At 37.6% G+C, this 72,089-nt stretch overlaps 4 protein-coding genes, 1 non-coding gene and 2 pseudogenes across 5 annotated transcripts; 1 reads left to right on the top strand and 6 right to left on the bottom strand.

Moving 5' to 3' along the window:
- Positions 1–823: 823 nt before the first annotated feature.
- On the bottom strand, positions 824–18,089 carry LOC132181645 (putative terpene synthase 9; annotated as a pseudogene).
- A 12,432-nt stretch (positions 18,090–30,521) lies between these two features.
- LOC132182836 (putative terpene synthase 9) lies at positions 30,522–33,403 on the bottom strand. The gene is made up of 6 exons (XM_088516425.1): positions 33,250–33,403; positions 32,793–33,165; positions 31,728–31,949; positions 31,482–31,620; positions 31,138–31,386; positions 30,522–30,961 (listed from the first exon to the last, which is right to left on the bottom strand). The coding sequence occupies exons 1-6, from the start codon at positions 33,395–33,397 to the stop codon at positions 30,668–30,670; spliced, it is 1,425 nt and encodes a 474-aa protein (XP_088372551.1). The 5' UTR covers positions 33,398–33,403; the 3' UTR covers positions 30,522–30,667.
- An 8,635-nt stretch (positions 33,404–42,038) lies between these two features.
- Positions 42,039–44,388, bottom strand: LOC132181644 (putative terpene synthase 9; annotated as a pseudogene).
- A 9,394-nt stretch (positions 44,389–53,782) lies between these two features.
- LOC132182304 (putative terpene synthase 9) lies at positions 53,783–56,766 on the bottom strand. The gene is made up of 7 exons (XM_059595508.2): positions 56,322–56,766; positions 55,986–56,232; positions 55,530–55,902; positions 55,225–55,443; positions 54,980–55,118; positions 54,655–54,903; positions 53,783–54,558 (listed from the first exon to the last, which is right to left on the bottom strand). The coding sequence occupies exons 1-7, from the start codon at positions 56,649–56,651 to the stop codon at positions 54,268–54,270; spliced, it is 1,848 nt and encodes a 615-aa protein (XP_059451491.2). The 5' UTR covers positions 56,652–56,766; the 3' UTR covers positions 53,783–54,267.
- A 1,641-nt stretch (positions 56,767–58,407) lies between these two features.
- LOC148585237 (small nucleolar RNA SNORD90) lies at positions 58,408–58,517 on the top strand. The gene has a single exon (XR_015912593.1). It is a non-coding gene; the product is annotated as a small nucleolar RNA SNORD90 (small nucleolar RNA).
- Positions 58,518–58,952: 435 nt separating this feature from the next.
- Positions 58,953–66,028, bottom strand: LOC132162602 (uncharacterized). Its single transcript, XM_088516672.1, has 5 exons — positions 65,663–66,028; positions 60,808–60,837; positions 60,627–60,728; positions 60,092–60,530; positions 58,953–58,993 (listed from the first exon to the last, which is right to left on the bottom strand). The coding sequence occupies exons 1-5, from the start codon at positions 66,026–66,028 to the stop codon at positions 58,953–58,955; spliced, it is 978 nt and encodes a 325-aa protein (XP_088372798.1).
- Positions 62,593–63,186, bottom strand: LOC148585236 (uncharacterized). Its single transcript, XM_088516281.1, has one exon. The coding sequence runs from the start codon at positions 63,172–63,174 to the stop codon at positions 62,593–62,595; it is 582 nt and encodes a 193-aa protein (XP_088372407.1). The 5' UTR covers positions 63,175–63,186.
- Positions 66,029–72,089: the final 6,061 nt, after the last annotated feature.

Genomic DNA, 72,089 nt, shown 5'->3' with positions numbered 1-72,089 from the left:
ATCACACATGCATGATGCATTAGTCGTGATATTCTCAAATGATCGAACTTTCTAGATTGAAAAATCATCATGGTGCACAAATTCAATTGATTATAGTACGATTGAAGAATCGATCGAACTGACCTGTAGACTAAAGAATCATCCTCATGCGCTAGTTGGATTCATTGTGGCCGTATGATCGAACTCAACACAATTGAAGAATCGATCTTACTCTTTGGGTTTTGAATCATTCTAATTTGCTAGTTCAATTGATCGGGATATAATTAAATGATTGATTGAACTCTATAGATTTTATATCATCCTTATGCACTGGTCCGATCGATCATAAAATGATCGAACTCTATGTATTTTGTATCATCCTTGTGTATGAATTCAATCGATCGCCATACTTATGGGTGCTTAACTAAGTGAACTACACTTAATTAAACGTCCATAATTAAGTGACGGTAAATACCGGCACTTAAAACACTTATTTTTGTATTTTAAATTTATATACTGTAACGGATAATTACAAATTTAAGCTTAGATAAACTTGTTATCTTAGATAAGTCTCATTATCATAGATAAAGTTGTTACAGTAGATTAGGTCTTTCATCTCTTCAATTGTAGACTCTTATCTTCTTAGATAAATTGTATATTTCAAATGTAGTTCTCAACTGTACAACAGAATATATTTTATAAATACAAATTTCCAATGCTTAATTGAGTAAGGTAGGATATTCAAATTATTCACTTCGCGAACCAAAATAATTAACTACTTCGCTTAGACAGGCATGGTGGATCTGGATCTGGCTTATCACATGGCCCGTCACAATATATTTGTTCAATAGGGGATAGGTTTGACAATTAACGAGGTCAAATGATCTTTAACCACCCCAGTTGATGTCCCAATACCATCTCCATTTTGGAAGAGAAACTGAGCAGTACGCGCCATGCATGTTTATTGACTTAATGGACTTTGGCATGGAGTTTTTGGCACTCTCCTCATTCAGCTTTTTCCATGAATAGTTGATTAATCTCTTTATGTGATCTTGAGCTTCTTCTTTGTTGGAGTTTTGTGACTTTCACCATAAAGTTGGTGGGACCCAGCATCATTAAAAGAGGATCCTTTTGGCTCAAGTTTTGTATTCCTAGTTGCTCTTGGAATTGGTTTTCCTTTTAGAGCATGACTTGGACTTGAAGTCCTTCTACAATTTGGAATTGGAGGAGCCTTGCTTAGCCAACTTTTATGTCCTATATAAAGGGGTGTCCACAGCACATAAACATATAGAGAAAAACAAAGTAATATTTGCTTTGTGTTTTGGTAAGCCAATAATAGAGAGAAAAGTGAGAGCAAGAAAGAGAGTGTTTTCTTTTCCCCTTTTGTTATTATTCTCCTTTGGGCAAAGTGAGAATTGGGTGGATTTGGGGCTTTGGGTTTGAGTGGTTTTCTCACCCTGTTACTCTCTTGTACTCATCTTTTGATAGTGAATTTTCTCTGGGTCGTCTCCGCCAGTGGATGTAGGCTTGTTAAGCCGAACCACTTAAATCTTTGTGTCGTGTGTGATTGCTTATCTTTATTATTCCGCATTTTTTTTATTTTTCGCATCTCACGGGTCTTGGGAAATAGGATTAATTTCCTAACAACTGGTATCAGAGCTGTTGGTTCGAGTGGGAGCGATGGCAGGTGAAGAAGGAAAGATGGGAATCGAGAAATTCGACGGCAAAGATTTTGGGTATTGGAAGGTATAGATTGAAGATATTCTTTATGGGAAGGATCTTCTCTTCTGGAAGAACAACCCGACGACATGTATGATAGCGAGTGGGCTCTGCTTGATCGTAAAGCCCTAGCAGTTATCAGGTTATCTCTGTCAAAATCAATTGCACACAACTTTGTAAAAGAAAAGACCACAGCAGGTCTAATGAAGGCTTTGTCAAGCATGTACGAGAAGCCGTCGGCTAACAACAAGGTGCATCTGATGAAGAAATTGTTCAACCTAAAGATGGCGGAAGGAGCTTCGGTGGCACATCATCTCAATGAGTTCAACACCATCACAAATCAATTGTCCTCAGTGGAAATTAATTTTGATGATGAAGTTCGTGCGTTGATCGTCTTGGCATCTTTGCCAAATAGCTGGGAAGCAGTGAGGATGGCTGTGAGTAACTCTGTAGGAAAGAGTAAACTGAGCTATGAAGACGTCAGGGATTTGATTCTCAGTGAAGAGGTTCGCAGAAGAGATGCGGGTGAAGCCTCTTGTTCTGGTACTGCTTTAAACCTCGAGACTCGGGGCAGAAGACAAGACAGAAACTCTGTGAGGGGCAGATCTAAGTCTAGGAAGGGTAGGAGCAAATCCAGGTTTGGACGACAACCTGAGTGTTGGAACTGTGGCAAGACAGGCCACTTCAAGAAGAACTGCAGAGAATTGAAGAAGAAAACCGAAAATGACGCCGCAAATGCCGTGGTAACAGAAGAAGTGCACGATGCCCTACTTCTATCTGTTGACAGTCCTCTTGATTCTTGGGTCTTGGACTCAGGAGCTTCTTTTCACACTACACCGATCCGTGAAGTTCTTGAAAATTATGTGGCTGGAGATTTTGGAAGGGTATACTTGGCTGACGGAACGGCGCTGGATGTTGTGGGTCTAGGCGATGTTCACATTAGAGTTCACAGTGACTCGGTATGGAAGCTACAAAGTGTCAGGCATATCCCAGAACTGAAAAAGAACCTGATTTCAGTAGGACAGCTTGATGACGAAGGGCATTCAATTCATTTCCACGGTGGAAAGTGGAAGGTCAGCAAGGGAGTCAGGATTTTGGCTCATGGTCATAAGACGGGTACTCTCTATATGACGACGAAGAGCAGAGATACAATCGCTGTTGCAGATATGGGTGCTAACTCAAAATTATGGCACCTAAGGCTTGGGCACATGAGCGAGAAAGGGATGAAGGTACTTCTGTCAAAGGGGAAACTACCGGAGCTGAAGTCAATTAAGTCTGATCTGTGTGAAGGCTGCATCCTAGGAAAGCAGAAGAAGGTGAGTTTCGCGAAAGTTGGCAGAACTCCGAAGCCGGGAAAACTGGAGTTGGTACACACGGATTTGTGGGGTCCCGCACCAGTGGCATCTCTTGGAGGCTCGCGGTATTATATCACATTTATTGATGACTCAAGCAGGAAGGTATGGGTTTACTTCTTAAAGCTTAAATCTGATGTATTTGAAGTTTTTAAGAAGTGGAAGGTCATGGTAGAAACAGAAACTGGTATGAAATTGAAATGTCTAAGATCAGACAATGGGGGAGAATACGAAGACGGGGGTTTCAAACAGTTTTGTGCAGTGAATGGGATTAGAATGGAAAAGACTATCCCAGGGACACCACAACAGAATGGCGTGGCTGAGCGCATGAACAGGACCCTCAATGAGCGTGCAAGAAGTATGAGGTTGCATGCTGGACTACCGAAAACTTTCTGGACGGATGCAGTAAGCACTGCTGCTTACTTGATAAACAGAGGACCATCAGTTCCTTTGGGCCACAGACTACCTGAAGAAGTTTGGAGTGGAAAGGAGATAAATCTTTCTCACTTGAAAGTTTTTGGTTGTGTTTCGTATGTCTATATTGAATCTGATGCTCGTAGCAAGCTAGATGCTAAGTCTAGAAAATGTTATTTCATTGGCTATGGGGATGAGGCATTCGGGTATAGGTTTTGGGATGATCAAAATCGGAAGATCATTAGAAGTAGAAATGTTACTTTTAATGAAATGGCTGTGTATAAGAATAATTTAAGTGCAGAACCAGTAAGTACAGAGTCAGAGGCTGAGAAGCCTGAATTTATCAACCTAGATGGAATTTCTAAAGGTGCAGCTCAGAGAAGGAATTCAGAAGTTGATAAGGATTTAGAAACTGAAGATGGTCTAGAAGTTGAAGAAACAGTAGATCAAGAGACTGAACAGGGTACACCAACAGTGGCTGTCCGTAGATCTACTAGAACCATTAGATCTCCACAGCGTTTTTCACCCTCCCTATTTCATATTTTGTTGACGGATGGTGGTGAGCCAGAGACGTTTGTTGAAGCCTTGGAAGTTGAAGATTCAATCAAGTGGGAGTTAGCCATGAAGGATGAGATGGACTCATTATTGACTAACCAGACCTGGGAGCTGACTGAGTTGCCAGCAGGTAAAAAGGCTTTGCACAACAAATGGGTGTTCAGAATAAAGGGTGAACATGATGGTAGCAAACGCTACAAGGCAAGATTGGTAGTCAAGGGATTCCAGCAGAAAGAAGGAATTGACTACACAGACATATTCTCTCCGGTAGTGAAGATGACAACCATCAGAATTGTGCTGAGCATTGTGGCGGCGGAGAACTTACATCTAGAGCAGCTAGATGTGAAGACAACATTCCTTCTTGGTGAGTTAGAGGAAGAAATTTATATGCAGCAGCCACAGGGATTTGCAATGCAGGGGAATGAGAGTTTAGTGTGTAAACTAAGAAAAAGCTTGTATGGTCTGAAACAAGCTCCAAGACAATGGTACAAGAAGTTTGACAGTTTCATGTGCAGTACTGGGTTCACAAGATCCAATGCAGATCATTGCTGCTATGTCAAGAGTCTTAAGAACTCTTACATTATTCTACTTTTGTACGTAGATGATATGCTCATTGCAGGGGCCAGTATGGTAGACATCAACAAGTTGAAGAACCAGCTGTCAAAGCAGTTTGCAATGAAGGATTTGGGTGCTGCTAAACAAATCCTTGGGATGAGAATCATCAGGGACAGGGCCAATAGTACACTAAAGATTTCACAGACAGAATATGTGAAGAATATTCTCAGCATATTTAGCATGAATGAAGCTAAGTCAGTGAGCACACCCTTGGGGAGTCACTTTAGACTAACCAAGGATAAGTCACCGAAGACGGATCAAGAGAAAGCATACATGAGCAAAGTACCTTATGCCTCAGCTATTGGAAGTCTGATGTATGCAATGGTCTGTACTAGACCGTATATTGCACATGCAATGGGAGTTGTGAGCAGGTACATGAGTAATCCAGGGAAGCAGCATTGGGAGGCAGTCAAGTGGATTCTGCGATATCTGAGAGGAACTTCAGATATGTCCCTTTGTTTCACAGGTGCAGAATTGAAGCTGCAGGGCTACGTGGATGCTGATCTAGCGGGTGATGTTGATAGCAGGAAAAGTACTACAGGGTTTGTATATACTCTAGGAGATACTGCTGTGTGTTGGACCTCAAGGTTACAAAAAATTGTAGCCCTTTCCACTACCGAGGCGGAGTATGTGGCCGTGACAGAAGCTGGAAAGGAGATGGTTTGGCTACAAGGTTTTTTGGATGAGTTGGGAAAGAAGAATGAGAAGGGCGTTCTACACAGTGATAGTCAGAGTGCCATTTTTCTTGCGAAGAACCCAGCGTATCATTCAAGAACAAAGCATATACAGTTGAGGTATCACTTCATTCGATCTCTTCTTGAAAGTGGACAATTGTTACTTGAGAAGATTCGTGGAACTGAGAATCCAGCAGACATGTTGACAAAAGGTGTGACTATTGAGAAACTGAAGCTGTGCGCAGCTTCAGTTGGTCTTCGAGCTTGAAGATAGGCGGAGGAGACATCCGGAGGAGATTCACTTTGGTGCAACTTGATGGGATTCAAGTCAAGTGGGAGATTGTTGGAGTTTTGTGACTTTCACCATAAAGTTGGTGGGACCCAGCATCATTAAAAGAGGATCCTTTTGGCTCAAGTTTTGTATTCCTAGTTGCTCTTGGAATTGGTTTTCCTTTTAGAGCATGACTTGGACTTGAAGTCCTTCTACAATTTGGAATTGGAGGAGCCTTGCTTAGCCAACTTTTATGTCCTATATAAAGGGGTGTCCACAGCACATAAACATATAGAGAAAAACAAAGTAATATTTGCTTTGTGTTTTGGTGAGCCAATAATAGAGAGAAAAGTGAGAGCAAGAAAGAGAGTGTTTTCTTTTCCCCTTTTGTTGTTATTCTCCTTTGGGCAAAGTGAGAATTGGGTGTATTTGGGGCTTTGGGTTTGAGTGGTTTTCTCACCCTGTTACTCTCTTGTACTCATCTTTTGATAGTGAATTTTCTCTGGGTCGTCTCCGCCAGTGGATGTAGGCTTGTTAAGCCGAACCACTTAAATCTTTGTGTCGTGTGTGATTGCTTATCTTTATTATTCCGCATTTTTTTTATTTTTCGCATCTCACGGGTCTTGGGAAATAGGATTAATTTCCTAACATTCTTTAGATATACTCTCTTGTACCATGTAGCACTCTATGGATTTCGCAACATCACCCCTCTTGCTTTCAGACTATGATCACAGAAGAAATAGAAATTCACCAATCAAACTAACTTCTCATGCAAGAAATAGCTTTAATCAATTGCAACAATTTGTAGCAAACGTACCTCTGAAGTCCCCAAATCATCACTTAGTCGAGTTATGAGGGATGCCCAATATGCTTGAAGCAATCAAGTGCTTCTTTTGATATGGTGCACCCAAGCAGAACATAAACATGGACTATGGCTGAAGGACCACCCACAGAAATCCATGCATTTTCTAAGTACTCGTTCAGCGTTGGAGTGTATCCACTGGAAAACCATCGTCTTTCTACCAAATATGATCGCCAAAGATTTGCCCACTGCCATGAAAACAACGGCATGCATGTATAACTCTGCATTTTTAATATGGACAGGATTACCATCTTTTTATTTATTTCTTTATTAGTTTTCCCTAATCTCTGTCTTTATGTGAATATGTGGTTCTTTATATATCTCTTTCCTTTTCCTTTTTTTTTTCTCAAAAAAAAAAAAAAAAAAAATCTTTGTGTATATAATTGCAGATAGCATCTTTGAATCTCGTGCATCTTCTGGCAGGAACCTTCTTCAAGCTAGAAAAGTTGTTAATCTTCACCGCTGATTTCTTTCTTTTGGATCAGAAATTTTTTTGGGTTTGATTTACTATGCATTGCTGTGAGTGTGAGATCTGATAGCTCAAAGTTTCAAACTTTGGTTTTATGCCCATTCTTTCAAGTTTTCAATTAGGTCTAGTTGGATGATAAAGATGCATCAAATCTGTTATATTGTGTGGTGTGCTAGCTGATTTATTTCTAGAGGCTTATGGATTTGCATTTTCAGGCATTGCCCTTTGTAACCATTACTACTAATTTTTGCCTTTCAGATTCCCTTCCTATTATTATTACCCTTTTAATTTTTTTTTTTTTTTGGTTTTGAGGATTTTCTTTTCTGTTATTAGTTAAAAGCATTACGGAAATGGTATTGAGAAATTAATTGAATTAAAGCCTAGCGACTAAGGTTTTGACTTTGTGCATGATTATACTGAGTTTAATTAGTCATATCTCTGATCCATTCAAGCCATATGGCCATGGGTTGTCTATGTACCCATGTGATGATAGAATAGCCAACTAGTTTTTGATGTGCATATATCTAATTCCTCTTTAGCCTGTTTCAATTCTGCAAAGAGCCCTTGCTTTGTTACTTGATGAGAGGTGCCAGATTTGATGGAGAACATTGCTAAGGAAGTTCATTTGTTTGCAATCTTTTGAATGTTTTTGTTTTCTCTTCTCAAACCGGAAACATTTATGAATAACTCAAGTACAAAACACTTTTTCAAACCAAAAATTAAAAAAAAAATACCTCCATAACACATTAACAGGCAATGCTCTTTTAAAGCATTATTACAACATCGCTCTACCCAATATATATCCAAAAGGTTTCTAATGATATTTAGATGATTAACAAGATATTTTATCATTTAATATTTTAATACTCCAATATGATGGTATAACCTATATCCCAAAAGCGTGTTCAATAACAGCATTCTAATAAATATCTTAAATATTCCACTAAGCATTATTTTAATCAATCAACCAAAAAATAAAATAGAAGTAAACAGAATTTTATTCTACATATAAAGAATTCTTTTGTTCTACTTTGGATGGGACCTGATTTTATGATGTTTTCTGAGTTTTTAGTGATTAACTGGGACATGGGGTCAAAGGTATGTCATTTGCTTGCCTTAAAGAGTTGGTGATGTACATTTGGTGACGTACATCAGCAACCTTGTAATTGCCACTCCTAGGATTAAAGTCCAATGTCCATAGTCCACTAAGGCCCTTCATTGCCATGTGTAAGGGGCAGCTTCACATTAATCAATTATTGACTCTAATCCCAAAAGAACAAAGACATGACTTCGAAAAAGACATCTTTAGCACGCCTCTTTAATGTCATAACCCTTATGTATCTTAGATGTTGGTAAATAGTTCCAAGTTGAATAGTTCCATATTATAGAGGTAACGTTTATCTTTTCTAAACACGCTTGTGATTAAACGTAGGGAAGGAGTAACTTGTGATAGTGACATCGAGATGGATAAGAATTGGATGCAAGAACCTATTCAATGTTTAGATCGATATCTAAAAGGACTTAAAGAATTCCTTACAATGGCGCGTCCATGTGTGGATGTAAATGGTATTATGAGATATCCATATCGTGATTGTGCAAATCAATATTTTCGTCATATTGAATTGGTGGAGAGTCACTTGTATCTACATGGAATTGATCACACATACACTCGATGGATATTTTATGGGAAGAAAATCCGTGTAGTATAAACGTGATTGTCAACTTACACACTGATACAAATGCGAGGATAGAGGAAGTTGATGAGATCGAAGAATTGTTAGGCAATGTTCAAATGGGGACATTTTTGGAAGCCAACATAGGTGAATCCTCTACTAGTCGGGGTCCGACAACTGACAATCACGAACTATGGGAAGATGGCATGGGTGAACTTTATCCAGGCTATGATAAATTTACAAAAGTAGCTTTTATTTTGAAGATGCTTAATATAAAGACGATTTGCAATATAAGTAACAAGGCATTCGATATGATTATTAAGTTGATAAAGGAGGCCCTTCCTGATTGAGAGACATTGCCATGCTCGTACCGAGCAGCAAAACGATATTGCCAGGACTTGAGTTTTGGTTATGAGTCTATACATGCATGCCAGAATGATTGTGTGCTTTTTTGGAAGGAACATGTTGATAAAGTACAATGCCCAACATGCAACACTTCAAGATGGAGTTGTGTTAAGTGTAGCGGCAAGAAAATTCCTCAAAAGGTCTTGTGGTATTTCCCAATAAAATCGAGGTTGCAACGATTGTTCATGTCGAAAGATATGGCCAAAACTATGAGGTGGCACAAAGATAAACGAAAAGATGACAGCAACACTCTAGGTCACCCAGCCGATGGTCTTGCATGGAAAGAGTTTGATAAAGAACATGAATGGTTTGCTCGTGATTCTCGCAACGTGTGACTTGGTTTGGCAAGTGATGATTTCAACCCATTTGGTAATATGACTACCACATATAGCATATGGCCATATGCTATATGTGGTACATCAATATAGATAATGTTGTCATTATTGACCATTAATAGCGGCGACATCTTGGTCGCCGCTATTGACCACAAATAGTAGCGACCAAGATGTTGCCGCTACTGATGGTCAATAGCGGTACAGGTGGGCAGATTGACCGTTACCGTTTAACCAGCTGTTTACCAGCTTCGACCGAACTGATATTAACCGTAACCGTTTAACCGATATTCTTATTGGTTAAAAATTTTGTACCGAAATTCTTATCAGTTCGGTTAATCATTTGTTATCGGTTAACCATTTTAACTGATAAGAACTGATATGGGAGAAGGCTAGTAACAAAACTAGTCTAGTTCAGTTGGTAGGAAACTAGAGCAACAAGGCTCAAATCCTCGTCGTCGTGGGTTCAAGCCCCTATAGACTATTTCTTCCTCTATTATTCTTTCTTTTCCTTCTCACCATTTCTTTTCCCAATTCCCACGCCACATATTTCTTTTCTTTTCTTTTTTTTTTTTTTTTCTCATCCTCCCACACAGCTGACTCTTTCTTCCTTATTGTTTTTCTTTATTTTCCTTCTCTTCCCAATTCCCATGCCACATATTTCTTTTCTTTTCTTTCTTTTTTTTAATTTTCCTCCTCCTTCTCCCATGCAACAGACTCTTTCTTCCTCATTGTTTTTCTTTCTTTTCCTTCTTACCATTGCAAGAGAATGGGTTTCTTCCCTATTTTTTTTTTCTCTTTCTAGTTCTCGCAACATCCGCCCCCATCTGCTCTCACATACATCTCTTTTAGCATCAAAGATTCAATTCAAGTAAGAGTTTTTACCTTTTGGTGCTTGGGGGTTAGAGAAGTAGAGAACACTAAAGAAGGTGAGATTTATAATCGGTTAACCGGTTTAACTGAACCATTTAACCGTGTACCGTTATAACCCATAATTTCGGTTAAAATTCTTATCGGTTCGGTATCGGTTTAGAAACCGTTTAACCGAAAATTATCGATTAATAATCGATAAGAGCAAAACCGGACCGTTTTGACCAATACCCACCCCTAAATAGCGGCGACTTTATGGTTGCCACTACTGTCCATCAATAGCGGCAACCAAGAAAGTCGCCACTATTGATGGTCAATAGCGGCGACTTTTTTGTCGCCGCTATTTAGAAACATCAGTAGCGGGGACAAAAATGTTGCTGCTATTGACCATCATCAGCGGTGACATACGGCCCATTTCAACCTTTTTTGCGGCAACAAAAAAAATGTAATTAGCGGCGACTTTTAGTTGCCGCTATTGAGCATCAGTGTCGGATTAATACCGGCAACTGAATAGCGGCCAAGGGTCGCCGCTATTTATCAATAGCAGCGACATTTTGCTCATTAGCGGTGACCCAAAGTCGCCGCTAATGAGCAAATTTCTTGTAATGAGTGTATCCACTGGAAAACCACCGTGCTTCTATTAAATGTGCTCTACAAATATTTGACCACTGCAATGAAAAACTAATGTATGCCAATCAGACACATTTAATGCCCATCATAAATGTGTTTCTGTTAATTATTGTAGTTTTCTTACTCCTTCCTTAATCTAGGAGAAAGTGTCCAAGTCCTGATCTTTTAGGACTTCAAAGACCACTTCATTAAAATAGTTAAGCATGGCAACATAGCAGATCTTCAGATATTGGGAAAGGTCCTCCATTGCCTTTATCTCTATCTACACAAAATATTAGAAGAGGATTGACAAGAAAAAAAGTTACATTAAATGTGATCGAAGTGATGATGGTTTGGACAAAATAAAATAAATTGTGGTAGAGTTGATAATGATGTTTGTTTGTTCTTATACCGATCAACAAAATTAGTGAAGGATTCAAGCTCATCAAGCGATCCATATATATCATACATGTCATCAATAGCTAATGTTGGATCGAGACTTTGACCATGTCATCTAAAAACTAATTGGTGTCCAATAAGGGAAGCCAAATCCTTTTATAGCGTTCGAAATCGCACCCTTCAAGACATGTTGTAAGACCTGTCCAAGTGAACCGAGTGGCATTGTTGAACCTCGACATGAAACTCTTGCGACTCGAAACCATGACCCTGGCTCTAATACTATTTGTTGGATCGGGCATTTGATCATCTCATCTAAAAACTAATTAGTGTCCAGTGAGGGAAGCCAAATCCTTTTATAGCATTCAAAATTGCACCCCGCAAGACATGTTTTAAGAGACATCCAAGTGAGCAGAGTGGCATTGTTGAACCTTAATAGCTAATAATATGCATACAAATTTGGTGATGCCGATTCTGCACTTGGAAAATTGGTGCTCACAAAATGATCCCCATTGCCCACAAATAATTCTCCATCAACCTGTCGCTTGAGAAGGGTAGCTTATCTTTAAAACCTAAGTCTCTCCACCGCCTATATATATATATGAGTCAAACTCAAACATGTTAATTATATTATGGGAAGTCTTCCTTTGAAGCATATGGATCAAAGTAAGAGGTTTACCTTGCTAACTCCTCAAGCTCTCGCTGATATATGGATTGCACTAGATTGTAATCTAACTAAGCCAACTCAAGCAAAGTCAAGTTCTTTGCAGTATCCTTTTGCTAGAAACCAATAAAGTTCCGTGATTCAACTCTTTGTAACCTCCAATATAGGGGGATTTCCAGTGATTGTCTCACTTGCTCAGCTGAATCACTGTCCAATTTTCCCATTAATGATTTCAATTTTTGGACGGCTTCTTCCAATTTATTTTCTCCATGCATTCTAAGATGAGAGGCTTCATATAAACTCAAAAGTCCCTCCATGTCACTACTTAAGTTGTTCATGAATCTCCCATCTTTGCTTCTGAATTTGTCAAACACATCTGCATGTATTGCCTAAAATCACCGAGAAATGAGTTGTCTTAAAACTCAAAACTGCAAAGCAGTGGTGTAAAGATTGGTAGTGAGGTGTGGATACAAAAGAGCAAGAGCCTCTTCAATCTCCTTTTCAAAGTGGTAAGCAACTCCCAACAGCTGCATCGTGGAATTCAAAGCAAGCTTCAATAAGACACCACTATCTTTATTATTTGACGCTAGCAAGCGTTTAGCATTTCCTTTCAACTCCTCCAATCGGGGGGCCAAACAACTCATACTACAACATAAAGAAATTTTCTTAATAAATAGATTTTGGAAGAATACTTTCTACTACATTCTCATGGAGTATAAGTAGGTAAGGAGTTACAAGTATAATCAAACTTCAAGTTAACAAGATAAACTTGAAGTGATGTGATAAAAATCTAAGAGAAGAGATACAATAGAGGACTTAATACAGAAGAGAGAGAGAAAACTAATCAAATATAACCACAAGAGTTGTGGTTGAATGCAACCAATTGCTGGTTGCAGTCAATGATAGAAAACACGGCTAAGAGTTACAGTAGAAGTAAACAACTCATAGCCGTATGTGACAATGCTTAAGCGCTATAGTGAATGCGCTCGAGCCCACTAGTGATGCAAAGTAGCCGTTGCTTATTAAGCTCGAGCGCTATAGTGACTGCATTGAGCCCACTTGTGATGCCATGCTTGTTGTGTAGATCATCAGGTTCTTCTGTTGCATTAGCAGTTGCTGGAACATTTGCTGCATGAGCAGGAAGATCATCAGGAGGTTCTACAATGTGCTTAACATGCCCCCTCAAGCTGAAAGGGGATGAAATCATTTTGAGCTTGGACTTGAGAAAAAGAAATTGTGCTGAAGATAATCCTTTGGTGAACACATCTGCAATTTGGTCTTCTATAGAGAAAATGTCTCTACTAAGCATTTTTGCCGTGACATAGTGATAATCAACTTTTATGTGCTTTGTTCTAGTATGGTAAACTGTATTGGTAGCCAAGGATAAGGCACTCACATTGTCACACCACACAACTGAAGCAGCTGAGAAAGGGATTTGAATTTCATGAAACAACATTCTTAACCAAAACAGTTAAGTGGTAACAATAGCCAAGGATTGAGACGCAACCTCATTCGTTGATCTGGAGACAACAGGTTGTTTCTTGGCACTCCAAGATACCAAACAATCACCGAGGAACACAGCAAAGCAAGATGTAGATCTTTTGTCATCAGGGCAACCTGCCCAATCTGAGTCACAAAAGGCATTTAGTTGTAGAGTAGTCTTAGAGTAAAACAGGCCATGATCCAATAAGTTTTTGAGGAATCTCAAGACTTTGTTGACTGCAAGCCAATGGCTTGCAGTAGGATGGTGCATGTGCTAGCAAAGTTGGTTCACAGAAAATGCTATATTAGGTCTTATCAATGCACAATATTGTAAGGGTCCCACTACACTTCTATATTCAGAGGGATCAAGTAACGCTTCTCCATCTAGTTTGGAAAGTTGGGAATCAGAGGGACAAGGGGACTTTGCAGGCTTTGCTTTAGTCATCTGAGTTTTGCTGAGTAGCTTAGTGACATATTTGGATTGGCAGAGATGAAGACCTCCAATGCTATGAGTGAGTTGTATGCCAAGGAAGAAGCTTAGTGATCCTAAGTCCTTTATAGGAAATTCCTGTTGCATGAGTTGGACCAAAGTGTTAATCATAGCAGGGTGTGTCCCTATAATGATTATGTCATCTACATAGATTAGTATAAATATTTGAATATTGCTAGAGATAAAAATGAAGAGAGAGTTATCAACTAGTGAAGCAGTAAAACCAATATCTAATAAATAGCTAGAAAGCCTATTAAAGCTCTTGGGGCTTGTTTAAGACCATAGATGACCTTCTACAATTTGCACACCAAGCTCTTGGGGCTTGTTTAAGACCATAGATGACCTTTGGTTGTTCTATGTAGACTTCCTCAAATAAAGAACCATGAAGAAAGGCATTAGAGATGTCCAACTATTTAATCATCCAATTGAAGTAGACTGCCAGTGCTAGAATGACTCGAATGGTAGATGGCTTAATAATTGGGCTGAATGTGTCAGTATAATCAACTTCAATTGTTTGCTCAAACCCCTTAGCAACTAGCCTAGCCTTAAACCTTTCCACAGCACCATCTGACTTTCTCTTAATCTTTTACACCCACTTGTTGGTGTTGAGGCCTAATACACAGAGTCCATGTTTTGTTGGAGAGAAGGGCCTCAAATTCATGACACATTGCTGCCTACCACTATGGGTTAGAAGCAGCTCTACTATAACATGAGGGTTCTAATTCAAGTAGAACAGTATGGTAGCCTAGAAGAGGATACGTAGAGTGGAACATTTTGAAGTCAGAGAAGTGTTTTGGTTTCTGGTTTCCTACTCTAGACCTTGATCATGGTGTGGGATGGGAGAGGGATAGGAGGTTAAGGTAAAGCAACAGCAAGAGGTTGAGCAATAGGGTCATCCATATGTTGAGCAGATTGATCTGTAGAGGAAGAAGATGAGGGTGCTGAAGGAACTGAGGGTTCTGCAGTAGGTTTTGTGCTTAAAATGTGAGTCCTAGATCTTGTAATCATAGGGTGGGATGGCATAGTTGCATAGGTCAGAGTATGGTTTAGGTCAACATGAGGTAAGGTTGGTGGATGTCTCCCTTGAAAGGAATAGTCCATCCTAGGGTTACAGTTCAAGGCTTGGTTGTTTATCTTCCTACATATTTGGCATGGTACTCAAGAACCAAAGTGGAAGGGAGATGCTTGACTTGGGCTTGGTTATGATTGTGAAGTAGCAGAAGTGTTGTACCTTAGAGCAGGAGAGCTATACCTTCTAGCATGAGTAGTATTGTACCTTGGTGTTGTACTAGAAGCATCAATAGAGAATCTAGCAGCATGTGTATGTTGTATAGGGCTGAAGTTTCTGGATGGAAACTTGGTAAGGTATGGACCACAGCCTTTGAAGGACTTCTGGCCTTGCTTCTGTGCAAACAGGGCAAAGGTTAAGGTATCTGTAGATGAAACTTGCTGCTAAATGAGCAGTGTTTCATGGTTGATAAGCTCCTCTTGAAAATCATCAAATTTGAGTTGTCTTTCTCGGGTTAGAAGGGAGATACTAGTAATAAAACTATTAAAGGAAGGGTTGAGAACATTGAAGAGGAATGAAATCAAATCCTCATCAGGAATAGGTTTCCCTACAGCTGCTAGTTGATCAGACCATACCTTGGCTGATTGAATATAATCTAAACAGATCAAGGAGCCTTGGTGGAGACTCAGTAATTGTCTTTTGAGGTTGGCAATTTGAGACCTAGAATACTAGTGCCCGGGATATTGTACGCTACCGTCCATAACACTAGTAGCCCGATTGAGTCTGACTTCGGGTGGCCACGCCACTAGTGATGTACGTCCTGTAGTGACCAACCATTAAGCATGGCTGCGTCAATCACAAATAACCATTAGATGCAAGGCCCATATAACACACACATTTTACCATAAAATTAACATGTATAGTAAGTCCATGGCCGTTATCCTGCACGTATCGGTGTACCATGTTATACGATGTAATTAGTTTTATCCGTATTTTACATACATGCTCTTACAAGCCTCATTATCATTACCTTGTTAAGTAGTACATTTTCATAAATGATAGAGTTCATAATGTAGCAAAATGTATTTCATGAGAGTTGTAAATATGCATGTTTGGTACACAAAATAATCGTGCAATGCGAGAAAAGAAATGGCGAGCATTATGTGAGTTAGTACTAACCCGGGTCGTACAAATCCTCCGAAAAGTCCTCCAAGGGGTCCGAGTTCTCCAAATCTATGAAAAACCTAACATTAGTCCTACGTACAAACTAGAACGAACCTAAGACATAAAAACAGGGGCTATTGAATGATTAGCCAAAGTGGCATTCCCCTAGAGTTCTTTTGGGCGAGTGTTCGGGCTCCTGGCTAAACATTCGACCAGAAGGTTTAGGTCGAACCTCATTTGGTCCAAACATCTTCCTAAACCTCTCAAACTAGTCTGATGGCTATCAAAAGGATTTCTAGCACCTCCTATCCTAAAACAACGTCTCCATGCATAGGAAAATACGTTCAACAAGAATGGAATGCTAAACAAAGCTTAGGTCAAGATTAAAGACACAACCTAGCTAGAAGTTCAAACCAACAACTAAGCTAACTAGAAAAGAATTATAACTACTATGCAAAGAGAAAGCTTAAGCGTAGAAGGTTACGTTCTTGAAGCAAGGCCTCCAAGACATCACCTCTCCTTCTCCAAGAACTCTAACAACTCACAAACACACTCACACAGAGGTTCCAGAGGGCACAAGGGCGAAAACGGGTCTTATTGGTGGACAGGGGGGGGTATTTATAGGTGGGAAAAGCTGTAAGCTCTGTAAGGGTAGTTCTAAAAAGCAGCGAACGTTCGCGTCCTATTTACCCAACGGTTTTAAGGTTGCATTGTACATTTGGGCATTATCCACTAGTCAACCAAAAGCCAACAAACGTTCGGCCGGTCCCCACACGAATGTTTGTGTATTATTTGCAGGTGAACTTTTGCGTGCTCCCCCATGCGAACATTTGGCCAAAAAGTCTGAAGTTTTCAAAATGCCCTTTCAGCTATCCCTAGTGACCCAAAGTCCAAATTAACGCTCTAACTAAGCTATCTAAGCCTAGTTAATTATTTGGGTCACTATAGTATCAAGTCCATAAATTGTGGATAGTACCTTCTCAGAGAGTGTTACATTGATCCAGCTGACTATACATTGATCCTTTCTATTCTAGATGGTGAATTATGGATTGAGTGTTTCCTTCCTACTGTCATGGTTCAGATCCATCAACAATGCCTACTAGCTCATAAGTGCACAGGATTGGAAGAAATTGTGTTGTCCAACCAAGGTAGTTTGGACCTTCAAGCTTTCCATGGAATTGGGAAAGTGTAGAAGGAGAAAAAGTTGGTGCCCAAAAGGATGTGGGATTTTCCATTGCGAAAAGATTGATAATGATGAAGAAGAAAGAAATTTGGGGCGTGTGCCTATAAGGGCTCTGATACCATAAAGAAATTCTTAACAGATAGATTTTGGCGGAATACTTTCTACTGCATTCTCATTGAGTATAAATAGGTAAGGAGTTGCAAGTATAATCAAACTTCAAGTTAACAAGATAAACTTGAAGTACAATCTAAAAGAAGAGATACAATAAAGGACTTGATACAAAAGAAAGAGAGAACTAATCAAATATAACCACAAGAGTTGTGGTTGAATGCAACCAATTGCTGGTTCCATTCAGTGACAGAAAACACGGTTAAGAGTTGCAGTAGAAGGAAACAACTCATAGCCGTAGGTTACTACGCTCAAGCTCTATAGTGAATGCACTCGAGCCTACTCATATGCAAAGTAGCCGTTGTTTATTATGCTCGAGTGCTATAGTGAATGCGCTTGAGCCCACTTGTGATGCCATGCTTGTTGTGTAGGTCATCAGGTTCTCCTGCTGCACTAGCAGCTGCATGAACAGCAGGATCTTCAGGAGGTCCTGTAGTGTGCTTAACACAACACAAGATTACATTACATGCATGCCATGATCACTAGAAAATGAAAATGAAGAAGTACATGAGAGCAAGTGGATTTACAGTGTAGGGGGTGCCTAAGGTCTCAATGACATCTAGTTCCCAAATGCTACGATGGTAATGCACCAATCGCTGGGTATTCCCTTGTGAATACTCGTTAAACTTTGAGACAATCTTGCCTCTTCTGCTATGAGTTTGGGAAATTGAATTTCTTTGGCAATTAAAAGTAACGCCACATGAGCTTGGGAGGGAGAGACACATTATTTCCATTAGGTAGATGTTATTGTCATGAACAACTTGACAAATTTATTGCACAATCCATTTGAAGCCTTCTTAAATATAACAAACATTAGCAGTGCTAAATCACCGCACATGGATGCCAACATATAGAATATTTAATTGAAATAGAAAGTTAATGATTGAGTCAAAGTGGTTCTCATATTATATTAAATTACCACTTATTCTAAAAGCTTAAACTTATAAAAATTGATAAACATAATCACAAAATACAACCGTCAAATTCTAGCAAAATCCTCCCAAATCGTGGCGAGGAAGATGAAAAGGAGGGAGGATTATGCATGAAGTAAAATTTGAGGGATAGAAAAGATTATGTTAATTTACTATAATAGTATGACGTGACAAAGTAGCAGATTCTACAAAATTACTTAACGAAAATTGATTGTATAGAGTAAACTGTTATTTTAGCTTACCTTAAAGATCTATAAATTATTTTGGGATAATTACTTTTCCCCCCATCAATTACAATGCATTGTCAATTTGACCCCATGAATTGGCAACCTTACTACCCGACCCTATCAAACTACCATTTTTTTCCCAAAACGCCCATTCCGTCAATCAAAGGCATTGACTCAGACAGTTAACCCATAACATACGTGCGCCCCACATCTCATCTTGAAAATTTTTATCCCACTTTTGCCCTCACGTGCGCCCCGCTTGTAATCATGCACCAAGTCCAAAATTCACAGTAATATATGGAAATGGAATGGCGGTGCCATTGCTGCTTCTCATGGCCTAGCAAAGTAAAAACGAGCAGCTGTTCTTTTGCTTCCATTTCCTCATAGCCGATATTCTAATTGTATGATGCACACTGTACAACCTCGTTATTTATAGCACAACCCAAAAAAAGGGGGGAAAACCGAGAGAGAGAGAGAGAGAGAGAGAAAATAAGTTAAAGGAATATTTTTGGTTAATTTGTGAGTTTGTAGCAGTTTGATCTCTAGCTCTCTCGCTCAGAATGCTAAGGCTCGCTAGGGTTTACCAACTCTTCTCCACCGCGCTTCTCATTGCTTCTGTCCTCCTCTCCTTCTTCACAGGTACACATCGTTTTTGCTTTCATTTTCCATGGATTAGTTTAGGATTTTCATGGTTTTGGTGCCTACAATCTACTTCTTGATGCCTCTACTATCACTACTGAGATCTAAGAGAATTTAGCGTAGCTTTGAAAGAAAAAGAATTTTCGTTCAATGTTTTGCCGATTGTGCTCTAACTTTTGTAGTACTGTGTTGATTATTAAATCCATAGTGAGGGCAAAAGTAGGATAGAAAATTTTAAGATAGCATGTGAGGTGTACGTAATGGGTTGACCGTATGAGTTAACGACATTGACTGACAGAATGAGGGTTTTGGGAATAAAATGGTAGTTTGATAGGGTGGGGGAGTAAGGTTGTCAATTCATGGGGGCAAATTGACAATACGTTGACCGTCTGAGTTAACACTATTGACTGACAGAATGGAGGTTTTTAGAACAAAATGGTAGTTTGATAGGGTTGGGGAGTAAGGTTATCAGTTCATGGGGGCAAATTGACGATGCGTTGTAGTTGATGGGAGGAAAAAGGTAATTACCCCAATTATTTTTTATACCACATTGAATGATTTGTAATTTAGGACAAATACATGGACCTATAATTTATTTGTTATAACACAGAGAGTAATTTGTAATTTAAGTCAACTATGTGGACCAATTTTACATTTATCGTTATAAAATATAGAAATGTTGAAATGCTAAAAAAGTTGAGAAATAGTATCATGCCATTTTTGGACATTGTCAAAGAGAGCCCTTTGATTTAACAAGGTCTTGACTCTTTTCTTGTACGGATTTTTTTTTCCCAAGCAAAATGGGAAAGGGGTTTAAGTGATCAAAAGACAGAAAAGGTGTGGGCTCCCCTATAACAGACCCAAACTTGAGAAATAATAGTGCTAGTAAACATAACAAAGTAGGAAAATGGGCCAAATAAATGGCCCCGTCCTCTCAAAGGGGTCGCATAAAGTGGTTTGAAAGGCAAAAAGTGCACAGGAAGGATGACAAACCTCAAGAGGTTCATAAACCCTAATAACAGGTGTAAGAACCTCTACAGGTCCAAACCCAATTGTACCCCCAGCAAGGAACAATATCAACCTCGCAAAGGAAGTCGATACAGGAGCGGCATTGGTAAGATCTGGATCTGGAGCCAAAGAAAAGGGAGTACTGACTCCAGTAGCACTAGTCTCCATAGCAGAAATCAGCCTTAAGTACAAAGGGAGACTAAACCCCACAAAACCTAATCAAAACATTAGAAAATACAAGGAAACAAATGGAACAACAGAAAATACAAGGAAATAGATGGAACAACAGAAAAATAAACACAAGTTGAAAAATAGCAAAAAACCCAATAAACAGAAGAGATGGCGGTGATGAAGGCAGAGGAGTGGCCAGGAGGAACCATTGACCAGGGCATGGGGATCACGCGCCAGCGCGTGAGATTCATGCTTAGGCGTGTGAAGCTCACGCTTCGACACGTGCTGGGCCGATGACTGATCCGGAAGTGGCGGTGGAGAGTTGGAAGGTTGCTGATGATGGTGAACTGGCACGTGTAGACTGGGGTTAGCCTGAGAAAAGCAGATCGGGTTTTAAAGAAAACCCATCTAAGAACCAAACTCGATCCGACCTGTATGGTGGAAAACGGCAAGCAGCAGTACATGAGAGTGGCGGGGATGCGAATGACCATGGAAGATGGCACCCCAGGGTAGCGGAGCAGTGGTCATGAGGTGGAGCAAAAAATTTGTGCTGAAGGGTGGCAAAAAGTCCAGAGAAACATGCAGAAAAAAACTTGCCGGAGAAGAAGAGGAAAAAGAAAAGGAAAAGGAAAAGAGGAAGAGGAAAGGCTTCCCCCTCCCCTGACAACCACATTAATGGTGGTAGAAGTCTTCACAAGGCATGGAGGTGGATTTTCTCTACTTAGAGAGAAGGAAGAGTAAGAGAAGCCTAATAACTCATCACCCATCCTTTTGATTCCTGCGGTATGGATTATTGGTTTGCAATGTTTAAGCCAATCACACAATCACTGATGCATCTTTTAATCACATAGCAAATGCATTCAAAAGACATAACAGCCTTTTGGCTGGGAGGGACACAAATTTGGGCGAAGATATATATGGCATCATTTGGCAAACTCCATTTACACAAAATAAAATCCTTAAAAAGCTAAAATAAAAAGAAAAAGAAATGGTACATGTTGGGTCCAACTCCAACTTGCTTTATACCAAGGTTTGGAACCAAAGTCTTTCCTAATGCAGTAAGACTTGTCACCAATTATGAATGCACATGACCCACCAGTTTCTTTTATTGGGCAAGCACTGACTTCTACAATTATTCAAATCGGAAAGGTGCAGATCGAGGACTATAAATCACTAATAAAATGTCAGCCTATCTGTGCCAAGGATCGTGGTGGTATAGGATTGATGCAGTGTAGGATTGTGGTGAACAAGAAAAACAGCAAGTAGAAGGGATAAATATTCTTAAGATTATGAGACAATCACAAGAATCTAAGAAATGTTCTTAGAAACTAGAGCTCATCTAGGGTTTAAGAAAAAAACACAAAGAAACTCAACTTTGAGTAATTTTATTTAACAAAACTCAATAATCAATAAGAACTAAATTACTAACGGCTATATGCATATATTTATAGCCCAAGACTACTAATCCTAAAATAACAATGAAATAAAGTTGGTTTAGAAGTCTATGAAAGAAGACTAAACCAAATAGAAGACTAATAAAGAACCTAATATGAACTGAAAAATTGAAAGATAAGATAAAATAACAACTTAACAAAGAAACCTAATTTAAAACAAAAGATTAAAACTAAGATAAGTATCTCTGATGTCCATCTGCGGAACAGATATACCCAAGTGCACTCGATCGCAACTACAGGTGCGATCGATCGCACTACTAGAGAAGGATGTGCTCGATCTCACTCACAGGGGGTGATCGGTTGCAATTTCGGGGACTATCATTTCGACATCAGGACTAGGGCGCTCGATCGCAGCCAATGTGCGATCGATTGCAATTCCAGAGAACCCTGCTACTGCGCGAGTCTGGGACCTTGTCACCATCTTTCGGGGTGCCTTCACACCATCATTTGTTCGGGTCTTTCTTAAATCTTCCCAAGCCATCTGGTTTACATCATCCTCCCCAGGTTGGACAGAATTTGATTTCGAATTCAGATCTTCATCTGGCGAATCACTTGTGAATGGAACAAGGTGTTTGACATTAAAAACATAAGACGTCTTGATATGGCTAGGTAGCGTTAACCGGTAGGCATTTGAATTGATCTTCTCTATAATCTCTACCAATCCAATCATGCGGGCAGCCAACTTGTTATATTCACCAACTAAAAACCTATCTTTAGTTAACACAGCCTACACAAAATCCCCCTCCTCAAACTCGATGGCACGACGCTTTTTATCCGCATCATCCTTATATTTTGTAGTAGATTGCTATAAATTCTGGATGGTGAACTTGTGACCGGCTTGTATCTGAGCTATTAAGTCTTCCGTTGTAGCATGTGTTCGCTTCAAATCTAGAAGAGGTACCAAATCCAATGGGGCACGAGGATTACTCCCATAAATGATGGTAAATGGGCTAAGGCCGGTGCTTCGGTTAGTGGAACGGTTGTAGGAGAATTCGGCTTGGAACAATTTCTGGTCCCATGACTTGACATTCTCCCCCACTAAACTTCGAAGTAAGGCTCCCAACGATCGGTAAACAACCTCTATTTGTCCGTTTGTCTGTGGATGATATGCACTGCTGAAATCGAGCTTTGTATGTGATAACCTCCACAAACATCGCCAGAAGTGGCTAAGAAACTTGTGTCGCGGTCGGATACGATAGACAATGGCAAGCCATGGAGGCGGTAGACCTTTCTCAAATATAATTGTGTGATATTTACTGCATCGGCGGTCTTTTGCATGCAATGACACGCTCCACTTTTGAGAATCTATCAACAAGTACAAAGATGGAATCTTTACCTTTTTGGGTTTTGGGTAAGCCTAGCACGAAGTCCATGCTCACGTTGGTCCATGGCCCATCCAGAATAGGAAGAGGCATATATAACCCGGCATTAGTAGCCGACCCCTTGGACACTTGACATATTCTACAGCTCTTCACAAGTTTGTCGACCTCTTTCCTCATACTCAGCCAATAAAATTGGTCTGCCACCAATTGTAATGTTTTATCCCTTCCCATCCTCTTTCCTCATACTCAGCCAATAGAACTGGTCTGCCACTAGTTGTAATGTTTTATCCCTTCCCATGTGACCTTTATTATGGTGCTCATGGATGATTTTCAACCTTAGACTACCTTCGGGAATGCATAATTGAGTACCTTTGAATAGGAACCCATTATACAAATTGAAGTCTCTTCGCTCGCCCGATGACACCTCCTCAATAATAGGACCAAAAAATGGGTCACTAGACAAAGAATCTTTTAATAATTCAAAACCTAGTACCTCTGATTTCATGATGACTAATAGTGATGATTTCGGCTGAGGGCATCTACCACTTTGTTCAATGCTCCGGACTTGTGCTTGATTGTGAAGTTGAATTGTTGGACAAAAGTAGCCCGTTTAGCATGCCGAGATGACAGTTTATCTTGACTGCTAAGGTGTTTTAGTGCTTCATGGTCTAAGTACAAAATAAAGTCGTTGTAGGCGAGGTATGAGCTCCAATGTTTCAGTGCTTATACTAATGCATAGAACTCAATATCATAAGTGCTATAATTGAGTTGTGCGCTCTTCAATTTCTCACTGAAATAGGCCACCGGTTTGCCTTTTTGGCTGAGTACCGCTCCAATGCCTAGTTTTGATGCATCACAATGCAACTCAAAAGGTAAGTCGAAATCTGGAAGGACTAGTAATGGAGCGGAGGTCAATTTGACCTTGATCAACTCGAAGGCGGTAGTGGCTACTTCACTCCATGAGAATTTACCCACCTTCGTACACTTCGTAATCAGTGCTAATATAGTGCTAATATGGTGCTAAAGTTGTAAATAAAGCGCCGATAAAAAGATACTAACCCTTAGAAACTGCGTACCTCATATAGTGTAGTGGGGAAAGGCCCATCTCGAACTACTGCTATTTTAGACTCATCCACTTCTAACCCATCTTTGGACACCACATATCTAAGAAAAAGAACGGATTCCATCATGAAATTGCATTTTGTCAGGGCTGCGTAAAATTTCTCCTTGGGCAAGACACTTAGTACCTCCCGTACATGTTGAATGTGCTCCTCAATGGTAGAGCTATATATAAGGATATCATCGAAGTAGACGACTACAAACTTTCCAATGAATGGGCGGAACACCTGATTCATAACCCTCATGAAGGTACTAGGAGCATTAGATAAGCCAAACGGCATCATTAACCATTCGTAGAGTCCTCGCGTGTTTTGAATGCGGTCTTCCATTCATCACCAACTCGTACCAACATTTGATGGTATCCACTCTTCAAGTTTAACTTTGTAAATATTGTTGCCCCACTCAATTGATCTAATAAGTCATCCAATCGAGGAATAAGAAATATGTACCTTACTATAATCTTATTGATGGTGCGGCTATCAACACACATTCTCCATGATCCATCTTTCTTAGGTGTAAGTAAAGCTGGAACTGCACATGGGCTCAAGCTCTCCCGAATATGACCTTTGAATGGTAACCCCTCTACTTGTCAGCGCATCTCTTCATGCTCCTCGGGACTCATGCGGTAGTGTGGTTGGTTGGGGGGATTAGAACCGGGTACCAAGTCTATTTGGTGTTGAATGTCGCGAAGAGGTGGTAGCTCTTTGGGTAATTCTTTCAGGAACTCATCGGAAAATTCCTCCACCAATCCCTTGATTTCTTCCTAGATCGCCTCCTCCGTGGGAGTGCACTCCTTCCCAACTAGGACATATACTTGATTGGAATCACGCATCTCCTTAATGAATTCCCTCTTAGCCAAGAGATTTTGGCCCCCTCCTTTAGAAGGTTTAGGTTTGTCTCCCAGATTAGGCAAAAGAGTGAGTTTCACATTATCAACCAAAAAACTATAGGTGTTCTTCCTTCCATTATGATGAGCATTCCTATCATATTGCCATGGCCTTCCCAGCAATAAGTGGCATGCATCAATGGCCACCACGTCACACCAAGTTTTGTCTTTATATCTTAATCCAATTGCAAAAGTCACAAGGCAACGTTTGGATACTATTACCTCGTTTCCCTTCTTGAGCAACTCCAAGCGGTATGGTGTAGGATGTTTTTCTGTTTCAAGGGCTAATTTTCAGACCGCTTCTTCCATCACCACGTTTTCACAATTGCCTCTGTCAATGATAGGTTTGCATACTTTTCCCCCTATAATGCATGTGGAGTAAAAAGGATTGTGGCGCTGCCCATCGTCACCTTTGTTGTGCCAAATACTACCTAAATTAATAGATAATATTTAGTGCGTTTTAACTCGCAAGTGCACAAGATCAAAACAATAGCATAGTGCAGCAAGTACGGGGTCGCTCCCATTAGGATTATGATTTTGTTTCGAATTAATTAAAATATCAAATTGTAACAGATTTGATATTAAGAATAATAAAAAGATATAAAGATAAAGTAAAGGTAAAGGCAGGGTTTTCATATCCACCACTAATTATATTTAGCTAATATATCAATATGCCAATGTTTTGATCATGTTATGCATACCTAATGTTTGTCAACCTAAGGGCATGGCATATACTCCTTAAGCTATATATTTCCCTAAACAACGAGTTAGGCATGGCGTATATTCTAACTCTTTTTTCTTTTCTAAGGGATTTAGCATGGTGTATACTAAGTTGTTCCTTAGGAAATCATATATTCTATGAAAATCGACAAACACATGAGGCCTAGGACATGGGCGTATACTCCCAATTCCCCATGTTGATTAACCCAAGAACCGCGGTATGGATTCTTTTGTTACTTTTATTAAACCCAGGATTCAGCTATCCAAATTGATTTAACTAACTAGTCCATACCACATGCATATGTTGATCAGGCACACACATATGAGGAATTCATGCAAGCAGGTATTAATTAAGTTAAATAGCACAACAAGATCATTACAAAGGTGCCAATATTGAAATATTAAATAAGCATAATTAGGGCTTCAATCTAGCTCTCCTTAAGAGTTAGTTACACATAATTAAAATAAAAAGAGAACGAAAAGAAAGAACCGAAAACCGCTCCTAGAAGTAGCCTCCAAATTCCTCTCCCCAAGTTGTGCCTCTTCTAAGGATGTGTTGAATTGTGAGGCTTAGGGGTCTATTTATAGAGCTTAAGAGAGTCCTAGAAGACCTAGTAATCCTAGGAATTTTGGAGATTTAAGTCCAAGTCCAATTAAGATAAAGAAAACCTAAGTCCAAATCGGAGTAGGATTGGCCCAAAATTGCGGTCTTAACTTGCGGTGTGATTTTGGCCTTGCGACGCTCTGAATTGGGAAAATATTATTTCACAATGATTTGTAACATCTTGAGTTAGATTTCCAATACCGCTTGAATCACCTCAATCGGATATCTGACTTGAAAGTTATGGTCAAAATACCGAGAGGTATGCAGAATCCAATTTTGCCTCCAATCCGATGTTGACTATTATTTGAGAAATTCCGATTTACTCTTTTCCTTTATTGGATTAAACTTAACCATGATTGGCTAAGCTTAACCATATCTTCTAGGTCTTCCCAATTTGCCCTTTAAACTTGGAATTTTTTCAGAAACGCTTTCTTTTCTTCCAAAAACCTATAAAACAAAGAAAATACAAAAAGGAAGTAAAATTGCATGAATTAACTAAAACTAAGGGATTAAAACATGTAAGTTAAGGGCTAAAAATATGAATATTTTGGCACTAAACAACCTTCCACCTTACGGGGTGTCAAGCATATTCGTCGTATCATCAAAAGAGGGCCGTCATCTCCGGGTACAAATTCTCCGTCATCGTTCGCATGGTAGTCAACGGTGGTGTCGTACTCCTCTTCCTCACCTTGTTCATCGAAGGTGTCTCCCAACTCAATAAGTAAACCCTTACCGTATTTATCCCCTTTTCGGCAATCCGCCATTCGGTGGCCCGATTCTTCACATCAAAAGCATTTAGGGCCACTCGTAGTTGCCCCTTGGTTGGATGGACCCGTTGTGGTTGGGGTCCGGTTTTGAGTTGGGGTTTGCGTGGGGTTTCGAGTCGTGAATGGCCCGCTTGATCAGTTTCTGCCTCTCTTGATTCCGCGGCCAAAAACTCTATAGGACCTTCGTGAGGCCGTCTTCTCTAGCAAGAGTGCTCTTTGATGGGCCTCTGACACATTCTTGGGGTCAAGGAGGTTTAATGAATCCTGAATTTGGTGACGTAAACTCCCAATGTATCGTGACACTAGTTGATCGTCGGTTTCAGCTAGATCAACACGTGTGAGATACTTGTAAAATTCTTCCGTGTATTCGTCCACGGACTTCAACCCTTGGCTCAAATTTTGCAACTTTTGATACATGGTTCGAGTATAATTTTAAAGTAAAAAGGCCGGCCTCATATGCTTCAACAGTTTCTTCCACTTGTTGATCTTCGTCTTGCCTTGCTGCCCCCAAGATTGCTTTAATTGCTGCCAACATGTCGTTGCTCTTCCTTGGAATTTGGTTGCGACAAAAAAAACTCGTTGATCGTCGAGCACCCCTTTGAAATCAAGAAATTTCTTCAACTGCCGTTACCCAATCCAAGAATTCTTTGGGTTGGAGACCCCCTTGAAATTTTGGAATATCGAGTTTGAAACCGCTCTCCCATCGATTGGCTTGGGCTTGGATGTGGGGTTGATGCCCTTGTACTCCGCGCCTTGCAAAAGGGTTCCTGGCTTCATTCTCCGTACGTTGTTCATCTTCCTCCTCCGAGCTAGGTGGTGAGGGTTGTCGACGGCGCTCCTGGCGCCCCGCCGGATTGGCCGCTCGAGCATTGGAGGCCGCAAGTTGAGCCCTCAAATCATCGACCGTTTCCTCCATGAGTTGCCACTACTCCTCTGTGCGTGTTTCACTGACTACTTCCTCACGTTCATATACGTCTTCTAGATTTGCAAAGCGATTGCCCCTTCTTCTTGTGTTTGGCGGTGCCATGGAAAGAAAACCTGGCTCTAATACCAAGAAAAACGGCAAGTAGAAGGGATAAATATTCCTAAGATTGTAAGACTATCACAAGAATCTAAGAAATGTTCTTAAAAACTAGAGCCTATATAGGGTTTACGGAAAAAACACAAAGAAACTCAACTCTGAGTATTTTTATTTAACAAAACTCAATAATCAATGAGAAGTAAATTGCTAAAGGCTATAAGCATATATTTATAGCCCAAGACTACTAATTCTAAAATAATAATGAAATAAAGTTGGTTTAGATGAAAGAAGACTAAACCAAATAGAAAACTAATAAAGAACCTAATCTGAACTAAAAAACTGAAAGATAGGATAAAATAACAACTTAACAAAGAAACCTAGTTTAAAACAAAAGATTAAAACTAAGATAAGTATCTCTGATGTCCATCTGCAGAACAGATATGCCTGAGTGCACTCGATCGCAACTACAGGTGCGAGCGATCGCACTACTAGAGAAGGATGCGCTCGATCGCAACTACAGGGGGAGATCGGTCGCAGTTCCAGGGACTATCATTTCGATATTAAAACTTGGGCGCTCGATCACAGCCAATGTGCGATCAATCGCAATTCCAGAGAACCCTGCTACTGCGCGAGTCTGGGACCTTGTCACCATCTTTTGGGGTGTCTTCGTGCAATCATCTATTCGGGTCTTCCTTAAATCTTCCCAAGCCATCTAGTCTACATCAGGGATCCTATCCAAGTCACTGATTGGAGCAATTTGATGGTTATTATTCATTATTGTTGATTTTAACTCTAAAGATAATGTCACAATATAAATATATTAGCATATTAGCATATGATTCAAAAAAATTAAGTAATATAATATTATTTATATAATTAAATATAATAATATTAAATCTTAACTATAAAATGATTCATTTTCATTTCAAATAAAATTGATCAGATTAATTCATTAGTCTCATATGACCATTTATTAATGAGAAATATTATATACCACACTAATTTTCATTTCACAGGCATGGTATTCGGCCTTGTCATATATATGCGCGGTTTGTCACAATATGTTTGACAAATATTAACAAGGTCAAATTACCTTTTTTCTCTTTTTTTGTAATAAACTGATAACCATTGAAGCAAAAGAAAGTTACAGGACAAACAAAGACAGGACAACCCAATCCAAACAGACTACAATCTCCTCGAAGCAGGTGAAGATGGAAATCATCTGTGAATGCAGCCTGAGAAAACCATTGCCACGGCGCAATCTGATGGACATAACCATCGGGAGTATGAAAACTCCAATGAAGCATCTAAACAGACTTTCAAAAAAGCCATGGAGAAATAGATGCACAGTAACAGTGGAAAAAAGGTTTCCAAAAAGAAACCAAAAAGAAAATAAAAAAAGATCTTCACTCACAAAGAGTCTAAAATCTAACCAGATCGGGTTTAACAAACAGCAACACAAACAAGTTACAGAAAAACAACACAACAACGATATAGAATAAAAAAGCAAGCTAAAAAGCTGAGTAAAATGTCCAAAAAACAGCAACGATGGAGTAGTCGGAGTGGTCGCACAGGGCCACGAGCCAGTGAGGGAACCAGAAGACCAGCGTAGGAGGTAGATGGAGGTGGAGCTCTGAGAAAAGGGCCTCACGTGTCAGCGCTTGGAGGACACGCGCCCACGAGTAAGATCTACTCGTAGGTGCTTGTTGAACACGCATCAGCGAGTGGTGGATGGATGGGTGAGTTGCTGGTGGCAGAGGCTGGTGGAGACGGCCTAGAACCCAAAGGAGTAGCTTGTGAGCATCTGAGACTTCCTGAAAACAAGAGAGCAGATTTTGAAAAAAATTACCCCAAAGATTTCAAGAAGAGAGCGATACCCAGACTTTGAGCGGCTAACGATGGCGGTGGTCGGAGGTCTTGCAGTGGAGGATGGGATGTTGCAATTTTTGGACAGAGATAAAGCCTCCAAGGAGGCAGATAGGGTCTCTAAAGAGACAGTTTTGGCCTCTGATGAGACAAGAAAGGGAGGGGGAGTAAGGAAGATGGAAAAAGAGAGAAAAAGGGGGAGGAGGAAGCCAGCGTCTTCTTCCTCCATGGCTGCCGAAGGTGAGTTTGGGAGATTCTAGAGGAGAGAGAAGACAGCGTTTAGCTCTCTGATAAAATGATGTTATACAATAGGTCAAATGATCTTTAATTACTCCAGTTGATGTCTCAAAAACCATCTGCATTTTGGAAGAGGAACTGAGCAGTGCGAGCCATGTTTAATGATATCTATATATCTTTTACAAACACTGGATTTGAGATTAGTTTCTGCCTAGTATTTATTAATTACTCGCAACTATAAATAAGATAAATACAAAAGACATAGACTTGGAGATGAACTCCTACCCGTACTAGAAGATAAACTTTTACCATGACTAGTCATATCCCCCTACACTAAGTTTATTCAATAGGGATAGGTTTGACAATTAGCGAGGTCAAATGATCTTTAATCACGCCAGTCGATATCCCAATTCCATCTCCATGTTGGTAGATGCATTGAGCAGTGCGTGCCATGTTTAATGACATCTTCACAACAGATTTTGGGAGGGAACTTTTGGCACTCTCTTCATTCAGCTTTTTCCATGAAGAGCTGATTAATCTCTTTATGTGATCTTGAGCTTCTTCTTTGGATACACCTTCTTGTACCATGTAGCACTCTATGGATTTCACTACATCACCTCTTTTGCTTTCAGCCTGCCAATACAAGAAACAGAAAGTAAAATCAATCTAATCAATATGGATTTCATCCATTATCATATAAAATAAGACTAATATGTCAATTTATAAAATTAATATGTACTTCTTCCATTGTCAAATAAATTAACAGCTTCTGGCTAGCTTAATTGCAAATATTTGTACCAAACGTATACCTCCCAAGTCCCCAAATCATCACTTAGTCGAGTTATGATGGATGCCCAATAAATAAGCTCAGAGCCACGCTTTAAGCAATCAAGCGCATCTTTAGATATGGTGCACCCAAGCAGAACATAAGCATGGACTATGGCTGAAGGACCACCCACAGAAATCCATGCATTTTCTAAGTACTCGTCCAAAGTTGGAGTGTATCCACTGGAAAACCATCGTCTTTCTACCAAATATGATCTACAAAGATTTGCCCACTGCCATGATAGCAACATTGGTTACACCCGGCCCCACGACATGCATTGAAGAATTGACTTCATTTTTTTTTTTCGATTTTTTTTTTTTAGCTTACCGCTTCCTTAATGTATGGGAAAGTATTGAAGCCATGATCTTTGAGAACATCAAAGACCACTTCATTAGCAAAGTTAAGCATGGCAAGATAGCAAATCCGCATGTACTCTGGAAGGTCCTCCATTGCCTTCATTTCCCATCTGCTCAAAAATATTACAAAAAAGAAAGGAAAAATATATTATGATCCAAGTGATGGTTTGGACAAATTAAAAATAAATTAACTTGTATAATCATGCGTCTGTTATACCGATCCACAGCATCAGTGAAGCATTCAAGCTCATCCAGCGATCCATACATATCATACATGTCATCAATGGCTGATAATATGCATACAAATTTGGTGACGCCTATCCTGCACTTGGAAAACTGGGGCTCAAATATACTCCCTATTGCCCACAAATAATTGATCTCTATCTGCCTGTCCCTTGAAAAAGCTAGCTTATCTTGAAAACCCAAGTCTCTCCACCACCTATATATGAATTAAGTTTCAAAGATTTCAATCTTTCTGCAAGTCTTCCATGAAAGCATATAGATGCAGGAGAAGAACATTAGTATGGATTTATTATTTATGAATGTATGTGTGTTTTAGTTTTCCTTTTCAATAAGGATTTAGTTTTCTTTTCTATTAAGATTATGTTTTCTTTTTTCAATAAGGATTTGTTTTCTTCTTCCTTCTTAAATTATGAGTACTTTTTAGTCAATATAAGAGATACACATGCATTCAATGGAATCATTTAATTTTAATGTTTCAGAATTATTTCGCTATTTGCATATTTGGAGCAATTATGATCTTTTTCTTTTCTATTTGTTATTTTTTTTCTTCCTAAATTCTTTTTTCAATTCTCAATTTTTAGTTTTTGTTATTATCTTACACAGTCTGAATAGTCATAGTTTTGCCCGACGTCATATATATTTACCATTTTTTTTTTTTAATTTTACCGATACTTACTATCTTATACTCAAAACGATAAATATATATCGTTTCTGACTGGTTCACTATCTGGATATATAGGATATATCTGTAACAAATTTTTGTCCTTAGCTAATGACTTATTGAATAGTTAAATAAAAAAATGGGACCTTTTAACTCCGCGGTACAGTAACGCCATGATAAGGTGTAAGTCACCTGTTCAAATTCGATAAGGGGCTTCAAGTTTTTTAATAATACCCGGCCATACCATAATACTCTTTTTGGAGGAATGATGGAGATCTTGTCAATGTTTATACTAAAAAAGTAACAAACCTCTATATATATATATATATACACAGAGAGAGAGAGAGAGAGAGAGAGAGCGATGAAAGTACACTATACCTTGCTAACTCTATAAGTTCCTGTTGATATACGTACTGCACTAAATTGTTATCCAACTTAGCCAGCTCAAGCAAAGTCAAGTTCTTTGCCATATCCCTTTGATACACATCAATGAAGCTCCGAGCTTCAACTCTTGGCATCCTCCAATACAGGGGGATTTCCAGTGACTGTTTCACTTGCTTAGCTGAACCACTGTCCAATTTTCCCATCAATGATTTCAGGTTTCTTATGCTAAAATCCTTGCCTTCTTCCAAAATATTTTCTCCATGCATTGCTAGGTGTGAGGCTTCATACAAACTCAGAAGTCCCTCCATGTCACTGCTTAAACTGTCCATGAATCTCCCATCACTGCTTCTGAATTTGTCAAACACATCTGCATGTTTTGCCAAAATCACTCAGAGTGGCTTCATAGAAACAAAATGAAAAACATATACATTTGGTGAAACTATGACATCACCTGAGGTAATCGAAAAACCATTTTGTCTTAAAACTCGAAACTGCAAAGCAGTGGTGTGAAGATTATTGGTAGTGAGATGTGGATACAAAAGAGCAAGAACCTCTTCAATCTCCTTTTCAAAGTGGTAAGCAACTCCTAACCGCTGCATCGTGCAAACAAGGTTTAATTGAGCACAAGGGTCTTAATTTGGTGGTCGTCAGCAAGCATTTAGCACTTCGTTTTAACGCCTCCAATCGAGTACCATATAACTCATACTACAAGATGACGTATGTGATTGATGTTAAAGTATTAATTAAATAATTAAATTAAAATAAGTGTTGATTAAAGATGTGAAAATAAGTGGACTTACAGTGTAGGGGGTGCTTAAGGTGCTTAAGGACTCAATGAGTTTGAGATCCCAAATGCTGGGATGGTACTGAGCTGATCGCCGTGGATGCACTTGTTGTAACTCATTCAACTTTGAGACGATCATGAAGGGCGAGATTAGTGGGAGGCTTTGCTTGCTGCTCTTCTATGTTGTGGCCAAACTATCCTTCTTAGGCTGTTAAGCGTAAGGCAACATGAGCTGGAGGAGGCGGAGGAAATCGTTATTTCCATCGGAAAGCTCGATGGTAATCTCATGAACATGTTGAGAAAGTTGTTGAAGAAACATATAACTCTTCTCCTTATTTATATAACATTTTAGTTGTATTTTTGTCACGAGGAAAACACAATTTGAGAAAATTATTTATTAAAGAAATATCTAAATTCCCTACTTAGATCTAACAAAGATTCAAGGGAAAACTTAATTTAGTTGCACTTTTACCACAAGATGAAAAAATAATAATTACTTATTTCCAAAGAAATGTCAATAATAGGAGGGGGATTGAGCCTAGCCTAGCCCCTTTCGTTTAACAATATGAATTTGAGATGAATAATATATATGGCGTTTTTTTTTTTTTTAGTCCATTGGCATATGAGCCACAGTTTTTGGGGTCGATAAAATGTGCTTTTCTTTGTTTAAAAGAACAAAAGGTAGAGTCATTTCTCTGCCACAGTACCTTTATTCAGAAAGCATACCATCATTGATTCAAAATGATGGTTGAAGAAACATATAATTAACTCTTCTCCTTTATTCAGAAGGCATTATTCAAAATTGGATGGTTTTCTTACAAAAAAAAATAAATAAATAAAGAATAATATGGTTGGTTTGGTAAGGCCATGCCCCCTTTAACGTTTTCTTGTTCTGCATTCCTCTTCCCAAGGAAGCTGACGTGATGGTAACTTTACAACATGGGCCATGGAACATTAAATGGAATCTTCTTATCCTCAGGAAATGGCATCGAAACAAACTCTCATTTTTTTTTTTTTAATGTTAAAATATCAATTAGATAACTAAATTTATTCGTTTTTATCATCTTAATAGGTTGAGACAAGCGTAATTTAAATAGTATTAGAATAAATGTCTTAACTTCAAACTTTGCTTCTATTATTTATGAAGTTTTAGTCCACACGTAGGTTAAAGATTTCCATTTTTTTTTAATTATTATTTTGGGGTATTACACTAGGCCCACGTGGTTTTCCCTAAATCCTTTTAAATAGAAGGTCATGCATAATATGTTAAAGAAATAACACATGTTTTCTAAATGATTACAAAATCATATACCTATCATCATGGTAAACCATCCATACACCAACCAAAAATCTTTAAACAAGCAACCTATACACATAACTACCGAAACAATGATGGACCCAGGGGGGAACCGGGAGTGGCCCTGGTCCCCACCACCCCAAATCACAAGAAAAAAAAAATTAATGTTTTTTTAGCAAATTGGTCACTCCCCAAAAATTTTTTGGCCCTTAGTGCTTCCCCAAATTGAAACTTGGGTCCATCCCTGTACAAAAATGTCTTTTTTTCTTTTTTTTTTTTTTTGTAACAAACCAACGTTCATTCAAAACAAAGAGACTACAGAGGACATAAAGGAAAGAAATGCAAGCTTACTAAAAACCCCAACCAGACAGATCTCAAACAGGAATGAGATCATAAAGGGAAAGAAAAAAAAAAGATGTGAATGCAGCCTGAGAAAACCCTTGCTGCGGCGCATACCGGTGATGGATACTACCATTAGGAGTACAAGTACCCCTATCAAACATCTAAACAGGCTTCCTAAAAAACGATGGAGATTTAGATGAAAAGTAATTGTGGAAAAAAAGTTTCCAAAAAGAAACCAAAGAGAAAAGAAAAAAAGATCAACTCCAAAGAGTTCCATCCAGTTCGGGTTAACCAATAAGCAACACAACAATAGAAAGTTACATAAAATAACAGCATAAACTCAAAAAACAGCGGCTGCTCTGGAGGAGGTCATTGATGGTGAACTCCCATGCGCCGGCAAGTAAGATCCACATGCAGGAGCGTGTGGTCCACTCGCCAGCGTGTTGATGTCGAAATGGGGCATAGAGCGCAGCGCTAGGCAGCTAGATTGCTGGGGATGCTGGTGGAGGAGAGCGTTTCAGCCAAGGGCTGATGGGGAGGAGTAGATCGGGCTTTGAAAAGGACAATCTTAAAGACTCCATAGATCTGGCCGGCGAAACGTTGAAGGAGACGATCCACGACGGGGGAGAAGCGGCCGGAAAAGGATGGAAGATGCAGCTTTTGTTTAGTGAGGATCAGGATAGATCTAGAGCAAGCTCTAGAGAGATAAGGGTTCTCTCCTGAAAAGAAAAACCCAACCAAAAGAAAAGCATAAAACTGAAGAAAAGGAAAAGAGGAGGAGGAAGGGAAACCTTCCCCTCCTCCTCTAGCACTGGCAGCTGGTTTTTTCATTCAAGGAGAGAGAACAGAGCTTTTTAGGTTAAAGGGGATACGAAAATGTCTTAAATAAGAGCAAAACATGCTTGAAACAAGATTGGAGCAAGATTTATCTCTCTTGAAGGTAACCTTCAAAAATCCTTCCTCTCTAACTCAATATTCTCTCGCTCACTTGGTTTTTGGTTTGGAGAATAGTGAAAATAGGCGACAATGGGCATCTCATTTCTTATATAGCCCTGGCAAGTCGTGTACAGTAGCTAAGGTGTCCAAATTTTATTTGCATACGCATAGAGCCGATCCACACTAAAGTTGAAAAAACGATATCTCATTTCCTCCCACTAAGGTACTTAGAACCAACCCTAACATATGTAGGTAGTAATTAAAGCACCCTTAACCCTAATTAAAGAGACGAGGGGTTTTACAATTGCCTTCTATAAGACTTGTAAGGTTTTATCTCTAGAGCACTTATGAAACTAGGGTATAGATTAAACACTAGTTCAAATCTATGTTTTGGCTTATAGAACTACCTAAAGAGTTATAGAACTGCCTTGTCACATGGTCTGTCACACTATTTTTGTTTAGTAGGGGATTGGTTTGACAATTAACGAGGTCAAATGATCTTTAATCACCCTAGTCGATGTCTCAATACCATCTCCATTTTGAAAGTGAAGCTGAGTAGTGCGAGCCATGTTTAATGACATCTTGACAATGAACTTTGGCATGGAATTTTTGGCACGCTCCACATTTAGCTTTTTCCATGAAGAGCTGATTAATCCCCTTATATGATCTTGAGCTTCTTCTTTGGATTCACTTTCTTGTACCATGTAGCACTCGATTGATTTCGCCACATCACCCCTCTTGCTTTCAGCCTATGATCACAGAAGAAATAGAAATTCACCATTCAAACTAACTTCTCTTGCAAGAAATAGTGTCAACAATGCAATACAAGTGTAGAAAACAAAGAGATGAGAGATGCGAGATGAGAGAAAGAATGAAGAGAAGAAATTCTCTGTATATTGGATTGAATAAATTGTTTCTTGTACACTTGCAGTATATATATCATATACAAAGCTGCTATACAATTAACAATAAACTATTATGTACAAGCCATATTAGTAGAAAATAAACTAAGCCATATTAGTAGAAAATAAACTAACTTCTAACTATGTACAATGCTAACTGCTGCTAACTATTCTTCAACTAACAAAACAGATTCCAGCTCATGCTCCTCTTCGTTCGCTTATACTCCCCCTCAAGATGAAGGGAATATGTTAGAGACATTCATCTTGGACATTAGATGCATAAATGGACCTAAACCAAGGGACTTAGTGAACAACTCAGCAATTTGATGTTGAGAAGTAACATGCAAAGTGCGAATGACTCCTTGCTGAATTTTCTCCTGAATGAGATGGCAATCAATTTCTATATGCTTTGTCCTCTCATGGTAGACAAGATTTGTAGCAATGTGTAATATGGCCTGACTGTAACAAAAAAAAAAAAAAAAAAAAAAAGGGGGCAGATTGAGAGTGGAAAACATGAAGATCCTTAAGAAAGCTTAGAACCCACACAATCTCACAAGTAGAAGAAGCCATAACCCAATATTCATCTTCTGTAGAGGATCTGGAGACAGTGTGTTGTTTCTTTGATTTCCATGAGATTAAAAAATCTCCTAGGAAAATGCAGTAACCACTCACAGACCTACGAGTATAAGGACATCCTGCCCAATCAGAATCACAAAAACCCTTCAGATGAAGTTTGGAAGATGCTGGATAAAACAGACTTTGGCTAGGAGCACTCTTGATATATCTCAAAACTCTATTGGCAGCATCAAGGTGTGGTTGTCTAGGGCAATCCATAAATTGACTAAGTATTTGAACTGAGTAGTAGATGTCTGGTCTGGTAATAGTGAGATAGAGTAGCCTGCCAACCAGTCTTCTATAGCATGTAGGATCTGCTAAAAGCTCACCTTCTGTTTTAGATAGTTTAAGATTGGATTCCATGGGAAATTTTGCTGGTTTGGAGGCTAACAGACCAGAATGCTCCAAAATTTCTAGGGCATACTTCCCTTGCCACAAAGAAATTCCTTTGGCACTTCGAGCTATTTTCAAGCCTAGAAAATATTTCACATCTCCAAGATCTTTCAACTTAAACTGAGCATGGAGGTACTTGGTTAAAGCTACAACTGAATCATCATTATTACTTGCTATAATGATGTCATCTACATACACTAACCAGGCTATAAAGAACAAAACCCTGCAATCTAGTGAAGAGAGAGTAGTTTGCCAAAGATTGAGAAAATCCATGAGTGATCAAAGTAGTAGAAAATTTATCAAACCAATGCCTAGAAGCCTGCTTTAAACCATAAAGAGACTTTGTGAGCCTACAAACCTTAGACTCCGCCTTGTTAGCATATCCGGGAGGCAGCTTCATGTAGACCTCTTACTTCAATTCCCCATGAAAGAAGGCATTATTAACATCCAACTGATGCAAGGACCAATTATTAACAGAAGTAAGGGCCAATAAACATCTCACAGCAGTGAGCTTGGCAACTGGAGAAAAAGTTTCAGAATAATTCAATCCTTCACATTGTGTGTAACCCTTAGCAACTAACCTTGCTTTATACCTTTCAATTGATACATTAGCCTTATATTTGATCTTAAAACCCATTTGCAGCCAATGGGAACCTTATATAGAGGCATATCAATGAGAACCCAAGTCTTATCTACTCAAGAGCAGAAATTTCAATATCCATGGCATCCTTTCAATGTTGATGTTTAATGGCTTGATGGTAAAACTGAGATTCAAAATGAGTGGAAACAAAAGACTTATATGAAGGTGACAGTTTATCATAACCTATGAAAGAAGATAGGTTATATGGAATACCTGAATTTAGTCCCATGTGTGAAGATTGAGGTGAGTGAGAAGCTGGTTGGCAATAATACTGTTGCAAGTAACCCAGTTTCTATTTAACCCTAGAAGACTCTCTAACTACAATGGAATCAGGTATTTGAATAGAATTAAAATTGGATTCAGGTTCTATATTGCAGGAGGAATTAAAATCAGATACAGCAGGATTTGCAATGACAGGTTGAGATTCATTTTGAGGTTCAGATTGAGATTCATGATGAGGTTGAGGCTCAAGTTGAGATGAGTTTCAAGTTGAGGTTCAAATTGAGATTCAAGTTCAGTTTGAGGTTCATGTTGAGGTTACGATATAGGTTCAAATTGAGGTTTAGGTTGAGGTTCATGCTGAAGTTCAGGTTGAAGTTGATCATGAGGATTTAGATTTGAACTGGAAGGATATGTGTCATGGATGAATAGTGGTAGAACAGGATTGTTAGATGAGGAAGGGACTGAAGGTTGGAAAATGCCATTAGATGTAGGATTAGCAAGACCATGAATGTATGGAAAAACAGATTTGTGAAAAATGACATCTTTGGAAACAAAAACAGATTTTGTGACTAAGTCTAAGAGGATATAAGCTTTGTATCTAGAAGGGTATCCAAAAAGCAAACAAGGTTTAGCTCTAGGTTCAAGTTTATATATTTCTATGCCTTGAAAGTGTGGAGGCGTAGCAAAGACAGCCAAACACTTTTAAATGAGAATATGTTGGAGGTTTGGAAAACAAAATCTCATAAGGAGATTTGTTTGACAATAATGGAGTTGGTATTCTATTAACGAGGTCGGCAGCAGTTGTGACACAATCAGTCCAAAAAGAAAATGGAAGATTAGCTTGAAACCTATGTGATCTACCTACCTTAAGAAGATGTTGATGCTTTCGTTCAACTTTGGCACTATGTTGAGGTGATTCTACACAACTTAATTGATGTAGAACTCCTTTATTAGAATAGAATTCTGCCATGTTAAACTCAGGACCATTATCTAATCTTAGGACTTTGATTTTGGAATAGAAATGAGTTTCAATGAGATGAAAGAAAGATTGAATGTAAGATCTGGTTTGACCTTTTGATTACATCAAATGAACTCATGTATAACGACTAAAGTCATCCACAATGGTTAAGAAAAAATGACATTCATTTCTAGAACTTATAGAGAAAGGCCTGTAAATGTCACAATGAATGATATCAAAGATTTTATTTGATGTAGAAGTACTAACAAGAAATGTAATGTCTTTCTGTTTTGCCAAAGGGCAAAACAGTACAAGTATTATTGAGAGTACAAGAAATTTCAGGGTTTGGAGTTTGTGTCAACTTAAGCCTATAATCTGATAAATGGCCTAGCCTATAATGCCAAATATCAATGCTAACATTCTTGATAGAAGCTGAAAAAGGAAAAGAAGGAACACACTATGATGAAGGTGCTGAAACTATGACTGGATTAGCTTTCTGCAGCAAGTAGTAAAGACCATCCTTCTCCTCACCCACACCAGTCGTCACCCATGTCACCAGATTCTGTATGAAAGAAAGGTTAGCTAGGAAAACAAAACAGTAATTGAAACATTTAATGATTTTGCTGGCTGAAAGGAGATTGAATGAAAAAGAAGGAACATACAAAACATCAGTGAGTGTCAAGTATTTCGAGATTCCGACGGTGCCAATGTGAGTAACACTAGCAAATTGACCATTGGGTAGTTTAACTTGTGAGGAAACAGCGGTTCTGATTGTAGTGTCTGGAGAAACAAAACTAATCATATGATTAGTAGCCCTAGTGTCGATGATCCAAGCTTGTGTTTGAGAAATTGTAGAAACTCTAGATAATATGGATTCATGACAAGATGAAAAAATAGAATGTTTTGGATTAAGAAAAGATGAAACAGAAGGTTTACCTAAAACTTTTGCAAAAAGATGATCATCAGTAGAGGTACTACCTAATTAATGAACCGATGGTGTGTTTGATGTTTTCATATTGGTTTGCTGCATAAACACTAAAAAAGGCGTTTAAGCTACAGTAGTGTTCAACTATGTATATTAATGTACTCTTGGTGAAAACACCATAACCGCTTTATCTCCCAACAAGTGGTATCAGAGCCAGGTTAGCTTTCTGCGACGGGTGTCTGGACATGTCAAGTTTAGAGTTGTGTCTGTATCCGCAACCCTTGACGCGAGACACTCTTGAAAATGTAAAAAGACTCACTAATGAGGGAAAGTTAGGTCAATGTGAAGAGACTCACAAGTCAATGGGAGATTGTTATGAGTGCAGTTGTAAGTGTTGAGTCTCATATTGAGAAAATATAAAAGAAAAGAGTACTTAATATACCTAAGTTGACCTTAGCCCATTAGCTTAGGCTTTTGGGGTAGAGTAGGGTTTAACTATGTATATTAATATACTCTTGGTAAAAACTTTATAACCACTTTATCTCCCAACAATACCACTCCAATATAACTAACGAGATATTATCCAATTCAAATGAACCGGAGAGGATCCTAATTCAACATAGGTAGTAATTAAAGCACCATTAACCCTAATTAAAGAGAGGAGGGGTGTTACAACTACCTTCTATGAGACTAAGGTTTTATCTCTAGAGCGGTTATGAAATTAGGATATAGATTAAACACTAGTTCAAATCTACGTGTTGGCTTATAGAACTACCTAAAGAGAAGAAAACATGTGTGTGAGATATGTCCAACTAGTCAAACAGGTTAGCTGGTTCGACACTTGTTTACAATGCTATGCAAATTAGCTCTGACATATTATCACTAAGTGAAGGTTCAAGCCCTAAAGATACTTTCATTTATGTATCTATTTTCTTATTAGTCAAGCTGTGTTTTAATTTTTGAAAATAGTGAGGGATTTTCAAAATTATCATAATTGTGTGTGTGAGTGTGTGCGCGCGCGCACGTGTTTGGTTTGGGAACATTTTATAATAGAAAGTATTTAAAGAGTATCGAAAGAAAAGAGTCTCACACGGAAAATACACAACTTAATGGAAGCATTCATTTCTCTTGTATCTTGGAGAAGTGTTTGCTACAAATCAGTACAATCCAATTGATTAGAATTGGTGGGACTATATAACTTACTTTATGAGCATTCAGTTCTCTATTTCACATTTCTGTACTAACAATTTATGAATCAAAATAATTAATTCAGTACTTTGCTCACACTATTTTTATTCAGCAGGGAATTGGTTTGATAATTAACGAGGTCAAATGATCTTTAACCACCCCAGTCGATGTCCCAATACCATCTCCATTTTGGAGGAGAAACGGAGCACTGCGAGCCATGTTTAATGACATCTTGACAATGGACTTTGGCATGGAATTTTTGGCACTCTCCTCATTCAGCTTTCTCCATGAATAGCTGATTAATCTCTTTATGTGATCTTGAGCTTCTTCTTTGGATACACTTTCTTGTACCATGTAGCACTCAATGGATTTCGCCACATCACCTCTCTTGCTTTCAGCCTATGATCACAGAAGAAATAGAAATTCACCAATCAAACTAACTTCTCTTGCAAGAAATAGCTTTAATCATTTGCAACAGTTTGTAGCAGACGTACCTCTGAAGTCCCCAACTCATCACTTAGTCGAGTTATGAGGGATGCCCAATATATAAGCTCAGAGCCAAGCTTTAAGCAATCAAGTGCATCTTTAGATATGGTACGTGCACCCAAGCAGAACATAAGCATGGACTATGGCTGAAGGACCACCCACAGAAATCCATGCATTTTCTAAGTACTCGTCCACAGTTGGAGTGTATCCACTGGAAAACCACCGTCTTTCTACCAAATATGATCGACAAAGATTTGCCCACTGCCATGAAAACAACAATATTGATTACACCCCCCACGACATGCATTGAACAATTGACTTCAATTTTGTTTTTTGCTTTTATGTTTATGGCTTACCGCTTCCTTAATGTAGGGGAATATATTCAAGCCATGATCTTTGAGAACATCAAAGACCACTTCATTAGCAAAGTTAAGCATGGCAAGATAGCAAATCCGCATGTACTCTGGAAGGTCCTCCATGGCCTCCATTTCCCATCTGCTCAAAAATATTACAAAAAAAAAAGAAAGGAAAAGTATATATTATGATGCAAGTGATGGTTTGGACAAAATAAAAATAAATTAACATGTATAATCATGCTTTTATTATACCGATCCACAGCATCAGTGAAACATTCGAGCTCATCCAGCGATCCATATATATCATACATGTCATCAATAGCTGATAATATGCATACAAATTTGGTGAGGCCTATCCTGCACTTGGAAAACTGGGGCTAAAAAATCATCCCCACGGCCGACAAATAATTCTCCATTAACCCGTGCCTTCAAAAGGGTAGCTTATCTTTGAAACCCAAGTCTCTCCACCACCTATAGATATGAATCAAATTTCAAAGATGTCAATCTTTCTTCAAGTCTTCCATGAAAGCATGCATATGGATGAAAGTAAACGTAACCTTTCTAACTCTTTAACTTCTTGTTGATATACGTATTGCACTAAATTGTAATCCAGCTTAGCCAGCTCAAGCAAAGTCAAGTTCTCTGCCATATCCCTTTGATACACATCAATGAAGCTCCGAGCTTCAACTCTTGGCATCCTCCAATACATTTTCCCATCAATGATTTCAGGTTTTTTATGCTAAAATCCTTGCCTTCTTCCAAAATATTTTCTCCATGCATCCCAAGGTGTGAGGCTTCATACAAACTCAGAAGTCCCTCCATGTCACTGCTTAAGTTGTCCATGAATCTCCCATCGCTGTTTCTGAATTTGTCAAACACGTCTGTTTTGCCAAAATCACTCAGATATGCTTCATAGAAAGAACATGAAAAAGATACAGATTTGGTGAAACTATGACATCAGTACCTGAGCTAATCGAAAAACAATTTTGTCTTAAAACTCGAAACTGCAAAGCAGTGGTGTGAAGATTGGTAGTGAGATTTGGATACAAAAGAGCAAGAGCCTCTTCAATGTCCTTTTCAAAGTGGTAAGCAACTCCCAACCGCTGCATCGTGGAACCAAGCTTCAATAGAGCACAAGGGTCTTTGGTGGACATTAGCAAGCATTTAGTGCTTTATTTCAACTCCTCGAATCGGGTACCATACAGCTCATACTGGAAGATGACGTATTGATTAAATGATTAAATTAAGAAGCACTTTTGAAATAAGCAATGATTTAAGACGTGAGAATAAGTAGACTTACAGTGTAGGGGGTGCTTAAGGACTCGATGAGTTTGAGGTCCCAAATGCTGGGATGGTACTGAGCTGATTGCCGTGGATGCACTTGCTGTAACTCATTCAACTTTGAGACGATCATCAAGGGCGAGATTATTGGGAGGCTTTGCTTGCTGCTTCTTCTATATATATGCTGTGGCCGAACTACCCTTCTTGGGCAACTAAGCGTAAGGCAACATGAGGTGGAGGAGGCGGAGGAAGTCATTATTTCCATCGGAAAGCTTGATGGTAATCTCATGAACATGTTGAGAAAGTTATTGAAGAAACATATAACTCTTCTCCTTATATATATATATATACATCTCAAACAAACATATAAGCGGACTAATACAGTACTCTGCTACAATAGCAGAGCTACATATAAGCGGGTTACATAGTTACTGTAGCATAGCTACAGTGCGCTCGAACGCACACGGGCAGTAGAGACAAAAAGGAGTCCGAAATATAGAAGGAAAGTTTTTCTAGGTCTCCCAATCCGACTGGGAGGCTGAATTACAATTTTTTTGGGATTCTTAGGGCTTTTAGGGTTTTCCTAATCCCTATAAATAGGCCTCTAAGCTTTGAGAAAAGGGAGACACTGCTTCTTAGAGCTAGAAATCAGAAAATTGTCTTTGGAACTTAGAAGATCATGAACGGCTAAACCCCTTCATGGGGTATTGATGTAACCCTATCCAAGCGCAATAGTTTGATTGTATTTAATTTCTAGACTTTCAATTTATGCATGTTGATTGTATAACTATGAGAATTGCTACCTTTTGATTATGTTCTTAATTATTAAATGCAATTGTTCTTAAATTCCAAAATCAATATTTGTGAAATTCTTCTCTTGTCTTAGAAAGTATTTTACTTTTGTTGATCTCAAATCATTCTTGTTTTGTGTGATTATGAGAATGATGGTTATACAACGGGTTTAATTGACATATAATCAATCGGATTTGATAGGTCATGCCTAGGGAAGACGGATTGTACTACACCCTAGTTTAGTATAATTTAGGTAGACAGTTCGTGCCAACCGAAGATGGGTTACACTTATTCATTGATTTTATGTATCCTATTAAAGAAATTGATAATTTATACCTAAGAAAGACGGGTCGTACCACATCTTAGTGGTTAGGTGGACGATCCGTGCCTACCGAAGATAGATTATGCTTATTCTTTAATAAGGTAGCTTCTTGTTTATTTATAACATGCATAGAATGAATTTTTAAGATTAATTATGATTAGCCATTGTTGTGCGGATAGAGGTGAAGTCAATACCCTACACTCTTTCTCTTATTTTAAATCTCTTTTATTTTCATGCACTTTAGTTTTAAAGAAAATTAAATCAATTCTCTTTTTCATTAAGTTAATTTTGATCTTTCGAATTTGATAACAAAACCCCTGCAATCCTTGAGGTTCGACACCCTTTCTATAACCGTATCCTACAAAGATTCGTCATATTACGAGTGGTTATTTTTATAATTGATATTTTTTGTCACAAAAATACCACATCAATTATCATGAAGATGAGTCATATCCCATCAATTGGCCTCAACAACACCAAGAGGAGCCATCTTCGTAGTTCTACGGTCAATCATACTCCTTTCTTAGCCCCAGTTTGTTGCAATCCATTGCCAAGATAGAAGCTCATGAAGAGGAGCCATGATAAGTGCTAAAATATTTATATTTTCAGCCCTTAACTTGCATGTTTTAATCCTTTGGTTTTGGTTAATTAGGACATTTTACTGCCTTTTTGTATTTTCTTTGTTTTATAGGCTTTTGGAAGAAAAGAAAGCATTTCTGGAAAAATTCCAAGCTTAAAGGGGCAAATTGGGAAGACCTAGAGGATATGGTTAAGCTTAACCAATCATGGTTAAAGTTTAATCAAATAAAGGAAATGATTAATTCGGAATTTCTCAATTTGAAGTCAAATCGGATTGGATGCAAAATTGGATTCTGAATACGTCTCGGTATTTTGACCATAACTTTCATCTCAAATATCCGATTGAGGTGATTCAAGCGGCATTGGAAAGCTAACTCAAACTACTACAATTCATTGTGAAATATAATTTTCCCAATTCGGAGCGCCGCAAGGCCAAAATCATGCCGCAAGATAGGACCGCAATTCTGGGCGAATCCTATTCCGATTTGGGCTTAGGTTTTCTTTAACCTAATTGGGCTTGGACTTAAATCTCCGAAATTCCTAAGATTACTAGGGCTTCTAGGACTCTCCTAAGCCCTATAAATAGACCTCTAAGCCTCACAATTGAGGGGGGATCAGACGAAGACGCGCCGGGGGCGCCGTTCTTGGTTGCTTTCCGTGTTTTCTGGGTTTTTGTAGCTTGGAACTCGAATTCTTTTGTAAGTTTTTAATTTTAATGAAGCAATTTAGTTTCTTTATGATTTCTTTTGTCATGAGAGGCTAATTCTTCAACTAAGGTTGAAGATGAAGCCTCACCACTGATTAGTTTTATATTTTTATGTTTCGTTCGTACAAATCCGTCGTTTAATGTAATGTATGTTCGTTTCAGTTCAATTGTGTGATAAAATTGTGATTGATTGTTGTTTATAAATCATGAAAATGTTGGATATTCGTTGTGTTTCATCCAACGGATACATCGAATGATTTGATTGAGACTTATATCCATTGTAATTTACGGATACAATGGATGATTTGATCTCAATTGGATATTCGTTGTGATTTGTAATAGAGATGGATTCATCGAATGATTCAATTGGTTTATAAAAAAACAATAGAACATATATAGGGTTTAATTGTTTGTCGGATGCATGAATGAAAACATAAGAATGTATGCTTTGATTTGGTGAGGTGAATTCTAAAACCTTAGTCGTTTATCTTTTGATTATTTTTATTTTATTTAGTTTATGTTAGTTTATTTTCAAAATCAAAATCATTCGGAACTAGGTTAAGATATAATTGATTTAGATAGAAATTAAATTTCACAAACACAATTCCCTGTGGATCGACCTCGCACTTGCACACACACTATATTGCACACGACTCGTGCGCTTGCGAGTACAATTAAATTTGTACATCAAGCCACCTCCATTCAATTGGCCTCAACAATACCAAGAAGAAGAGTGTCAAAGTCAGTTTGTTGCCAATCCTAATGCACAATACATGGAGGAAAAGTGAACTTACTATCATAAGCAAACAACCACCACACTTGGGAATGAAGAAACTGTTGAGGAGAATTTTTGTGAGCCAAGTCTTGAAGATGCTTTGGGAGAGCGCTTTGATCAATTTGGAGGTGACCTAGACCTGAACAAGCTACTTGAGCAAGCTGAGATTTTTGTGAGCCAAGTCTTGACGATCCTTTGAGAGAGCGCTTTGATCAATTTGGAGGTGACCTAAACCTGAATAAGCTACTTGAGCAAGCTGAGATTTTTTGTGAGCCAAGTTTTGAGGATTCGTTGAGAGAGCGTTTTGGTCAAATTGGATGTGACCTGAATCTTGACAAGTTCCTCAAGCAAGCTGAGATGTTTAGTAAGCCAAGCCTGGAGGATCCATTGGAAGAGCGCTTTGCTCAATTTGAATTTGATCTGGACCTTGACATGATACGTGAGCAAGTTGAGGCCTTATTGGATTCCACTCTCGGAACAACAAAGTGGAAGAAGAAGAAGAGGAGCAAACTCAAGTTCCACAAGAACCACATTGGGAAAAAGAAGAGAGCACTGAGACTTCTTCAACATTAGCTCTTATTCCCGAATTACCAAGAGTCCAAGAGAGAAGTCTGTTGGAGTTATGTGATGAGCAAATTGAGGACATCAAGATAGAAAAATTCCCTGCGTATTCTTCATATTTTATTCCAGTTCATGATTCCCTTCCGGATGAGAAACTGTTTGAGAAGACTCAGAATGGTCTACCCCGATCTATAGACAATTGGAATCACCCTGCAATATGAAAAATTCATTCTCTTTGGTGCAAGAGAAAAAAATACTGGTGTTTCAAGTTTAAGAGGAGGACAACAGTCTGGCTGAAGACATTAAACTTAGCGCTCATGGGAGGCACCCCATAGCATATCCTTTTTATTTCTTTGTTTGTTTGTTTGTTTTTTTTTTTTTTTTTCGTTGTTATTTTAGTGTTTTGTTTTTCAGGGATAAATGTGCTTGCATTCAAGTTTGGGGGTGTGCTATGAGCCATACTAGTCCAGCCAATTTCAATTATTTTCCGAGTAAGATCTTTCCATGTTATACACACATTGGGGACAGTGTGTAATTTAAGTTTGGGGGTATGAGAAACACTTTACACACACTTTGTCCAATTTTTGGAAAAAAAAAATGCATGTTCATGTTTGTCTTAAAATTTTGGTTGATTTGAAAAAATTATTATTTGATTTTCATTAGTAAGTTTAAAATTTTGAACACATGATCTGATGATTGAATTTTTAAGTTTGGTTACTTACTTTTGGCAATTGAGAATTCACATGTTTGATCTGATCTACACAAGCACATTAGCACATAATTTGTGGGGTATGACATGAGAGTCTGATGTGTATGTTTCTATGTCTTGAGTGAAACTGGATGACTTGTTGGATGGACACTTTGGCATACTACTTATATGTAAAAAAAAAAAAAAAAAAAAAAAAAAAAAAAAAAAAATTGAGCATGGATAAGCTTTTCACTAAGTAACTGGACATCTTGCTTGAGTAAGCAATGAGTGTTCACGTCAAAATGTGAAGAATTTTGATTTGATTAATGTCCTGGTTAGTTTGGTTTCGTAACCTTTTTTACTCAAGTTCGTAAGTCCTTAGAGGTTTCTTTACACCTAATGCCCTAAAACTACCTAGTTTGGGAGTCATTGACTTAACACTCGTTGCTTGGGTCAATTAGAAAGCTTAAGAGAACCAAACATTGCATAGCCTAACCAAGAAAAAAAAAAAAAAAAAAGTTATGCCATAGTTATTCATTCTGATGGGAATTTCAATGAATTTTGAGATATTGAGACAATACATATTGAGAATAATTGAAAACTTCATATTTATGTGCTAGTTCACTTTACACTATTTCGAACTTGTGATGCCTTAGCTATCTTTTGTAAGTAATTAGACTTTAAAATTTCAATTCATTGTGAAGATGGAGTTTGTCTTTTAAACTTGCTAATGAATGAAAATCATGGTTTTGAGTGACACTTGGAATTTTGGATAACATGACTTGTACATAATGTTTGTGAGTAACATTCCTGAAAAACCCGCACGAGACTTCACTCATCCTATAAAGAATGCCTAGGGGTTTAAAAAACTTGTTACATATGCTAAATGCAATCGTACATCCCACGAAAGATGAATTTATCTTTTTGTTTTATATTTTTTATTTTTTTTTTAGTTTTGCATTGCTAAGTGACTAGCAATATGTAAGTTTGGGGGTATGTTAAGTGCCAAAATATTCATATTTTAGCCCTTAATTTATATTTGTTAATTCCTTAGTTTTGTTAGTTTATGTTATTTCATTTCTTTTATGTGTTTTTATGTGTTTTTGTAGGTTTTTGGAAGGAAATAAACCATTTCTGCAAGTATCATGCTTAAAGAACAAATTTAAAAAAAGTTAGAAGTTTTGGATCTTTGGATAGAGCGATCGATCGCACTAGACCAGCGATCGAGTGTCCAAAGCCAAGGAGTGAGCGCAAGGCGTGTGCTCGTGTGCAGAAGAAGAAGCTTGAGCGTATATGCACTCGAGCGCATCATATAGATGATCAATCGCAGGTCTGCAATCAAGCGCACTCGTGTGCTGGAGCCAAAAGGCATGCGGCCTGACTCATTTTTCCTTCCAAAATAGGGTTTTCCAAATCCCACTAGTAATAAGACTTAGATCTCCGACTTTACTAAGGTTTCTAGGGTATTTTTAAGCCTATAAATAGACCTCTAAGTCTCTTAGAAAGTGGATCATTGAATACAATTTTAGGGAGGAGAATTTGGAGGCTACTTCTAGGAGTAGTTTTTGGTTCTTTCTTTCCCTTTCCCTTTTAGTTTTATTTTAATTATGTGTAACTAAACTCTTTAATAGGGCCAGATTGAAGCCTTAATTATGTTTCTTTAATATTTCAATATTGGCGCATTTGTAATAATCTTATTGTGATGCTTAACTTAATTAATTTTTATTTTATCGACTTCCTCATATGAATGTGCCTGATCAACATATGCATGTGGTATGAATTAGTTATTTAAGTCAATTTGGGTGATCGAGTTTTGGGCTTAATGGAGTGACAAAAGAATCTCCTCATGGATTCTTGGGTTAATCAACATGAAAAACCGGGAGTACACACACATGCCCCAGGTTCCATGTGTTTATTGATTTCCACAGATTTGTTCTTTCTTAATGAACAATTTAGTAAACACCCATGCTAAATCTTTTAAGGAAGAAAAGAATTAGATTAGACACTCATGCATAATTCGTTGCTTAGGGAGATTAATAGCTTAAGGAGTAGACATTTATGCCCTTAGGTTGGCAAACGTTGAATATTCATAATATGATTAGAATATTGACATATTGTTATATTATTAAGTATGATTAGTGGTGGATATCAAAGCCCTGCCTTTTTCATTTATCTTTTTTTTTTTTTTTTTCATAATATCAATTTAGTGACAAAGTTGATATTTTGATTTAGAAAATAAATTTTAAGCAAAATCAACAATTTCCGTAGGAATGATTTCGTATTTGCCGCACTATACTATTGTTTGATCTTGTACACTTGCAAGTAAAACGTAACAAATATTATTTATTAATTTATGTAGTATTTGTCACAATAATTTGACTTTGGTTAAAAGGTCATCAATATGCCACGGTTGTAGTGAACAAAAGGTAGAGTCTTTTCTCTGCCACTGTACCATTATTGAGAAAGCATGATTCAAAATTCACGTTTTTCTTGTTCTACATTCATCTTTCTAAAGGAAGCTAGGTGAAATGAGGATAACTTCAAAACAAGGACCATGGAACATTAGATTAATTAAATCTTCTTATCCTCACGAAATGCATCCAAAGAAACTCTCAAATTAATTTTTCTATATTAAGATATTGATTAAATAACTAAATTCAACTCGATCTTCTTATCAACTTAATATTTTGAGGTAAGCGGTAATTTAAATGGTATCAAAACAAAGGTTTTGAGTTCGAATTTTATCTCTATTATTTTGTTCCTTTAAAATAAAGGGACGGAGTTTAAGTCTACACGTGAGTTAAGGATCTTCATTTCATGGTCATGGTTTTATTTTGTTGTATTTAACGATCTAAATGATGTCATGCAACATCATATATAGTGTTAAATACAACAAAAATAAAATTGTGATCACAAAATGACTTCCAAGTGAAATAGAGTCCAAGTCGCAGACAATGAGGGGGTTTATTGATGTCCACGCCTTAGAGTTTTTCTTGGAAGCATGTATATATTGTACCCACCGACTGTCTCGACTTTTGGACACAGGAGAGACACTCAGTGGATGGCCAATAGTTAGTTGTACTTTTATCATGGGAAAAACATTCATATACATTTTTCATGTGATTTTAAAATATGAGCACTCTAAAAGAATTTTTAAAAATTCAATTAAGCCTTGTTAAACTTTTAAAACATTTATAGCAATTTTTTATATACACTCTAAAAAATTCTATATCTTACTTTCTACTTTTTTAAAAATATTATTTTCAATATTATTTCTCCTCTGCTCCTGCCACCATTTTTGCACACAAACCACTCAAAAAATCTCTTTCAAACCATTCGGCCAAGAGTCAAAATAACCCAATTCACCCAACCGGCCATAGCCCATGACAAGAACAACCCAAGAGAAAACATCGGTTGGAATCAGAGAAAATGATTGAGAAATATTAAAGCATGATTCAAAATTTGAAGGCCATGGTTAAATGACTTTTCTTTGGTTAAAAGGACATCAATGTGCGGACATCAATATGCCACGTACGGTTGTAGTGGACAAATAGTAGACTACTCTTTTCTTTGCCACCGTACCATTATTGAGAAAGCACACCATCATTGAGAAAGCATGATTCAAAATTCACGTTTTTCTTCTGCTTTCTTCTAAAGGAAGATGTGACATGAGGATAACTTTAAAACAATGGCCATGGAACATTAGATGAAATCTTCCTATCCTCACGAAATGGATCCAAAGAAACTCCCAAATTAATTTTTTTATGTTATGATATTAATTAAATAACTAAATTCACGTCGATCTTTTTATAAACTTAATATTTTGAGATAAACGGTAATTTAAGTGGTATCTCAAAATAAATGTTTTGCGTTCAAATTTTATCTTTATTATTTATGGAGTTAAGGACCTTCATTTCATGATTATGGTTTTATTTTATTATATTTAACAATCTAAATGATGTCATGCACCATCATGTACGTGTAATGTTAGATACAACAAAAATAAAATTGTGACCACAAAATAGCTTCTAAGAATAGAGTCTAAGCCACGGACAATGAAGGGGTTTATTGATGTCCACCTTAAAGTTTTTCTTGGATTCATGTATATATTGTACCAACGGTGTTTGGGTTTTAGTTGAACTTTCCAAATAAACATTGAGCCAGAGACGGAGGGAGGGGGGGACCTCCCTCCAAAATAAGGAAAAAAAAAATTATAAGTAAAAAAAATAATAAAAACCCCAAAATAAGGAGAAAAAAAAATTATAAGTTAAAAAAATAATAAAAAAAAAAGTAAAAAAAGTAAAATTAAAGTTTTAATTTTAGTCATTTGACCCCTTTCAAAACAAAAAATTGGCCATATTTTTAAATTTTTTAGCCATAGCCAATAAAAATTTCTGGCCCTATTTTTAATTTTGTTGGCCCATACCCACTAAGTTTTTTTATTTTTGGCCCTTACTTTCAAATGTTTATTTTTTTTTGTCTTTACAGTAGTCTTTAGTTCATAAAAAACAACAAAAATAATTTTTTTTAATAAAAAAATTCTAAAGAACCGAAAAAAAAAATTTGGCTGGCCCCCTTCCATAAAATTTCTTGGCTCCGTCCCTGCATTGAGCGTTCGAGTCTAGTGTTTACTTCAAATGTTATAGGGAAACTTTTGAACGTTCGGCTAGAGTCAAAAACAATTTATTGTTTTAATTTGATATTTTTGGGAAAATTGGTTTATGATATTTTTAAATTACGAGTGTTTTTTTCTATAAAACGTGACTAAGACAATTAAATATATTTTATTTACATTATTATTATTCCGGGGTATTACACCGGGTGGCCCACATGGTATTCCCTAAATCCTTTTAAACAGTGGACAAAGTTTTCCTCCAAACTGGGTTGGAGGAATTTCCTTCAACCTACTCTATAAAAGTGACATATGTCTCTTTTTTTAATAACATGTGAGATGCACATGAATTTTTTATAAAATTTATTTCAACTTTGTCCCTTCTATTAAAAAAACATGTGTATCTCACATGTTCATGGGACACGTGTCACTTTTATAAATTAGATTGAAGGAAATTCCTCTAACCCAGTTTGGAGGAAAACTTTGTCCTTAAACAGTAGGTCGTGCAGAATATCTTAAAGAAATAACACATGTTTTCTAAAAGATTACAAAATCCTATACCTATCATCATCATAAATCATCCATATACGGCATAATAAACCAACCGAAAATCTTTAAACAAGCTTAGAAAACAAGAAACAAGACTGGAGCAAAAGTCTTACCTCCCATGAAGGTAACCTTCAAAAATCCTTCCTCTCTCACTTATTCTCTCGCTCTCTAGGATTTTGGTTTGAAGAATAGTGAAAATAGGAGACATGTTGGGCGTCTCATTTCTTATATAGCCCTGGCAAGTCATACAATCGCTGAGGGGTCCAAATTTAATTTCCATGCAGAGCTGATCCACACTAAAGTCGGAAAAACGATATCTCATTTCCTCCATCTAAGGTACTTAGAACCAACCCAAACATAGGTAGCCGTAGGTAGTAATTAAAGCACCCTTAACCCTATTAAAGATGGGAGGGGTGTTACAACAATACAACTGCCTTCTATGAGCACTTATGAAACTAGGATATAGATTAAACACTCGCTCAAATCTATCTGTTGGCTTATAAAACTACCTAAAGAGTTATAGAACTGCCTTGTCACATGGTCTGTCACACTATTTTTGTTCAATAGGGGATTTGTTTGACAATTAACGAGGTCAAATGATCTTTAATCACTCCAGTTGATGTCCCAATACCATCTCCATTTTGGAAGAGAAACTGAGCAGTGCGAGCCATGTTTAATGACATCTTGACAATGGACTTTGGCATGGAGTTTTTGGCACTCTCCTCATTCAGCTTTTTCCATGAATAGCTGATTAATCCTCTTATGTGATCTTGAGCTTCTTCTTTGGATACACTTTCTTGTACCATGTAGCACTCTATAGATTTCGCCACATCACCTCTCTTGCTTTCAGCCTATATATATGATCACAGAAGAAATAGAAATTCACCAATCAAATTAACTTCTCTTGACTAGCTTTAATCAACTGCAACAATTTGTAGAAAACGTACCTCGGAAGTCCCCAAATCATCACTTAGTCGAGTTATGAGGGATGCCCAATATAAAAGCTCAGAGCCATGCTTTAAGCAATCAAGTGCATCTTTAGTTATGGTGCACCCAAGCAGAACATAAGCATGGACTATGGCTGAAGGACCACCCACAGAAATCCATGCATTTCCCAAGTACTCGTTCAGAGTTGGAGTGTATCCACTGGAAAACCATCGTCTTTCTACCAAATATGATCGACAAAGATTTGCCCACTGCCATGAAAACAACATTGATTACACCCCCACGGCATGCATTGAACAATTGACTTCAATTTTGTTTTTGGCTTACCGCTTCCTTAATGTAGGGGAAAGTATTCACGCCATGATCTTTGAGAACATCAAAGACCACTTCATTAGCAAAGTTGAGTATGGCAAGATAGCAAATCTTCATGTACATTGGAAGATCCTCCATTGCCGCCATTTCCCATCTGCTCAAAAATATTACAAAAAGAAAGGAAAAATATATTATGATCCAAATTATGGTTTGGACAAATTAAAAAGAAATTAACTTGTATAATCATGCTTCTGTTATACCGATCCATAACATCAGTGAAGCATTCAAGCTCATCAAGCGATCCATATATATCATACATGTCATCAATAGCTGATAATATGCATACAAATTTGGTGAGGCCTATCCTGCACTTGGAAAACTGGGGCTCAAAAATCATCCCCATGGCCCACAAATAATTCTCCATTAACCTGTCCCTTGAAAAGGGTAGCTTATCTTTAAAACCCAAGTCTCTCCACCACCTATAGGTTTGAATCAAATTTCAAAGATGTCAATCTTTCTGCAAGTGTTCCATGAAAGCATGCATATGGATAAAAGTAAACGTTACCTTGATAACTCTTTAACTTCTTGTTGATATACGTATTGCACTAAATTGTAATCCAGCTTAGCCAGCTCAAGCAAAGTCAAGTTCTTTGCCATATCCCTTTGATACACATCAATGAAGCTCCGAGCTTCAACTCTTGGCATCCTCCAATACAGGGGGATTTCCAGTGACTGTTTCACTTGCTTAGCTGAATCACTGTCCAATTTTCCTATCAATGATTTCAGGTTTTTTATGCTAAAATCCTTGCCTTCTTCCAAAATATTTTCTCCATGCATCCCAAGGTGTGAGGCTTCATACAAACTCAGAAGTCCCTCCATGTCACTGCTTAAGTTGTCCATGAATCTCCCATCGCTGTTTCTGAATTTGTCAAACACGTCTGTTTTGCCAAAATCACTCAGATATGCTTCATAGAAAGAAAATGAAAAAGATACAGATTTGGTGAAACTATGACATCAGTACCTGAGCTAATCGAAAAACCATTTTGTCTTAAAACTCGAAACTGCAAAGCAGTGGTGTGAAGATTGGTAGTGAGATTTGGATACAAAAGAGCAAGAGCCTCTTCAATGTCCTTTTCAAAGTGGTAAGCAACTCCCAACCGCTGCATCGTGGAAGCAAGCTTCAATAGAGCACAAGGGTCTTTGGTGGACGTCAGCAAGCATTTAGCGCTTCGTTTCAACTCCTCAAATCGGGTACCATACAACTCATACTGAAAGATAGCGTATTAATTAAATGATTAAATTAAGAAGCACTTTTAAAATAAGCGATGATTTAAGACGTAAGAATAAGTAGACTTACAGTGTAGGGGGTGCTTAAGGACTCGATGAGTTTGAGGTCCCAAATGCTGGGATGGTACTGAGCTGATCGCCGTGGATGCACTTGCTGTAACTCATTCAACTTTGAGACGATCATCAAGGGCGGGATTATTGGGAGGCTTTGCTTGCTGCTTCTTCTATATATATGCTGTGGCCAAACTACCCTTCTTGGGCAATTAAGCGTAAGGCAACATGAGGTGGAGAAGGCGGAGGAAGTCATTATTTCCATCGGAAAGCTCGATGGTAATCTCATGAACACGGTGAGAAAGTTATTGAAGAAACATATAACTCTTCTCCTTATATATATATACATCTCAAACAATCATTTTAGTTGTATTTTTGTCACGAGGAACACACAATTTGAGAAAATTATTAATTAAAGAAACATGTAGATCTAACAAAGAGTCAAGGGAAAACTTAATTTAGTTGCACGTTTATCACAAGATTCAAAAAAAATTATTTCCTAAAGAAAGGACAATAATAGCTAGGAGGGAGATTGAGCCAAACCTAGCCCCTTGCGTTTAACAATATGAATTTAAAGTTGACTATATATATATATATATATATATATATATATATATATGACTGATACTAAACCAGGTATGTTTTTATATAATAATTTGAAAATTTAGTCGTAAATATAGTGGTTGTTAGAAAATATATTTTTTAAGACTTTATTTTAAAATTATATGTGACCCCTAGTATCATCGTTTACGTCGCATGAAACCTTTTCAAAAGCAGGTTTTATATATATCCTTCAATTATTTATAGTATGAAAGTACGACCACGTTAACGAAAGAGAGAGGGGTGAGCGCATGACCATCCCTTCTTGGTGGCCACCTAGCTCTTTTGTATGTGGGAGTGACTGTATTTCCTTAATGACTTTGGTTGTGATGTTCATATTGGCTAGGATCTTAATTTATTGCCTTTTATGCTAATATAAGATATGTTAATTATTGTTAAGGGTTTCATCCCCTTGTTGGTTTTAATTTTTATATTGGATTGGATCTTTGATTGCTTGTTTATGGCATAAATTTTACATGCAAAAGTATGCGGATAAAACATTATAATAAAAGAAATAACTATTAGAGAGTATATTTCCTACTTTGAAATGAAACATGTTAAATTCATATTGTATGTTATTTGTGTATAATATATTTAAAATTGAATTGGGCTTTCTATATAATATATATAGTAGCAGAAACCTTGATAAAGGAAATCTACGGTACCTAAAATCTTGACAAGTGACATTGTATGAGTGTTATAATTGTGACAATTGACTTGGTAAAAGTGTGACAAGTGAAAGTGTTATTTTTATACTTAATATTGCTTTAATTCGATCCCCCAATGATTCAAAAGGCCATACTTGATATACATTAAAATTTGGGAAATAAAAAAAAATAAAAGTCAAATTAAAATAATTTTTTTGCTAGTAAATCTATAGGATTAGGCTTTGAATATGGGTAAAAACTGTTTTCGTTTATAGTAGTTGAAAGGAAGCGTGAGAATTGGAAGAGGAATAATTAAGCCAGAAGCAAAATGAACCTTTCTTAAGCAGTTAAGCCCAAACATTCGAGTGTCAATAATAAACATCAACACTTAAAAAAATTATTAAATAGTGTACTAAAAATAATAATATTGCATCCCCAACAACCACAATAGCATTATAAATGGTTTTAGGGTGGTTAAAATTGTTAAATAAACCAAAACTTTCGAGCAATTTCATACGTACGTCACTACAAGAAATCGATTTTTTTCTGACGTACTTTTTCTGACGTGTCAGGCAGTCTGACACGTCAGAAAACGTCCCTGACGTGGTGTTCCTGACGTGTCTCGCGCGTGAATATTATAAGTGTCAGAAATGGAAAATTTCTGACGTGTTGATTTATAACACGTCAGAAATTTCTGACGTGTCACAATTTGACACGTCAGAAATTTTTTTCTGACGTGTCAAATTCAACACGTCAGAAATTGCTGACGTGTTGAAACTAGACACGTCAAAAAAAATTTCTGACGTGTCAAATTGTGACACGTCAGAAATTTTCTGACGTGTCAAATTGTGACACGTCAAAAATTTTTCTGACGTGTCAAATTGTGACACGTCAGAAATTTTCTGACGTGTCAAATTGTGACACGTCAGAAATTTTCTAACGTGTCACAAATTGACACGTCAGAAATTTTCTGACGTGTTAAATTGTGACACGTCAGAAATTTTCTGACGTGTCACAATTTGACACGTCAGAAAAATTGGTTAATTTTTTAAATTCTTTTCCACCCCCCAATATATTTTTCTTTAGTTTTTTTGGGACTATACCCGAATTTTGGATTACAATTAACCTGATATACAATTTATCCATCAATCATTGCAAATAATTCTAGCAATTTTTCCGTCAATCTATACAAATAACATAAGTCATGTATATCCTAATAAGTTAACACATCAGACTATTTTTCCATCAATCTTAACACACACAAAATAACATATATATACCAAGTGTCAATAACCAACCACAATTATCAAAAAACTATCTCTGTTGTTATAAAAAGGGATATCATAAATACAATTACATCAACAAAGCAACTTTTATACAAGTATGAATGGCAAACCAGACGGTCAATGCTGATTATTGACATTCATAGCATCCTCTCCATCACCTGCAAACGATAAAAACAAAAAATCACCAAACAATATTGACTATGTAAGGGCAATTCATTTATGTCCAAATATTCACCCAACTCAGTTGTTGAGTCTAACACAATAAATGATATAACAACAAGAGGTAAAACGATGATGAAGTTAATTAGCCAAAAATGCATATAAAAAAAAAACTAAAATTTATTCCACAGAGCAATCAATGTTGACGTTAAATTTATAGACTCATGCGCTTCATTTTTGCCATGGCAATTATGTGAGATATTTATTAACATTTTAATTTGTTGAGGATATTAACACATAGGACTTTACATATATTCAAATTATGTTATATTATTTCCAAAAAATTATGATATTCATCTAGTTAATACTTGATCGTTTCATACTCTCACACAATCACATACACTAGATTGTTAATATTCTACAAGGACCATAGTTGTATATTGATCTCATAATACCAATAAAACAGTTCAAAAGCAACGCTCGTACGTACCCACATCCACCACCAAACCAACAATGATATATAAACCAAATTCAACAGGAATTACACAACATTAATTAAGAGAATGACTACAACATATATATCCATACTCTAAATTTATAAGTTGACATATATATAGGTTTTAGAAGTTCACATGATATAGCTAAAGTTCTAAAAACACATTTGACCATTAAAAATAGAAGCAAGCAAGTTAATTCAAGAAAAGGTGGCCACTATTTTCTATCTCCTAAGGCAGCCCAATTGGAATGCTGTATGTGACAAGTCACGCAAGAATTAGTATATGGGTAACAATGCTTTCTGATTTAATACACATGAGGGATTTCTTCTTCAAAAATAATACATCAGGGAGGGATCCTCGGTCCCGCTACTCTAATCTAGGAAATAGTAGGCCCCTCCATAAAACTGAAAAGGTCATAAGATAACACAATTCCATATATATAGGTCATAAGTTATAAGTTATAAGTTATAAGTTATAAGGTCATAAGTTATAACTGAAAAGGTCATAAGTTATAAGCTAACATATATATAGGTTATAGAAGTTCACATATATATAGGTAAAGGTCTAAAAACACATTTGACCATTAAAAAATGTCAGTACCTGCTTCGCCGTCGATCGACGATGGCACCACCGCAATATGTGGGGAAGCTCCATCTGGTGCAGAGCTGAACCGCATCATTGCCTCGATCTGGCGCAATCGGGCGTCAAACGCTGCCTGACGTGCATTGTTCGCGGCCACCAATGCATCTATCTCTTCCTTGTGCTTCGCCCTATCCGCCTCAAGAGCTCTGTCAAGCGTTTCTTGTGATATCATGGAGTGGCTGGTGTTTTCTGACCTTGCTTGTGAAGGTGTATAGTATGAACGTATGGAGCCCCGCACGGGCAAAATACCCGATCCAAGCTGCCGAACCCTACCGGCGTATTCAGGCTTATTTCCAAGGGCCTGTGCATACGCGTCGTTTGGCGCCCACTTGACCGTTCCCTCTGTGATGCTAGACGACGCTGCAGGGTCGGTGGGTATCAGCTCCTTCATCCTTTTCTGTATGTTACATTCATTATTGGGTCAGTGGGTCATACAACTGTTAATTGCAGATAATTTTAAAGTATATAAACAAAGAATTAAATTGTAGCATACACATCTTTCTTCCACTATCTCATTCGGATAGCTTTTGTCCGCCTTCGTGTGCGTGCTGATGTAACTCTCTGCACGAGTAGGATACTTGCCCAGACGTATGGCCTGCCGAAAAAATAGGACATACAAATATTTTTAAGTATATCAAATGATTTGTTGTTTACATGTTAAATTACACACTTACCTCCTCATCTGTCGCTCTGGCATAGCTCTTCGATCCGGTGCAATGGGGCTCTTTATTTAATGCTCGCAAGCGCTTCATTTTGTTCGCATAGTCCTACACAGTTACCATATTGATATGTTAATAATGTAAGGAAATTTGGTTTTAGTACTCTTTATATGCAACACTACACAATAAAGAGGCAATTTCGTTTTACATGACACTCGTACATGTTAATAAAACCATATAATGACACTACACAAAATGAAGAATTTAACTCATGACCTACCTTATTCTGACGAGTACACCATCTCTCCAATAAGATCTCCACGTCTTCGGCATTGTACTCGTCAAGTGTTTTTTCCCCCACTCTTGCCCGTATAGTATCCGGAGTATCTTCCTCCGTAATTGCACAGCGTTTTTTAAGCTCGTACCTCCAAGTCCGCAGCTTTGATCCCATATCCTTGAATGCTTCATTCTTTATGGCTTTCAAATTGAATTCGGGCGGGACGAAAAAGTATGCTTGCACATGTTCAAAATTATTAAATTACAAAAACTAAAATATATGTGTGCAACTTAGAGCGTATATATACATATATACATTATGAGTGTTTTAACATATATGCAACACATACCATCAAGGCGTCCCAAATATCCTCTTTGGTACGCTGCGGTACCTTCGTCCAATCGTCCGGTATTCGGACATAATTGGAGCTCCTTACGATATCTCCAGTCATCTGTTTAAACCTCATGGAGCTAACGCCGACGGGCTGGCATGCAGCATTGTACTCCATAATGATCCGCTTGCCGGCGGGGACTCCCGGCAACCTGTGCGAGTCACGGATGGTAAACACCTCAATAACTTCGTTTCCCTCTGAATCGGTACCTAATAGATTAAAAAATTACCGATGTAAGTTATGTCGAATTCAATACTAATTACAACTAAATTAAGACATATATACACAACATTCGAACATATCCACTTACTTATGGTGCGGACCTGCCGAGGGAGTAAGTGGTCGCCGGGAGCAGGGTCGGTTGGCTGCGGGTCAGCCGTGTCCTGTGTCGCACCAATACAGTCCTCCTCGGCCGATGTGTCACTGTCGTCGGGACCTGCTATATATGTTTTTTAGAATATTTAGAATTATATAAAATTGTAGTTGTAGTTAAATAATATAATTGATATCGCACCAATACATTTAGAAATTTCCAAAAAACTTGCAATCTTTCCAAAAAAAAATTCGGTCATACCTGCGCTATGCTGGCTATCATCAAGGTGCTCCACATGTCCCTGCATACTCTGTCCAAGCTGGCTCTCTGGCAGATACCCCATCTGGGCCATGCCTGCCCGACCGTATGGATTATGGAGAGGGATCTCCCCTTCCATATCGCCTGGAAGTACCGGTCGATATCCGTCCTGAATACCCAAAAGCTGAGCAACGTCTTGTTGCTCGCTATCATCAAGGTGGACTGACGGAGACCCAAGCGACATAGGCTGTCGCTTGAGAGACGAGCCCCTGCGTGCTCTTCTCTTCCCCCTATGGCTCATAGTAACCTGCAAAAAATACCACAAATTCAATTAATCACGTATACAATGTATGAAATATTCACTACGTTATGTATGCATGACTCACACGTATGAAATAAGATATACTGACGTTTTTTCCCAATTAAACAACTCTATTAAATGCGTTGATGGGCATATAGTGAACAACTACCAATCTAAACATATATATATATATATATATATATATATATATATATATATATATATATATATATATATATATATATATATATATATAGCTTTTATTCAATCACATACGCTTCAATTGGATCTAAGTCGGGTCTGACGTATTGGATATGATCCTGCAGATCCTGATCACAATTTCTGGTCAATATGAGCGGCTCACACTCGTGATAATTGGCACCTGAATCCTGATGCCCTTCACTCTGACCAACGTCGTATATATTTCTTGGTTTGGTCCTTACTGCGCAAACCCAATCCGGGTATCTACCATCTTCTACGTAAAACACCTGATCAACTTGTGAAGTTAGCACATATGGCTCATCAGTAATCAATTCTCCCGTGTGAACAAGGTTTTTGAAGTTCACAAGTATCATGCCATACTCATCCACCTTGTACCCCTTGTCCCTCGTGGTGTCCGCCCAATCACACCTGAACATAACGTACGTAGTTCTGTCGTAGTACTCAATCTCAAGTACTTCCGTCAACTTCCCGTAGTACGTTTCGCCATCAACAGTCGGTACACACACCCCCCTGTTCTGAGTCCTCTTTCCGGCATCAGATGCAATTGTACGAAACAACTTGCCGTTAACCACATATCTATTGTATCTAACTGCTGACTCCCGCGGCCCTCTACAATGCATTATCAATTTCTCACCAAGTTCCTTCCTACATCGATCATCCAATCGATCGACCTGTGAATATTTACAATACAATGTTAACACTTGGTTAAAGAGTGTTTCAGTTCATTTGGAAAACATTATGCATGCAAATATAATCCGACAAGTGATTTTGTTAACATCACGTCATTCTTACGTAGTCACGGTACCAGTCGCAGAACAGCTCATAATGTTGGGTTTCCAACTGATCCTCTGTTGTTCGCCTCCTAAGCGTATCCATGTGCATTCTACAATTCGATGATGAAGTTAATTATAATTCGATACGGGAAATGTTACAAGTTCATTGAATATACAATATGGCGAAGAATGACATCGACTTACGTTCGCAATTGAAGGAAGTCGTCCGAATTGAACATAATATACCGGTGTATCTGTGTCATTGTGATTCGGTCGAGCCGGACTCGTGTTCCATGTCCCTTTGAACCATCCGGATTTCTTTGTATCCTATTGTGAAATGTTGGTGTATTATCTAAATATCTCGAACAGAACGTCACCAACTCAGTAGCTATGTAACCCTCCGCAATGCAGCCTTCAGGGGCCGCTTTGTTACGCACATTAGATTTGAAAACTCCAAGGCTCCTAAATATGAACGAATATACAATCAATCAGTGCAGTTAATACTTGTCTTGTATTATAGTTAAACCATAAAATATGAAATATTCGTAAACAAAGTTTACCTCTCTGCCGGATACATCCACCTATACTGTACTGGTCCACCGAGTCGGCATTCACCGATAAGATGCACGACCACATGAACCATGCTTGTGAAAAAGCTGGGGGGAAAAACCTGTTCCATCTTGCACAACGTGATATAGACGTCACACTGTAGTCGGTCAATATCCTTTTGTGTCAATGTTGTTGAACATAGTCCCCTGAAGAATGCAGACATCTCAACAAGTGGTCTAACCACGTTGCTTGGAAGTGATCCACGCAATGCAATAGGTAGAAGCTGCTGCATCAATACGTGACTGTCATGACTCTTTAACCCCGATATCGTACAGTCCTTAAGTCGTATACAACGGGAAATGTTCGAGGCATATCCATCGGGCACCCTTACATTTCGTAACACTTTCAAAAAATGTGTCTTATCATCCTTGGACATCGTGTGGGTAGCTTGCCGCATATATGTCTTACCATTCTCGCCAGTGTAGGGATGAAGTGTATGTCTCAAACCCATTTCTTGCAAATCTAAGCGGGCGGCGAAGTTGTCCTTCGTTTTCCCTGGAATGTCCAGTATTGTACCAAGTATGTTGTCCATCACGTTTTTCTCTATGTGCATAACATCAAAGTTGTGCCGTAATAAATTATCTTTCCAATACGGCAACCTAAAGAAAATACTTTTCTTCTTGAATACTACATTAGAAGTATTCGTCTTCTGCTTCTTTCCTTTTTCTTTCGCAGCCTCCCTTGCCTGACCAGCGTTCTCATCCCCAAACACCATCCCTTCTAATTGGTTCATGATTTCGTTTCCACTTGGGACTTCAGGGGCACATTCTAATTCTACGTTGCTGTCAAATGTTCTTTTGTTCCTCCTCCATGGATGATCCATGGGCAAGTATCGTCTGTGCCCCATATAACACCATTTATGACCATGTTTTAACCACTTCGACCATGTCGAGTTCATACAGCACGGACATGCCTTCTCACCCCTGGTAGACCATCCAGACAAATCTGCATATGCTGGAAAGTCATTAATTGTCCACATCAACTGCGCTCGTAGGACAAAATTTTTTTTCTTTGAGACGTCGTATGTGGGCACCCCTACATTCCATAGTTCTTGTAACTCCTCAATTAAGGGTTGAAGGTAGACATCTATATCCATTCCAGGTGAACTTGGGCCTGGAATAATCAATGATAGTATAAAAGATGTCTGTTTCATGCACATCCAAGGAGGCAAGTTATAGGGCATAAGCAGTACAGGCCAAGTGCTGTGAGATGTGCTCATGTTTCCAAATGGATTAAATCCATCCGAGGTTAGTCCGAGCCTTACATTCCTGCTGTCCGCTGAAAACTCCGGATGTAAATTGTCGAATGACTTCCATGCTTCGCCATCAGCCGGATGCCTCAATACGCCGTCCTTTGTGCGGCCTTCTGCATGCCACCTCATAAAGCGTGCAGTATGCTCTGACATAAACAACCTCTGTAGTCGTGGTACAAGTGGAAACCACCGCAACACCTTTACCGGACGTTTCTTGCCCGACGATATAGGTTGACCATCCTCATCTAAATTGATTGCATCCATCCATTTAGATTTTCCACATACGGTACATGAATCCAACTCCTTTGTGCCCTTCCAGAATAACATACAGTCATTACGACACGCCGGTATCTTCTCATACCCAAGTCCCATATCTCGTAAAAACTTTTTCGCCTCATATGTATTACCAGGCAGCTTTTCATCACTCTCAGGCAGCAACTGGTTGATGAACTCTAGGAAGGCCGAGAAGCTTGCGTTACTTAGTCCACCAACGCACTTCAGGTTGTACAAGTGTACAGTCGCACTTAGTTTGGTATGTTTTGTTCCGTTATGAAGTGGTTTCTCCGCCTTTTTCATAAGCATATAATACTTTACTGCGTCACCTTCAGCGGCTTCTTCGTTTACAATGTCTTCACCCCCTTGCACTACGACTTGAGGCTCACAATTGTCTTCCCTGACCACTTCGTGCATGCCGAATAAGTCACGCAACATTGCGTGCATGTCTCCACCCTGATTTGCAGTTGCACCCGCATCTGAAGCCAGGCGATTCGAACCAGACGGTCTATCAGGACCCTGTACATGCTTCTCACCATGATAGTACCATAATGTATATTCCGGCATCATTCCTTTTCCCCCTGTCAAGTGGTCGAATACGAAATCCGGCGGGTGGCGTCGGTAATTTCGACAAATCTTGCAAGGGCAATTGATTTTTCCATCAGGGGTTCTACAGTTACTAACTGCAAACTCCACGAACAGTCTACACCCGTCTCTGTATTCCCTCGTACCCCTAGACTTTGTCATCCAACTCTTGTCCATTTTTCGCTACGTACATAAATTACGAATCAATATAAAAGACTTAAAAAATATATACCTCATTTCAAGCACATGCATATATATAAACCTAAATATTTCAACCACGTTAAAAATATAAACCTATATATACATTATCATATAGGTTTAAATTTTTTATGTGCAAATATAATGCATATTCATGCATTATATATATATATATATATATATATATATATATATATATATGGGGACCCTAAAATAATTAAATAACTAGGTTAGTTATTTAATTAATATGAAGTTCCAATATTCATGGATATGAATTTGTTAGAAAAATTAAGGGGATAGTACCAAAGTGTGTATTTATTTGGAGTCTCTATAAGTTTCACAATGTTTGCAGTTTTGCAATTCAAAAGTGCAAACTTCGTGATAATGTATAGGTATTAATATATACCTAGTAGTGTGTGCATTTGTTATATATGATCGAGGACCCTAAAATAATTAAAGAACTGGGTTAGTTATTTAATTAATATTCATATCAAATATTTATGGATATGAATTTGTTAGGAAAAATAAGGGGATAGTACCAATTAAAGTGTGTATTCATTTGGAGTACTGTCTCTATTTAATTAATATTCATGTATAACTTACAAATTAATAAGAGATTTAATGTACGTCTCAATATTAAGACTCATTCAATTTAAGTATTAATTAAACAAAGTATGGAATTAAATCTCTATAATTATCACTACGTACTACACGTACTTAATTAGAAGGTCAAATGATTAAAATTGAAATTAAATAATGTTGTATAAATTATTTACTAATTAATAAGCCAACATTTTTCAGCTAAACAAACAAAAAATAAAAAAAATAAAACAACAATCCGGCGACATTTTAAAAACTATTATATTATGAAACAAAAACCTAGCTATCATCAGAAACATCATCTTGCATGCATGCATGTGCATATACAACGAACGTACAATAAGTAAATAACATTTCAAGCAAAAAAAAAAAAAACAAACACCTCCATCAATTAATACCTACTCACAAATGCTCGATCAATCCAATATATATATTAACCAAACATCATACGGATTCATGACCAAATAAAACATAAATTTGATTAAACAAGACAAAATATATATATATATATATATATACCTACAGGAGATCGAGCTGGAGTTGATCGACGACGGAGAAGTTTCAGCCGGCGAAGTGATGGAGATGGCCGGAGCACGTCACGTGAGCTGGAGAGAGATAGAGCGAGAGAGAGAGAGAGAGAGAGAGCGCGGGAGAGGGAGCTGAGAGAGAGAGAGAGCGCGGGAGAGAGAGCTGAGAGAGAGACAGAGCGCGGGAGAGGGAGCTGTGGGCGCCGGAGGAGAGAAGAAAAAAAAGAATGGGAGGGAAGAAGAAGGCAGGCCGGCGAGAGAGCTGAGGTAGCTGGAGGGAAAAAAAAAAAAAAATGGGAGAAATCCCAAATTTAAAAGCACGTACGCCTGCAAGTCGTGGCCGATGGGACGGCCAACAGGCGCTGGCCTTCCCAAGGCCACGCCTGACGCGCCACTTGGCACGTCAGGAACGCCTGACGTGCCACTTGGCACGTCAGTATATATGTATATATATATATATATAAGTTATATAATTGTATTATATTTATAAATATAATTGTATGATATATATAATTAAGTACGTTAATATACTTAATTATATCCTATAAATATAATATTCTAAGTATATAGTATTTAATTATTGTAAGTATAATATATAATATATTGTAATTAACTTAATTATAGCAAAGGTTCTAATATTAATCTAAGTATTTTTCAAAAATCAAAGAAGAAGAAAAAAGGTTTGTAAATTAATATATAGTATTTAATCACAAAAGATTTTGTGTTTTCATCCCTTGAAGTTCCAATATCTCCAAATTAATTGAAAATGACATTTTATACAAAAATAGTATATCGACATGTTTATATATATATATATATAATATGTTTTGGAATGATTGGTTTTGTAAAGCAAATTTTCCAAATCAAAGTTATAAAAATGACATGTACGTGTACGTCAAACCTAAATTAAGGATATATAACGTACATTATCCTATAATTTAGCTCGTTCAATATTTTGGAATCTCCTTAAAATAATAAAATTAAGTAATTAACATGCATTAGGCATATTGAAGTATATAAATATTAAATAAGTTGTATAAACAAAAACAAAAAACCAAAAGAAAACAAAAATAATAATAATAATAATAAACATAATAATAATTATAGAAATAAAAATTTCTGACGTGTCGTTTTGACACGTCAGAAATTGCTGACGTGTCAAAACGACACGTCAGAAATTTCTGACGTGTCAAAACGACACGTCAGAAATGTCTGACGTGTCAAAACGAGACGTCAGAAATGTTTGACGTGTCAAAACGACACGTCAGCAATTTCTGACGTGCCGAATGTTGGCACGTCAGAAATTAATAATTTTTATTTCTAATTAAAAAAATTGCGTCAAAATTAAATTTGGCTAAATTTTTACTGACGCGTCAAGAATTAACACGTCAGTAAATCCTGACGTGTTAACTTTGACACGTCAAAAAATAATTTTGCTGACGTGTCTAATTCGCACGTCAGTAATTACTGACGTGGCAAAAAAAAGACACTGTTTGCCACGTCAGAAACTCCCCTTTTTTTTGTAGTGCGTGGTTGCATATATGTTCAATAACTACTTTTATATATATATATCTTTGTGTGTGTGTGTTCAATAACTATTAACTATGCAAAAATTTCACTAACAAATGCTTGAAAGCAATAGGTTAAAATAACAAATTTTAGTATATAAAATGGTTTTAGGGTGGCTAAATTTGTGATAAGTAACATTTTATGACTATTTTTCTATAACCTTTATTTATTTTTATTTTTATTTATATTTACTATTTTTAAGACGTTTTTGCAAACAAAACAAAAATATAATTATAATTAAAAAAAAAAATCATAAAGCGGGTTATAGGCCAGTAACAATGATGAATTAAACTTCAAACCAAAATTGTTAGTATTTGTGTTGGCTTAATTCGGTTTCAAAATGCAGGTCTACTGTCCACGAACTCAAACACTGATATAGAATGCTCAAAATCCAATCTCCACCGTTCATAATATGGATTCATGTGTCATGAACATCCCTACAAAGTTTTAGCTCAATCGGACCACAAACACTCATCGATCGACGCTGTTGATCAAGGACTGACAGAATGTCCTCTACAGGGGGTGTCCGGACATGCTGCTAGGCTGTCCGGACACCAATTCCAGCAAGCATGTTTTTTCCTCGCAATGCCCTGTTCGGATAGGCACTAACCCTGTCCAGACACCTCGTACCTGTTATGCCCAAAAACGTGTTTTTAGTGGGCCTAGGTCTAGGGTTTGATGTACTGATATATATATATATATACATCATTCTAGAAGAAAGAGGTACGAATTTTGACCCCAAAGAGTTCATCAGAGGTTGTGTTAAGAGATATCATATGTGGTGAGCATTAAATTAAATATCTTAGAATTTGAGTTATTCCCTTAATAGATCTACGATTGAGAAGTCTATCGGAAGGGTCCGGTAAAGGAGAATCACCTTGAAAAAGATTGTGAGCAAGGAGACGAGTTGTAGGCTTGTCGATCTTACAGAGTCAAGGTCTTGCAAAGGGTTGTAAGTGTTTCGAGTGTCTGTAATCTCTGGATAATCTTTTGATAGTGATTTCTTAGGTTTGGCTACCCCAGAGAGGTTTTACTTTTAGATCAGTTTCTAAAATGTTTCCTTTTCATAACCAAAATATATATGCTACCTCTTTATTGCTTTATATATTTTGGTAATTAAATTGTTTATTGCTTTATAGTATTAATTCCGCATAAATTGTGATAAACAAGTTTTTGAAGTCATTAAGAGTCTGGTATCAGAGCGGGTTCACTCTATTTGGATTAAATTCATGGGTGAGATCTGTTAACTCATGTTTGCCATGAATACTTCTCAAGGGAAATATGATCTTATAAACTCCTTCAACAATTTGCTGAAAAAATCCACTCTTTTGAGACATCAATACACAAATTGTTTGGAGGATTTTCAGGATCTTGAACATGTGAAAAAATATATTGTTACTAAATTGTCTAAATCACATGCTTTAATTGATTCTTTAAAATCTGAAAATCTTGTTTTAGGTTCTAAAGTTGATTTGTTAGAGAATAAGCTAAAAGAGTCAGAAACTCAATTAGAAAAATTCTCTAGCAATTCCCTTGAGAATATGTTGCATACTCAGAATTCTGATTGTTGTAAATCTGAGTTAAGTTTTGATTGATTCTTTAAAATCTGAGTTAAATTCCCTTGAGAATCAATGTTTTGTCTTCTAACAATGATTCTACTTCTGAAATAATATTTGTTAAATCAGAAAAAATAGAAGACACTTTGGTTAAAAGAAAAACAGCAGCTGCCTCGACCTCACAAGGTAAGAAAGTTAAAAAAAATTCATATTGAATCTTATGTATCTTATCCCAAGTATAGATTCATCCATCCTCCTAGGAATCTACCTATCCCTACTTGTCAACATTGTGAAAAAGTTGGTCACATTCGATCAAACTGTTTTAAATTGAAACCTCATGTGAATAAAAATAAAAATTATGTTTCTAGGAAAGAACCTTTGGAGTTATGCACAATGATGATAGGAGGTTTGTCTAGATTAGACACGATTGAAAATGTTCACGTCTCTACACTTTCTTTCAAGAAGGTTTGGGTTAGGAATGATTATATTATTTACCCATTGAGTGGGAGTGGTAGTGGTAGTGATCTCACCTAAATTTAGGTGAGTAAATAACATGTTTAGGATTGGTTGTTTTGCTTATTTTTAAATATCCTAAAGTATGCTGTTTTTCTTTGCTTTGCATTTTTTTGTTTTTGTTTTATTGTTTATGCATTGCATTTTTGTTGTTGTTGTTGTTACACTTTTTGTGTGAAGAGTGTATACATGGTTGTTTTGAGGCAAATTCATAAAGGACTTTTCAAGATGTTCATATGTCATGATCTTTGAAAGGCTTATAGATGAGATGTTGTGTGCAGACCACCAATATTTTTGTCTACTTGCTAATCAAACGTTCATGAATGTGTAATGTCTTGTGAAGACTTAAAAGTAGTTACTAAACCAAATCATTATTTTGTAGTGGGACCTATAAGATGTGATGGAAGTTTAATGTTAAAGGACATTCATATATTGCCTCTTGTAATCTCAATTCAAACATGTTTTTTCTTTGCTGCCATTCTTTGTGTTTTATTTGTGTTAATAAATTTTTGAGAAATGTATTGTTGTTGCAAAGATGTTTAAAAAATTAAGATAGATATATGCTTTAAATGCTCTTTAATTGCTTAATTGAAAGGTATTGTTGTTGCAAAGATGTTTAAAACATTAAGATAGATATATGCTTTAAATGCTCTTTAATTACTTAATTGAAAAACCTCTTAATGTATGTACCTATGAAATACACTTATCATGCTTGAGTTAATTATCTTTATAATGAATTGTCATTGATCCATTCAAGTATGTGTTATTGCGGTACATTTCATTTATGCTATCTCTATGCACTTAAGCTTAAAAAATGAATGTCAATACATGACAAATTTGTTGAAACCATATGCATAGGATGGATTTTCATTGTGAGTTAAAATTGACCAAATGCTAGTTGAACCTTGAACCTATAAATTCCAATTCAAACCCTTATGTATTGTTCTTTAATTTTTATGAAAGACACGTTTTCAAAGAGAAAATCTAAAGTGAAATGTGCAAAATGCCAAAATATTCCAAAAAGGAAATTTTCATCGTGTCAATTTTTTTTGTGCTTGGCTCATCCATAATTAAAATTCT

The sequence above is a fragment of the Corylus avellana genome, chromosome 5 (genome assembly GCF_965113065.1).
Source record: "Corylus avellana chromosome 5, dhCorAvel1.hap1.2, whole genome shotgun sequence".
Taxonomy (NCBI): domain Eukaryota; kingdom Viridiplantae; phylum Streptophyta; class Magnoliopsida; order Fagales; family Betulaceae; genus Corylus; species Corylus avellana.
Note: the sequence above shows the minus strand (reverse complement) of the source record. Positions and strands in the feature narration are given on the sequence as shown.

What these genes read in the sequence shown, in the direction of transcription:
- LOC148585236 (XM_088516281.1), bottom strand. Translation starts at nt 63,174, where the DNA reads ATGCATTGTAGAGGGCCGCGGGAGTCAGCAGTTAGATACAATAGATAT.
- LOC132162602 (XM_088516672.1), bottom strand. Translation starts at nt 66,028, where the DNA reads ATGCCGGAATATACATTATGGTACTATCATGGTGAGAAGCATGTACAG. An exon ending in CCAGAGCGACAGATGAGGAG is followed by an intron (nt 60,729 to 60,807) that starts GTAAGTGTGTAA and finishes TTTTTTCGGCAG; the next exon opens with GCCATACGTCTGGGCAAGTA. An exon ending in AGATAGTGGAAGAAAGATGT is followed by an intron (nt 60,531 to 60,626) that starts GTATGCTACAAT and finishes TGTAACATACAG; the next exon opens with AAAAGGATGAAGGAGCTGAT.
- LOC132182304 (XM_059595508.2), bottom strand. Translation starts at nt 56,651, where the DNA reads ATGTATATATATATAAGGAGAAGAGTTATATGTTTCTTCAATAACTTT. An exon ending in TTCACTGATGTTATGGATCG is followed by an intron (nt 55,119 to 55,224) that starts GTATAACAGAAG and finishes ATTTTTGAGCAG; the next exon opens with ATGGGAAATGGCGGCAATGG. An exon ending in ATGATTTGGGGACTTCCGAG is followed by an intron (nt 54,559 to 54,654) that starts GTACGTTTTCTA and finishes TCATATATATAG; the next exon opens with GCTGAAAGCAAGAGAGGTGA.
- LOC132182836 (XM_088516425.1), bottom strand. Translation starts at nt 33,397, where the DNA reads ATGCAGCGGTTAGGAGTTGCTTACCACTTTGAAAAGGAGATTGAAGAG. An exon ending in GAACTTATAGAGTTAGCAAG is followed by an intron (nt 31,950 to 32,792) that starts GTATAGTGTACT and finishes ATTCATATATAG; the next exon opens with GTGGTGGAGAGACTTGGGTT. An exon ending in ATGATTTGGGGACTTGGGAG is followed by an intron (nt 30,962 to 31,137) that starts GTATACGTTTGG and finishes TTGTATTGGCAG; the next exon opens with GCTGAAAGCAAAAGAGGTGA.